The sequence below is a fragment of the Megalops cyprinoides genome, chromosome 14, assembly GCF_013368585.1.
Source record: "Megalops cyprinoides isolate fMegCyp1 chromosome 14, fMegCyp1.pri, whole genome shotgun sequence".
Classification (NCBI taxonomy): Eukaryota; Metazoa; Chordata; class Actinopteri; order Elopiformes; family Megalopidae; genus Megalops; species Megalops cyprinoides.
Window position 1 is genome coordinate 12,521,546 of NC_050596.1, and position 70,955 is coordinate 12,592,500.

Consider the following 70,955-nt stretch of genomic DNA (forward strand, 5'->3'; position numbering starts at 1 on the left):
TTTTTATTGCTCTCACATATACATTGCACTTTTGTCTACTCACTTAAAAAAAATAGTTTATAGATACAATATGCTATTCTTCTTCTTCTGTTATTACTATTATTATTGTTAGTAGTAGTAGTAACAGTATTTAAGTATTTTTAGAGTAATTCTATGATAACTCTACAGAACCTGAGAGAAAAAATCAACAGTGGAGACCTTTTAAGGGAATATCTATGGTGAGGGGGCACCTTGGGTTGAAAGAACTGTGAAAGAAAACTTCATGAATCCCAAAATGGTAGCGCTATTGTACTTCGACCAATAATGCAATTTTACTGTGGAAAGTCTTTTGATTGTTTCAAGAAAAGTCAGAGACTGAGAGCTCTTTGTAGCTCCACCCATTACCATTCTCCCATTCTTACAGGCCACCCTTTCTCAGATCCCAGATTATGCAGACTGTTGTATGTTAAAAGTATTAAGCCTATTTAATGAGCGACATACATATATTAGCGCCCCCTCAAGCATTTAGCTCCATAATTATCCTGGTGGGATTCATGTCTCACATTTTAATTTGTCAGCACATTCTGCTTTGCTTCATAGCTGATGATATTTTCCTTCATGTAATATCATCTATTGTTCATGGAAAAGGTTTAAAGCACTTCTGCTCTGTTAAATAGGACACTGTTTAGTGCTGATTGTGAGTGTAAATGTACGTTTTTTTTAAGAAAATGGGTTTTAACCTGAGAATGGGAGACAAGAGAGTTTTTGCATTACATTACATGCTTTTAGTAGATGCTCTTATCCAGAGCCACTTCCAGATTGCAGGTTTTAAATGGTTCTTTCAACTGTTGCCCACATTTGCCCTGGCTTTGATAGTTTTTGTGTTTTTAAATATATGCATTCCTCTACTTTTGAAGCTCTTCCTGAATATGCTTCTGGGAGAAAAAGGAACTGCATGTACTGCACTGTTAAGAAACCTACTGTAACTGACAGGGGAGGAGAAATGGAGCACTGTGGTTTTTCCGAATCTCTACAAAAAAAAGCCATTCATCACCAAGAGCACAATGGGAACTGCAATGATAAAGCCCCTAAAAATACATTAAAATCATGACAGCTGCATAAATTTCGGATATAGCTGAGGAGATGATAACCCGTGCTTTTTCTTCTTAATCTAAATTTAGACCTTGCTTTAGCTGAATTTGAAATCGCTCTCAAAAATGAGTAAATAAATAAAAAAAAGCTCTCTTGGGGGACTTCACTCTCCATGGAGTAACTTTTTACATGGCAGTTCATTCCAGGTCATCACATTCTGATTAAAAATAGTAAAAGCCATATTTTATGAGACAGACCAGTATTTTTAGAACAGCAGCTGACAGGCTGGAGAATTTTGACAATCAATGACTCCGTTTTGCTGAGGTGGAAAGTCTCTCTCCCTGCGTGTGTGATGTAGGCCAATTGTGGTCATTGTCAGACCATTTAGTACAACATACTTCTGTCATCAAATTACAGCATGCTGCAGTAGCACCTGTGAAGTAAACGCAAACAATTTACTGCCTGATGATATCTCTGCGATGAAAAAGAACAAAAAAATAAATAAAAAAAAAACATGGTGACTATGACAAGTGCAGTCAAATGCAGAAGAACAAAGCTTAACTACCTGTGGCTTGAACTCTGGGATAAATTATTATTCCTGCTTCCTCTTATCTCTGTATGCTAAAACAGACCCAAAATAGACACTGTGCTGATTTGCCAAAGGTCCCTTTCACATTGATAATTTACGCCTGCACAACATTGCTATGCTGGCTACTGGTACATCAGTCTGTATGAATGGGTCATAGCGGTATTGTACTTTTGATATGTTGCTTCACTTTTATGCAGGTGTAGTGGTGATTTGTATTTCTGCTGTGTGAGGAGCTGTGTCAGTGCCATGCCAAGATATATAGCGGGACCTCATTGCCTTTCCCCAAGCACATATTTGTCTTTAAGATAATACACTCAGACATGTCAGCATAATCTTGTTGTCACACCTAGTCACCTACACCAGTCAGATGAGCATAACAGTATCTGTAGGCTTATTATACTGATAATATTGACAATATCGTCTTCCTGCATTTATCTGCCCACAGGTCCAAAACATTTCAACCCTGTTGAACAAAGTATTCATCTCTCGGACCCACCTCTTCTCAGTACTTGCTCCACACTGGTGGAATGAGCTTCCTGCTGAGATTCGTACAACAGAATCCCTGGGTGTCTTCAAGACAAAGCTGAAAACTCATCTCTTCAAGATGTATCTAAAGTCTACCCCCCTCTCTATCTATCCTATATATCCCTATTTTCTATTTTAAAAAGCACTCTGCACTAGTTTAGCACTTAACTCAGTATCTTACTGACCTCGTAGTACTTCTCGATAACTACTCTTAGCATAGTGATGCACTTACTTGGAAGTCGGTCTAACAGCGTCTGCAAAATGACGTAATGTAATGTATTCAGGAAAATTAAGTATAAAACGGTAACGCTAAACTTTAGTCTATGAAACATTTCTACTGTTATCTAACACAGATGACTGAGGTTCACATTGAACATTAAATGCCATCCTAACGGCTTTGTTTGAACGTCTTTTAGCTAAGTCTGCTATTGGAATAAACCTTAAAGTCGCACTAGATTAGAGAGTATTCCAAATAATTAAAAACAAAATGCGCCGTACTGAGTAGATAAAAAATATAAAACGACATAATGCTCTAAAATGGTAGGCTTGAAATAATCTTCACTTCCAACATCACGTCAGGAAAAGTAGCTTCACCACATCGTCGTTTCTATGACAATCGGAAGTGTCGGAAAAGCCCGAGCGTATTGCATGCTGGGAAAAAGGAGAGAGTCGCCATCTTGCTTGGATGAAGTAGCTAGCTAAGTTATTGGTTGCAGAAAATACCACGCTTATTGCAATATTGTAGAAATTGCATTGACTGTGCGGATTGTATGTTGTGATATACATATTCAAGCTGTGAAGGGAAACCTTGCAGAGCTAACCCCGTCCCATAAACGGTTCAAGCCTAGTGACCGAGTAGCTTAAGTTTTGAAGAGGCGGTCATGGGTCGCTCCCGGAGTCGCAGTTCGTCCCGCTCCAAGCACTCAAAAAGCAGCAAGCACAATAAAAAACGGAGCCGATCGCGATCCAGAGACAAGGAGCGGTCAAAAAAGCGGTCCAAGTCCCGGGAAGCAAAGAGGAATCGGCGGCGAGAGTCGCGGTCCCGCTCTCGCTCGAACACTGCGTCTTCCCGCAGAGACAGGGAGAGGGACAGGGAAAGGGAGAGAGCTGCATCGCCCCCCGAAAGGATTGATATCTTCGGGAGGACGTTGAGCAAGAGGAGCGCTCTGGACGAAAAGCAGAAGAAGGAGGAAGAGGAGAAAAAGGCCGAGTTTGAGAGACAGAGGAAGATGTAAGTGTGCACGCTGACGATGCTAACAAGTAAATAGCTAGCAAGCTGGCAGGCTAACATCTTAGGCCCAGTCATGAACCAGACCGCCCCACTTATAGCTAATTTAGCTAGCTAGCCAGCTAGCTTCTTCACAGGGAGAAGTTCTGAGAAATTGTTAGCGCAGTCCTGACATTATGACTGTTATTAGCTACCGTCTAACCATGCTTGCTTTTAGCTAAATAACAAGATAGCTAACTATATAGATTTGGGCCTGCACTGCGTCATTGTGATCTAACGTTTTTGCTATTGACTAGCTGTTAGAAGTTGGTCATTGTGGCTACCCAGTGTATAGCATGAAAATCACAGGCCATCAGGATACTGTCATACGAAGTTGGTTATCTCCATACAGTATTTAGATTCTACACGATCTACCTTATTGGTTTTGTTAATTTCTTAAATATAAGGACTGATTGAGTTATTGTGTGAAAATGTCTTTAAAAGTATATTCATTGCTATTAAGGGGTAAATACAGGCGCGATCCCAAAGTTTCTGTTTATCATCAGAACACTGGAATGTGAGAAGCAACACAACCCTTTGTAAACAGGGGTATGATTTGTTAGGGAGCGAGCCCATATGCAGCATAGCCGCACAGAGCATGCTGAAGTGTTGGAGCTGGCCAATCAGATTAGTTGCAGGTTATGCTCAGAATGGAATGACAGCTTGCTTGCTACTTTATGGTCATTATTTAGAGGTGGGTCCAGTAACGTCCCTTTTGAGAAATTTCTGCAATTTTTTCTTGATTCTGTGGTAAATGTACTTTCTGACTTACAGGGCTGGGCGTATGTTTTGTAATCTTTTGGGAAACTATAAAAAGAGGTGACGTCTGTACACTGAAAAAGAACAAGAGTAAGGAAAAACACATGATGTACACTCCTACACCCTGAAATTCTTTTTTCTGAGCAGAAATACGTTGATGCTGTAAACTTAGTGGATTTATGTAGCTTTGCAGCTGTGCAGACAGCATCTCTTTGAGCTTAAATTTATTTTGATCCATGCACATTCAAGCACCATCCTTGGAAGCATTTTGGAACGAATGCAATAATGTCACTTTGAACTCTGATTATGCAACCAGATGATGGAACCAAATGGTGAAACAGGCGGTCTCTGTGACCAGTAGAACTAGTTTGACGTTGCTCTGTGGTCGTCTGGCGGTCTTGACAAATGTCATGTTTCACTGGATAAATACATTAGGTGGACATAAATCAAATGGGCAAACTGGAATTCCTGCAATGGAATGCATTGCCGTTTCATGCACTGAAAGTTCAGTGGGAAGCCTGTACCTGGTCCGTGTGAAGCCATTGTCCTGAATAGGTGGTGCAGGATGGGGCCTCAGACCTGTGTCCTGCTTAATTGATGTTAATTGCCTGATCGTTCAGCCCCAAGAGACGGAACGCAGTCAGAGACCGACTGCATTGCATGAATAAGACTGTTGCCACAATACACTGGTTATTGTCATAGGCTAAGCTGCAGTGTAAAACCGAGTGAGCCCTGTCAGCCGGGCAGGGTTCCAGCATGGCCAGGCTCATTACAGTGGGAAAGGGGAGTCTGTGTGCTGCAGGCGTGAGAGTGTCATAAGAACCACAGAGGTCACATTGCACCTATCAGCTGTTAATTAAGCTCTGCGTTTCTTCCGTTCTTACACTTCTGTGTCTTTACATTCCATTGCATTACTGGCATTTAGCAGACGCTCTTATCCGGAGCAACTGACATTGGTTGCAATTTTTCAAAATGTTGTCCATTTATACAGCTGGATATTTACTGAGGCAATTCTCGGTTAAGTGCCTTGTCCAAGGGTGCAGCAGCAGTGTTCCAGCAGTGAATCGAACTGGCAACCTTTTGGTTATGAGTTCTACTCCTTACCAATGTGTTATGCTGCTGCCCCGTCTTGGACGTTTAGGCATCAGGATGGCCCTGTGCTATCCATGGTGCATTGCTGGCCATGGAAAGCTATCTATCCCAGACTCTTGCACCAATTAAGCATTTTCACAATGGGATGGCCAGCTGGAACTCTTTTTGCCTCAACAGCACGCTAAAGGCAGCATCTTTAGTGTGAAGAGCGCAGTGCTGAATGTCTGCCCAGTAAGCAGAGTGTCTGTGGTCTGAAGGCTCTTTATCGCTCCCTCTTGTCCTCTCAATGCTGCATATGGCTGGTACCTCTCCCCTGGCCTGAGCTACAGGAGGGCTGCCTGAGTACCCAGCATCATTCACAGCCCTACTAATGCCGTTGAGTCCAGGTTTGTCCTGAGGTAGCTGGACCTGAATATTCGTAATAGAATATTCATAATTGTAATACAGATAATAATACTGGGTCCCCCAGGAGTAATATAGTTATGTACAGTGTCTGTTTTGCTACTCTACTCGATGGTTCAGTTTTCTTGTACAGTAAATTCAGACTCCAGTGTAGTGTTCTGTTTGTGGCCTTTTTTTAGCTACACGAATGTATGCATCAGAGACCACTTCCTATTCAAATGTGCATTAAACCAACAGGAGCTGGTTGCCGCTCCAAGGACACATGGTTTTACAGACACTGAATGCCGGTCTTGTTTGTGCGTGCACTAAACCCGCCAGAGCAGCTGGATCAGATACGCCATGGTCTCAGGGCTCCCCTTAAGCGGGTGGCTAAAGGTTGACGGAATTAAGTTTACCGGTGACGGGGGCGGATAGGTCTGTCCCGGTCTGGCCAGCGTCATCCTGTGATTTCCCATCTCGCCTTCGTGCTGAGGGAGTTTCGGAGCTCGGGAAGAGGACAGCTGTTGGAGCCCTTAGCCAAAGGGCTGATTGGCCGCTGATGCGTTTAGCCCTCAGCCCGGCGTTCGTTTTGTGGCTGTTTTGAACACGGCAGAATCATGTTCCACAGGGCATTGTCCACCACTTTAAACGGATGCCTGAACAAAAGGGACCCGCCAGACACTAGATAAGGCGCGCGGTTTCAAGTTCCCTGTAACAGGGAACAAATTGAATAAGAGGATAATTGTTTTTATTTTTTTTGCCAGCGTTAATGTTGTGGGCTGGAGCTACTTCCTGTTTACGGCACAGCTGAAATAGCTTAAATCTGTTTAAGAGTAAACAAGTGGAGTTTGTGTTCTGTGGCTCTGGGGCGCCATGGCCAATGCACCGATGCGACTGGCCCCGGCCTTTATCTCCGCTTGCTGTCTCCGCCCCGAGGGCCGATTGGCCCCCGCTTTTGTCAGCATCTCCCTGTGCTCTCAAGCACATCGTCCTCCTCTCATTATTCCGCGCTCTGCATCCAAACCGCATCAGCAGGCAAGCCGTGAACCTCAATTACCCACAGCCCCGCAGAGCAATCACATTACACTTACACACAGCCCCATAGAACGCTCACATTATACTTACACACAGCCCCATAGAACCCTCACATTACACTTCCACACAACCCCACAGAACCCTCACATTATACTTACACGCTGGCTAAGAGAACCATCACATTTCTTTCACATACTGGCCCTTAGAATCATCGTATAACACACATATACAGGCCAATAGAACAATCTCATTACTCTACAACACAGGCCCATGAAATGAAATGGTCCCACACTGAACCATCCATCGGCCCTTTCTCAGATGCTCACACGCACGCACACACACCCACAAAGATGCTTGGAAACACACGCACACACACACACACACACACACAGCTGTTCTGCCTGAGGAATAATCCCTGCAACATTATGGCAGTTGCGGTATTTAAGCCCCGTTGTTGGCTTTCATTTTTTCCTATAAAACATGTAATCCACTTAAATGAAAAAAGAAATGGAAAAGAAAGAAAAGGCTTGATCTTTCTTTGAAGTTGGAGATTATGCAAATGGCCTGAAGTACGAAGTTCGGACATTTAATGTGAACTGGCGGCGTTGAATAGCGGATGGGAAGTTGGTCGTTTAACCAGATGGTTGTTAGATCGAATCTCAGGGAGAACATCTTCAAGGAAAACTTGTCTGCTCTGTTGTACTCTCCTATGAAATGGTGTGATTTGCGTAACTATCCGAAAGAAGACATCAGTCAGAGAGAGGCAGGGTTGCCTCCACCCTACTGCCTGGCCTGATTTTTTAACCATTGGGGCATGTCCCGTGCGTGATGGATGCCAGCAGGTTTCTCATCTACGTGTTCTCTGTTGTCCCCCCCCCCCCCCCCCCCGCTTTTACAGCCGTCAGCAGGAGATCGAGGAGAAGCTGATCGAGGAGGAGACGGCGCGGCGTGTGGAGGAGCTGGTGGCCAAGCGTGTGGAGGAGGAGCTGGAGAAGCGGAAGGACGAGATCGAGCGGGAGGTGCTGCGCAGGGTGGAGGAGGCCAAGCGCATCATGGAGCGGCAGCTGCTGGAGGAGCTGGAGCGCCAGAGGCAGGCGGAGCTGGCCGCCCAGAAGGCCAGAGAGGTAACGCTCGGTCGTTGGGAATGCAGGCACCCCCCCCTCCCCCCACAGGGAGCGCCATGGCAAAACTTTCAGCGGGCGTAGTCAGGCGGGGGGGAGCTGGGGAGCGATCGATCGTAAGGGGCAGGGTTATGGGCAGGTCCTTGCTTTCTTGTCTATGAGCTGTCTAGACGAGGAAGCAACCGCACTATTATCCTCAAACGAGAGATGGCCTGTGTTTGGCTGCAGTACAACAGGACTACAGTGTGACAACGTATATTAAAAAGGCAACGCTGGGCAGTTAGCGAAACTTTTGCCATGGCTGAACCACGAGAACTACCGACATCATCTTTCAGTTTGCTCCAACGCTCCCCCCTCCCCGTCTTTACCCTGTTTCCATTTAACTTTCATTATTGTAATTATCCAATTTGTCCCAAATAAAAGGCATCTGCAAACTGAAATTTGTTCTTTTTCACTCCGCTTCTTTTGTTCTTTATTACCAGTAGAGTTTTTTTGTAGCGGGTTGGAGCATGTCCTTTTTGTAGATATTACACATCTTTAGCCTGGCCTTCCATCAGAACACCACGCTCACACTGTCAACAGCTTGGATCCACCATCTGCTGTGCGATCCACGAGAGCATCCATTCATTTAATCAACCGCGATGAAAATTTCTCCGTATGTATGCATTCTGCTCGGGTTATGGAGTACAAAAGGCAACACAACTTTCAACGTGTGTCCCATTGGAACTTAAACATACACGACCACACTGCTAGCTGTCGTGTCCACACGATAACTAAGAATAAAGTGTCATGCAGATATCTGCTCCCAGCCCCCCTCTGGTTCCCTACCTCAGAAAGAGTGAGTTCATTTATCAGATAAGGCTCAACACATACCCAGTGTCCATGGAGCGGCCTTTCTCTCTGAGATGCTGATACACTTCACTCACTTCGCTGGAACTCGGTGTTAGCTTCCGAGCATCTGTTAGCCTTTTGCTGCAGTGCCTCAGCTTAATTGCCCTGAGTTTGTTTATTTTGCGATAAGCGTGAAAGGCTGGGCGATTACCTAGTGAACTGATACAAAGGGGTCGGGACAGCAGCTTGTCACTAATCAAGTGCGAAATTCACCAGGCCCCCCTTCCTCCCCCAGGTCCCATATACTCAACTTCCTGCTCAAAAGAAAGTTCCTCCTCTTCAAACTTACTATTTTGCTTGGCCTTGTTGTCCAGAATGCTAAATATCATTGATGCAGCTGTGAATCCACACAGGGATAGTCTCCTTTGTGTAACATCCCACTTTCCCAAATTACAGCCAAATGTTAATTTACTCTGCTTTTCCGCTGTGAAGACACAATCTACTTATTCGGTCTGAAATTAAGTCCTGCTGTCTTAGCCTGTGTCGCAATATTGAAGTCTGACAGGAAGGTGGGATTTCCTATGACGGTGAATCTTGTGAAAGAAAGAAATATTGAACTAATCCATGCAGAAATGCAGAGAGAATTTCTGAGAAACCTGCAATTTAAAATAAGCAGCCCTTTAACTGAGTTTTAATTTTTAAAAGCTTCGGATTAACTGAATATCAGTAATGTTGTAACTCTCCCCATCTTTTCAAAATATGAGTCAAAATAAATAATTCCCATCCCCCCATACCTACACAGGGGATGGTAATCCTCTATTTCCTGTTTTCCAAAGTCCGGCACTTTCTCGATTAACCTTGTGTGTTCATTACAATTATTTTATTTATTTTTTTTTATTATTTCTCATGTTGATACTAACAAGTTTTCCATGGACTCGTTTTATTTCCTTGTGAAATGTTTGCCTTAGCACTGATGATATTTTGACACATTCTTGTTCCTTAATGCCATTGACCCCACCCCACCCCCCTCCCCCCAACCCCCTCCCCACTCGTCTGCAGTCCCGGGCTTGGCTGGCGCCTGCCTCTCCGATTCTGCCGCCGTACTGTACTGTTTCTGTTAAAAAAAAAAAAAAAAAAAAAGGTAAAAGAGCGAGCGCCGGGCTGCAGACCCAGGCAGCGCAGGTCAGGTTTTAAAGCGGAAGCCCTGTGCGCTTGGCTGCGGAGGAAGCGCCCCCTCTGTGTCTCTGCGGGACAAACTGGACACGACAGTAAATATTCACCTTGTAATGCTGATGGTTAATGGAGTTGTAGGTACACAAGTGAAGGAAATGCGTAGGTATTCGTGCAATTGGTGAGCCAAACTGTTCAGTCTTTTTTCCCCTTTTCTCTTGCTTATGATGTTGATGTTTAATAGTATTTAATAAGAAAAAAAGTGATTTTTATTTGATGTTGTAGTCTTCTTTTATAGTATGTGTTGTAAATATATATATATACATAGCGTATTTGTTCATACATGTTGATAGTTGTTGATAGTGGGTTCCCCCCCCTCATTTCTTTAAATGGTTAAATTTGCAGTGAGGGTTTACAGGGGGTTACTACTTAAATTGGGAGGGTTTCTGTCACCACCAGAGAGGGAGGAAAAAAGAAGCAGCTTTCAGGATTCTTTTTTCTTCCTTTGTTTTTTGTTCCTTTTAGAGCGTAATTAATTCCAATGTTTAGGTGGGTGTTTGTGTGTGTTCATGTGTATGTGCGTGCGTCAGTGGTAATCTGCTGGGCCCTTGCTAAGGCCTCCCTGTGCAAGTACACATGATAGCGAGAGTGTGTGAGAGGGTGTGTGGGTGAAGTTACCCTCAGCCTGTGCACGGTCTAACACACCATCGTGTGACCCCTGTAGGAGGAAGAAAAATCCAAAAGGGAGGAGCTGGAGAAAATATTGGAGGAGAATAACCGTAAAATCGCCGATGCTCAGGCCAGACTGGTACGTCAGCTGCGTTGCATCTGTCCACTCTTTATAAAGGCTCGCCTTTGAATGCAGGAGTGATGTATGTATGCTACGTACAGGGGCTGGACCCTTTACAAAGCAGTTTGATGCATCTTAGTCTTAAAAAAAATAATGCGTACATGCATTGATTTATAACCATAAAAATAATATTGTCTGTCACTACAGATTTTATTTCCAGTGTGTTATATATGCATACAGCAGTCTGAATAAGTTGTTACATTAATCTACTGTACTGCCTGATTAGTAAACTAGCGATTTTCTCAATAAGAAGAAGTGTCAATATGGTAAATTCATTTAAATAGCTTCTTAGATATTATTGACTCCACCTTCACAAATGTCTAATAAAAAGTAGCAAAATGAAGGGGACATTAATATTTCAATATTTTCCAACCAGTTTTTAGTCATAGTAATATCAGCGTGAGTACATCTTCATTAGTTCTCGATAATTAAGATGCAGCTGATTTGAATCGGTTAAAAGGATGGAATTTTTTTATTCGTACATCGCAATTCACAGGTCAGGTTAAGACGCAAACAAATTTATATGTTTTATATCACAAACATATGTATTATTTATGCAATAGAACCACTTACGTTAAGAAAACACACTTGCTCCATTACCCATAAGAACATATTCTGTACTCCGTGATTCACTATGGCGGATGGAAGGTTTTCTTTGAAGTACAGGAAAATTTAACAGGAACAACATGAACTTGAATTCCCTAATTTGTTTATATTTTCTGATACTGCATGAGACAGTTACGATAATTTGTCAAATTGCGGTGTCTACGGAACGTAAACTTCTTTGCTACCTCAAAGTGTGGCCATAACTTGGATCAGCTCAATGCCGAGCTAACTTAATAGTTTATTTTTTCTTTCATGTTTCTTAACATGGCATTTAACATGGGTGGAACATGCCCTGTTGTTCTTATGGTGGAAAGCTGGGTAAAATAAAATAATCCTGCAGATAGGAAATCCATTGGCACATTGTGTGATCTTTGTTTTAAATACGAGAATAAACTGCACTAATTGAGAAATTTTAATAAGAAAAGAATGTAGAATGCCCACATAAAACATCTGTAAATATTATGATGGATTGCTGACTCTGAGTGTTCATATATTCTCTCTATGGCTTTCATATTAATGTGCTAAAATTACAAATGCAAGTCAGGGAAATTGCAACAATTTTCCTGTCATTAAAATACATTGTGCTTTGCAGTTACTTTGAATTTAAGGTAATTTATTATTACATAAGTTATTGAAAATCATTAATGTATGTTATCATATAATGTAATGTTAGATGCAATTTCCTGTATAAAACCATATAAATGCAATGTAAATACAAAGTAATATTCAGAAAATTGCTGCACATTTCATTAGAATTGCTTTAATGTGTTTCACAAAACTGCCACGCAATCCAACCACGAGCAAGTTACAAATCAAAATGTAAATGCATCAGATAAACACAATTTACTGCAAGCTAGAAAATTAATTTTTGTTTCGAAAGATGCACTAGAAAGCTATGTAACCATTTTCCTCTAATTTTCTGTGTTGTTTTTAAACTCATTTTCAAAATCAAGAAGTGTGAGTTCAGGCAAAAAAAAAAGCAACAGTTAATTGCTCAACAAATACTATGGGCTGCCGGCGCACAAAAACTCAAACTGCTGGCATCTCATTTCTTATTCTTTTTGCAAATTATTAAAGAAAGAGACCATTTAGATGCTTTGTTGTTTCCTCACAATGGTAGTATAGTGCTCTTATTTACAGTCTCTTTGACAATGAGAAGCTGGGTTTGTGCAACTCTCAGGAAATAGTGTTGAAAAAGGCAGAAGTCTCCCGCCATTGTAACGCGCAGATGATCATGCTGTGCGGGCCCGTGCGCTGTGGAGCCTCTCCCGAATGCCCACTCGCACATCACAGCAACGGCAAACCGTTGCAGCCTGACGGCAAAGAGACTGCAGGCAGGGTTTCAGAGCAAATTCGTCCTTGACGGTCATTATGTCAATGTTAGTACTGCAGCGGTTTTGTTTTTAAAGTCGAGTTTACTTTGTCGAAGTTGATTGTGCTGCTGTTAAAGTCTGTAGCTGAAAACAGGTTTCCTCATTCTTGAATAAAAACCAAACAAAACAAAAGAAAAAAATCCCTTAAACCCCAGTCTGGTTATATGAATATGGGTGCAGTTTCCTTTCTAATTTATTTGTATTTTAATGTTGTGTAAAGCATTTGCGCCTGATATTGGGGGGGGGGGTAGGGGGTGAGTTTTTGCTGTGGGGCTAGTATAACCTTGTCCCTGTTTGACCTGTTGTCTCTGTGTGCATCTCTGTCCCTGTCCCCGTCCAGGCCGAGGAACAGTTGAGAATAGTGGAAGAGCAGAGAAAGATTCACGAGGAGAGGATGAAATTAGAGCAAGAGAGACAGCGGCAGCAGAAGGAGGAGCAGAAAATGATCCTGGGGAAGGGGAAGTCCAGGCCCAAGCTCTCCTTCTCTCTAAAGGCGGCGGAGTGACACAGCCAGCACGCCACGACGCTGTCGAGGACCGCGCCCTCCCGCCCGCCCGCCCGCTGTACGGTAGCTTCATGTTGAAGTGTTCCCCCACAAACTCTGACAAGTCTTGCTCGTTTTTGTTTTTTTTTTTTATTATTATTATTTTTTATCACTCCTGTGGGCAGTGCTCAACGATCTTTCTGAATGAGGAGGTGACGTTCACAAGGAAAAAAAAACAAAACCTGACTGTCCTGTCCTCCACATTAAATGCTACGACTGGTTTTTTTTTGTTGGTATTGATTTCCATTTTTTTCATTTGTATTGTTGCTGCATAGGATGCCCCCACTTACCCACCGGTCTGTTACCGTGGTTCACAAGAATCAGACTTTGCCTCTTTTAAATAAGCAAATTAATTGCTAGGCGGGAGGAAGTGACATGTGCAATGTAACGCATACGGGGGGTGAATGACGGCACACAGAATGATGTTTAAAAAATCCTGAACAAAGTTTAGGATTATCCTGGATTTGCTGTTGTCACAGAGATGTCAGCATATCGAACAAAAAGAATAACCCTTTTGTAGAGTACGGAGTGACCTGCTGTCAGGCATTACTGACGTGCAAGACAGGCTTGTCAGTTTTACATGAATTTACTCTTCCGCTCATTAGCACCGACTCCATGTTATGTATATTTTTAGCTATTTAATTTAATGATAACTGGATGGGGGAGAAAAGGAACTGAGCAATTTTAAAAGCAAAGATTTAATGACTTAAATTTTGTGCCGCCCCTGACACCCTGACAGCACTGGACCCAGGTGACATCCCGAACGTGGGGCATGGCACTTGTGTCCAGTGGTCCAAAGGTAGAGAGAACCGGTGTTGGACAGGTTTCATTCCTGATTCATCATAATGCAGTCTGTGATGTGACGTCCTTGGTATGACGATGTATGAATCCACAAAAAAAGCCAAGATTTGTCTCTTATATCATTCACTTCTATAATCTCAGAGTAAAATCTGTGCTCAAGTTGTCCCTGTATTTTCTATGGAGTACACATTTAAACTCACCCCCCCCCCCCCAAAAAAAAAAAAAGGAAAAACTACATTGTATATTCTGATGCCTGTCCTGGCACAGGTAAGAGTGATTAGTGGCATGTTTGGGCTAGTGAAGGAGTGCCTTGCATGGGTGCGTATGTGTGTGCGCAAGTCCGTGTGTATGTGTGTGTATGTGCGCGCGTGTGTGGGTGCGTGTGTTTGTGCTGATGGTTGGGGGAGATGGAAAGTGAATTTTGGTTTTGTGATCAACCCTTTTCGGTATTTTTCCCCTCACTCTAGAGACTGTACAATTCGCCAATAAAAACCCGTGGATGCATCCCCGTCGTCCTTGTCTTGATTTATTGACTAATCTGTATGTGATGTGACAAACTTTTGAAATGGATAAGAGTAGTACTTCCTAGGGAAGAGTGTCTCTTTTGTTAACATCTGCAAATGCAGGTCAGCAAGAATCTTTGAGAACAGAAACTACACAACTGCTGGGTGTTAGCTGTTTGTAACTGGTGTACATCATGGCATGACGTTGCATATCTGGCATTTCAAATGGAATCGTGCGGTTAGTGGATGATCACTGTTGAAGGTCAGGTCAGTACAGTGTATCTGAATGTCTTTGGGCATTCAATGCTTCTTTGAGTACATTCTTAACTGATTAGCCTTACTGCTTAGCTCCAGCTTACATTTTATACATTTTATACATGTCCCAAACTGTCACTGTAATTTTGAAGTAGGACCTTCAGTTGGGATTTAGTATCATAATGTTCTGTTTACGCAGGGCAAAGAGATCTCGTCGGTAATGAAAAACTGAACTGGCACTGTTCAGGGGTTGTGACAACTTCGCCGGCCTCTAGTGGTAAAAGGAAGATGCTGCCAGACATTCGAGCAGGGACACAGTTTCTAGGGCTGCTTTTTTTCAGTGGAAATGCAAGATGCCGGTTCATCTTGCAATGATACAAAGCTCATTTGGTTAGAAAGTGCATTTAGTATACGACAGGAAAACATACATGTCTGTCTAAATCATCTCTAAATGTACAAGTATTACTACGAATATTCTTTTCGCCATCACTGAACTCAACGGTAGCAATGACGCATTTTCTCAGTGTACATTTCAGGAAACCGCTAGAAATAACTCGTTTAATTGTAACTGCTGCAGTGTTTGGTCCATAACTTTGGTTAACAAGTCTAATGAGGGGGTACAGTCACTCTATATACGAGTTCTACAGCCCCTGAAAAGTGCACATAACACATTCTCTGAGACTAAAACTATCTTAAAATATGTTGTTCAAAGGTAAGGACATAGTGGTTAGATCCAGGCACTCATGACCTATATGTATTGGCGGAGAATTGTCATCAACGGTTCTTTTTGTGATTTTGCCCTTGTTTTTACTCGTAGTTTGCAAAGCCGCCAAAATAATAATAAAAAGCTCTTGTTTGAAGTTCTTGTATCTTAAGCGGATTTCTTTCCGCTTGCACATTGAGATCCGTAATCTAAAACTGGACCAGTACTGATGAATTACGTTTTTAAGCATAATTTTAAAGATTGCAATCAACAGTTCATAATGAGCCACTTTTTAAACACTTCTTTTCTTATGAATTGTAAATTGAGCTGCCATCACAATTTTTGCTTACTGCGATTTAATTCATCGCACACACTTAGTAGGTAATAGGCGCACAAGGAAGATTGTTTCTGACCGAATACCGCCGCATCTCCTTGTCCTGCTGAGCGCGGAAAAGTTGTGCTTGGAGCGCGGTGCGTGCGCCTAGACTTGACTTTACACAGACCTTGCAGAACGCTTCGCAGCCTTTCAGTGTCGACACTTGTGCGTCGCATTCTGTGTATGTAATTGGTGTCGGGGTTATGATTAGCATAAAATAAAAAGGTTTTAACAAACCATCTCGTGTAATGTCAATGTTGGAAAGACAGTAATCTGGCACTGTCGCACTTTTGTCAGCGTGAATTTCCTCTGCTGGCTTCAGTAAAGAATTGTTAACTACAGGTCTTGGAGCAATCCCGTAGTTAAAAGGCCTAAAAAGTAACAATTCGTAGCACAAAGCAGATAGATATATGAAAGGAAAGAGAACACAAATGTACGCCCGTCATCATTTCTACCATTTCTTATTTTGTGTGAAACATTTGAAATGTGGTTCATTCCTCAATCACAAGAAAGCGTTCAAATAGGCTTGTTTTTCATCTCCACGGGGTCCAGATAACGGTCTGGATTCGGAGGCGCAATTTACAGATTGCAAAATCCAGAGAACAACTGATGCAAAGATAGAATAGTTTTCGAGGCGGAAGTTCTAATTTTCATTGAGATCTTGATCTTCGGTGCAGAAAATAAGTATGCTAAATTGAACACCTAAACATACATTACTGTCAGGTAAGCTATACAGTCATCCTGGGAAAATGGTGCTGAATTTGTCTGCAGCCAATAACCAATTTGTTGTCTCGAGGTGTGATGCAGTTAAAATATTTTAATGCGTAAATTCAGTCTATTCTAAGAATATACAAATAATAAACAATCACTATTAATCCCGGAAGTTGTGCATATTATATTAACACCATATTCCACTTTGATCAACATTTTAATCAATGATAAATTAAACTCCGACCTCATCAATGCAGGGTGTATTTATCTTGGTTATTTTGACTATTTTGATGTGTCTGATGTGTACTTTTCTAGCGGGCTAACAATATATGAAGCAAATACCCAAATCATAATCAGCAGAAACATTAGGGTGTTTTATAGCTATGTAAATATACAATTGAATATGTAGGCCTATACATTCACTTCACTTATCTACTTTTTGCTTGTTTTAATATCACTGACACGAGTGTGGTCACGTAAATTGCGCGTTAAGTGCCTGCTATTTTACAGCCTTGCAATTTCATGATATTGTAAGTGTATGAACTCTGCCCTAGCCAACAACTTTATTGACAAATGAAGTCATATTGTATTGTTTTGTAGGATATTTCTCCTTACTTTAATGCAATTGAACAATTAACAAACCGTAATAACAATAAATGCCCAAACATACCTTTCTCTTCCATTATATATGCAGGCTATAAAGACAAATTTTTAATTAAATGTGTATATTATTACCATTGCAACTATCATTGCTTCTCTTCTTTATCAAAGTGAATTGTTTTCTGCGCTCTGGTATACATTATATTATTTATCGATGTATGTCGTGCAGGCTTAAATAAAAAAGAACTCTACAGTATTGCGTGGACGCTTCCCACGCCTTGCCAGACATGCTGAGCGTTGGGAACGAGAGGCGCGTGGAGGGAATCATTACCGATGATTCAAGACTGTTTTTAGCAAGATAGGGGATATTTTTGAGACAACTCAGGAACTCCTGGCTTCCTCTTTTCTTGCGAAGAGGATGTCATCTGGCTCCATGACAGTTCCTCCTATAAATCTAGTAGTGGGATGGAATCTGTATTTTAAAAAGTAGACCTAGCTATGCTTTCGTTAAATTACAAAAAGAAAATATTCACAACTGCGCCTAACACCTTTGTTTTTCTTTTTTGTTTCTTACAGCTTTGTAAACCGCAACGTCATGAGATCTACGATTATCAGCTCCACATACCTTATCCCATGGATACTATTCATTTCATTGTTTCTGAAGTTCACTTTTTACCTCGTTTGATCTTTGAAGTAATTCTAAACCCAGTTTATTATCCCCGAAATTCGTTCATTAGCTGTGCTGAGCATCGTGTCAACAGACGTAACTTTGAATATACACCGAGTCGGCACGCTTGCCTGCCGTTCGCCGCATATCAGCAGCCTTGTGTTTATTAGAGAAGTTCGAAACATTCCGACATCTCACTTACTCGCCTGGATGTGGACTCACTTAGATTAAAGCTTACATATACAGCGCAAATACACAAACGTTACTAAACACCTGCTGATTAGATTAACGACTTTGAAACGTGTGAAGTGTTCGCACCACATTTCCCCGGCACTTTGAATTTTGTTTGAGAAGGTGATGTAGCTTCCGAGGACGAGGGAATAGAAAGCTTTTATCTTTCACTAAAAATAAGGATACTTCTGAAAGACGAAGCTGCTCCATCGGCATAGCCTACGATTATGTTTTGCATCATTGAAAAAGATAAATGATGCTGCTTCTTGGCTATTACTAGCTACTTTTTTAATACCACCACCACCAATACTACTACTCCTGTTACTTCTTTTTCTACTACTACTACTGCTACTACTACCACTACCACTACTACTACTACTACTACTACTACTACTACTACTACTACTACTACTACTACTACTACTAATAATAATAATAATAATAATAATAAGTTTTTGTGAGCGTTAAATCTACATTTTTCATTTTTGGTTTTGGTTTGAGTTTTCATGGCCCTATTCAAATGCAGAATATTTATTATATGATATAGATAATGAAACATTCCTTCAATTAGGTATTTTAACATTTACCCTATTAATCACTGAGAAAACAAAACAAAAACAACACAACCACAAAAGTTAATATCTTTTGTTTTAACTCACTCATTTGCTTCGGGTATGTCCGCTAGTGAGCGCTGTTGGCCTTCTGGAAAAACGGTCCTCCGGTCTGAATTATTTCACATCCAGTTACAATCAATTTTTTGGCTATTCCTTACTGTCTATCTTTTGGCAAGACAAACCAAACATACCCGTCTTCCCAATAAGAGTACAGCGACTCCATAAGAGCATAAATGTAATTTTTTTTTTTTTTAATTGGGATAATTTTCAACGAACATCAAAAACGAGCATTGCGAGTGTCATCTAAAAAGTCATAACTATCGAAAGTATTTAATCATATTAATTGATCCATGTTATGATATATTAAATATATGCTGAATATTTTGTATGTCAGTCTTATAAACGGTCACTATCCAAGTAAATCTAATCTTTTGGTGAACGTCAGCACAGGCAGGCGACTATTAAACACAGTAACCTATAATAGTCTACTAAGCGTTCTGGAATGGGAAAGCAACACATAATACAAACACAGAAGCAAATGTTTCCATTATTTCGTACTCCTGACCTAATAACTTTTCAGTATACATATTGCCGGGTAGAGTGGTAGCTAGTGAAACGATTGTCTTTTCCAGTGTTACCATAGCTAAATATTTTTACTTTCGCAACTGTAGCACGATTCTGCTACCTTCCCTTGCCTTTTCCACTTCATTCCCTCCTTCGCTGATTTGGGGTTAAACTAGTCACCAAAACGTTTAGCTTGATTGACTGAGGTGTTTATATTGATTTACAGCGATCTGTCCAATGAGGATCGACGTAGGTGGAGCTAGGGGGATAGAAACTGCTTGCAAATATTCTGTCGCCCGGTCGCTTTCAGTTACTTGCAGTCCGGGCTTGGTGTAACGTTTCCTCGCCTCGCTATTTCAACTAAGCAGTTCCACGGGACCTGCAGGATTCACCCACCGGGAGTCCCCTAAGAACTGAACCCGACCCTGGGATGAGAACTTTAGCTTGAGTTTGATTTTTATTTAATTTAGTTTTTTTAGTTTTCATTTATATTATTTTATTCATTTTTTGCAATCTCTTTTGCGATTTTGAGGGATAATTAGAATCGCTCTTATACCTGCTGCTATACTCTCGGAGAACGGCGTGCAGTTGGATTGATACCTCTTTTGCTCGGCGATTGCTGGACAACCCGCGGATTATTGTGCTCATATGTGTCTGTCTTCGAGGGGAAGGACATTGACAGCGTTGTGGGTCGCCCTGCTCAAAGGAATGCACCCCCTTCGAATCGGATCGCTAAGGAGCATTAACAGTCTCGTCTGAATGAAAGACTGCCGCGCAACCCGTTTTTTCTCCTTCTCTTTTAGCATTCACTAGGTTTGGAGCCGTCCCGGTGCGTGGGATATTTGCACGATCGGCGACCGCAACCACTTCTCTACTGTGGTGGGACTAAATCGGAACAGATTTCTTTGTGGGGATTTGATTTTTTTACATATAATTTTATTATTCATATTTTCTTCCTCTGGATCGGGATTACAGAGTTTGCTTGTGCGCCTGATTGTCTCTGTTAGTCTTATTGGCGATACACTTTTTAAAAATTATACATATAATATTTATAATCAGAGATTGAGATCTGCCGTGGTGGATGCGATAATGGGGGACTCGATGTGGAGATACTGTTTTGGAGTTTTGTTAATTGTGTGCAAGGTGAACCTGTCCCGTGCGCTCATTTTAGAGTCCATCTACTGGAATACAACAAATACCAAGTAAGTAAAGCAAGCACGTACACACTATTCACTCAGCATGAATAACATGGGGTATGTCCTGAAAACATATATGTTGCCACAAAGCAATCTCATCGCTCATAAGAAAGAAAGAAAGAAAGAAAGACCACTGTTTAAATGAGTGTCAGTGACCTCAGCACGCCACTTAATAGAAACACACGGGTGCTTCTCAGGAGAGACGTTTTATTCGCGTTTAGCCCGTCGGTGGCCGACGACAGAGGTGAATCATAAGACCTCTGATTCTGAAGATGAAGGACAGTTCATGCATATAAAAGTGTTTCAGTTTTCGTTCTGTCCCGTGTTTGTTAAAGAGCGTTTCGCGTATTCGTTTGCCACCGACCGTTCTATTTTAAAAGTCTCCCAAGAAGGCCGAATCAATAGTTTGCATGCTACCTTTCTTTTGACCCGAATGTCCCTTACTGTCCTCCTCTTTCTGCCGAAGGATTTTGTTCATTTTATTTCAGAAATAATGTGAATGAAATACAGGCATATGTGTTGACTTTGCCATCCTTATTAAAATAAAGTAAGCCCAGAGAGCGCGAGGCCCTGTTTATTAAGAAAAGGGAGGATATCGGTCATCATAGCACATTGCTCGTGTCCTGTTTGCAAACTCATATAATACATCAATGAGGAAAAATATATATTGCAAATATTTCACATTTAAATACTGTTGCATTCATTTACACATCTCCCACAAAATAACCCTTGAAATATTGCTCTCTTCCTCTGTTTGAACTATCCAGTCTCATCTTCATTTGTATTGTTATTTTTCATGCCACGGTAATTCTTACTCTGAGGCGTACGTCTAAATAAACTTATAGATTATTCTGTGCTTTATGAAAAATAAAGAAAACATAATTTGCTTTATGTAGAAAATCTGGTCACTAGTATTTTGCCCTTATAAGGAGAAAAGTAACGCATTTGGGGCTTCTTAAATATCTACATTGGGGGTGTTCAGTCCTATACAGGTCAGAACTTTATCCACGGGGTTTTACGCATTGACAAAATTGTCTGAAAAAATACTAGCCAACACAGAGGGAGCTGGAAACTTAATGTAGATCTGAGAAGTGGCTTTATGTTGTTTCTTCTTTTCAGATGTGGTCATATAAGCGATTCAAACTAACTCCAATGAGTCGAGTCCGAATGTAAGCACTCAAAATATAAAATGCAACTCCCAGTACAGTGTATCAGAACTGGCGGGGAAGAGGGGGTTCTTAATTTCGCACATTTCGTCACGCTGAGACAAAAACGGGTTTAATTATGCAGCTTTAGCTTTGAGGGGAGGGCGGGTGGGTTAATGTCCTCTTTCCTTAAGAGAACACATTAATTCCCACATGAATAACAAGTGACAGTTCAGGGCAGAAATGGCGCTGTCTAACAGGTGCTCTTTGGTGGCCTTCCTGTGCTGACAGTCAACATCGTTTAAGCGAGAACCAATTCACGTCGAAGATCCTCCTGGATGCCGTGGCATTTAATTCACTTCACTGTATTTACGGCATCGATTGTTAAGTCGGAACCAGCGATTTAGTAACCTGCGTGGCGATACGAATGATTATTCCTGCAGTTTATTGTGAGGGGGAATATCGCACTTCGTCCATTTTCTGGCACCGGCCTACACAGGCAGCAAAAGCTAGTGGAAAGTGTGTTTGCGTTTTGCGTTACGCACCTAGGGGATCGATTACCTCAATCCCATCAGTGCGATGGTGCCTACACGTTTTCGCACGAATGTCGGACTACCACCAAGTGGTCTGCTGGGAAAGTAAATAATGTCAACTTTATGTTTTGCCCATTGCAATTACGCAAATCGTTCAATAACGGCCGGTGGCCTTGTTGATACTAGAAGGATTGAGAATGAGAATCGGATTTGAAATTAAGGGTAGGAAAGGAGGCACTGTACATGTGATGAAATGCGCTAAGTCATTATTCGACCATTGATCTGCATAAAGTTAAAAGACGGACAGAGGAGAGTGGGATCAGGCAGTCTAGATTGATTTATGGTGACGTATGGTTACTTAAGGTCCTTTTTGTTTACAACAGGAATTTGTGTCGGTCAGTTTTTATCTTCCATAGTGTAAATGTCGTATTATATTTAATGTAAAATTAAAAACATGGAAAATTAGAAAAGAGTAGCCGAATATTTATAAATTTATGAGAATAAATACAGCCAAAACTTAGTACCTCGGAACGTAGACAAGTCTGTAGTTTTCGAATACTTGGCCTGTTAATCTATCAGGTTGTTTTCGATGGCCCCTCAGTTTTTTCGTGTTCATTTAATAATGCAGGTCCTTTTCCCGTTGAATCTGTAAAAACTGTATTCGATATGAAACGCTCCTGTTGTGAAAAGGGCCAAAATAAATCTCACGAACGCAGAGAAAGTGTTCGCGCACAGACAGCAGGTGTCCCCTGGAATCGCTCATGCTTGTACGCGAACACCCTTCAGCCTGTCTGCCCGTCCGCCTTTCACATGCGGGGTGTCGATCAAACGAGGAGTATTTTCGCTTAATAAAACAAATCACATTTTTAGACGTCAGTGTTTTAAAAACTATAGCGCTCTCTGTTAGAGACACGGGAAGAGCGAACACGCTTGAACTGAGTCACGCCTTTAATTTCTGGTACACTGTTACATTAGATAAGTAAAGTGGTAATTTAGCCATAATTGGTCTTCCACCTTCCTCAAGAGATTCACTGTTGGTAGAAATCCCTTTGTTTTGAAATACATTATTCATATTGTAATTTATTATATTTCTGCTAACTTTTTATCCTTTCCAAGCTGTTTCATTATTCAAGCCATGCAGTTAGAACCACAGGGATGGAATATGCCTTGCTGCTCTGGTTGTAGACCAAAAAAAAAAAAAAAAACTCAAACTGGAAATGTGTTTGATTTTCACTTCAGCACACTTGACCCGAAGCTTTCCTCTCATTTTTTTGTTGGGAAGGGTCAAAATTGTAGAAAAATAAATGCACCGTGTCAGTCCTTCCCTTCCACTGGCCTTTTGTTTGCAGGCTCGTACATAACAAAGACTCCGCAATGTTCAGTGTATTGGGTGAATGTGAAGGGTAGAATGGGAGCCACAGGGGCCCTGTCCATCAGTTTAAAGCACGCTGTTGTTTACACATTGCTGAAACCAGTGTGCGAGCTCCATGAAGGTCTCCCCTCCTGGTAATCCATTTTGTAGTTCGGCGCGAGAAACAAAGGCAGTGCCTGGTTTACACGTTTTATTGCGGCGGAATCAGCTCCCCCGCTCCAGTGTAGTTCATTAAGAGATTACAAGAGATACAGGGCCTTTGTAGCCACGCCGGCGCATAGAGATGCAGATCCCCCACATGAATAACTGACAAGGGGCTCCCAGTGCCCCCGGGAGGAGGTACAAAGAGCAATCTGATTTGAACCTGAGTTGATATTCTCTCTCTCTCTCTCCCTGTTTTATAGAGAGGGTGACAGGATTTGAAAAAAAAGAAGACATTTTTTAGGGTGGGGGGATAAGTTAAATCCACTCATTGTGCAGTTAACAGAAAGGTTGGCTGAAAGAGTGTGGTCCCATGACCATATCAGTTTAGGATTAAGGTGGAGTGAGTAGGATGGTGGAATTGTGTGTCAGTGGGGGCGATGAGGGGTGGAGGGATTGGGGGCAATAAGGTTGCAGGGCTGTTGGCTAAACCCCGGGGGCTGTGGGGTTATTATTGAAGAATAGACAAGGGCTTTGCTGTGTGGTTTTACAGTAGGAGGAGTGGGCTAGCCAGAATGGGAAAGGGGTTATGCTGATGCTGAAGGATATGTCACCCTCTCACCCGTCGCAGGGTGACCCAGGCATGCTTACTCCCATTTCGCTGACTTGGTGTCATTGGGAGCTTGCTCTCTGAACTCCTGCGCACTTCATAAAGTCTCCATGCTGGAGGATGACTGAAAGTCAAGTAGAATTTTTTCCTTGCCCCAAAGCCCCCCCACTTAACACACACACACACACACACACACACACACACACACACACACACACACACACACACACACACACACGCACACACACACACAGGCACACGTATTCCGTCTCCCTCTGTTGTGTGCTTCCTTCGAACCCGTACGGGCGGGCCCGCGCGCGTGGTTTTCATGTGAGCTCTATGCGTTTGGGTGGGGAATGCACGGACTGGGCTGCGAGGAAGGCAGGCCGGGAGAGCGTGGCGGGCCGTTGCGGTCTGGGACTGGCAGGAGACGCGGAGAGGGAAGTATTTAAAGAAGAGGAACCCACCCCGTCCAGCAGCACGCAGCCGTCCCGCGCTGGAAGGGGCGGGCAGCGAGGCGCACAGTGCTCGCTTTGTCCCTCGGCCCTCGGTTGTTTTTACAGAGCTCGCCCGACGCACACCCCTTCTCCTCATTCTATATCTTTTCCATCAATGTTTGGATGAGGAAAGGGGACGGAGGGTGAGGGAGCGAAAGCGAGAGAGGGAGCGGGTGAGGAGCGGGAGAAAGAGAACGACTCAAGTAAGAAAGAGATCTAACAGGTTTTCCTGGCAGCAGATCTGATGGCCGCGACCTCTGGAGGTCAGGACTGAAAAAAAAAAGAAAAATAGGCACCTTCTTGTTGGTCAGAAAAAAAAACCCCCAAAACAAAACTAAATGACAAAAACAGATGTCAGCCAGTTGATTTGCTTTCAGTTCCTTTCCCTCCACTATCTCACCCACCTGTGCCCTGTTATATTGCACTTTGATCAGATATCAGTGGAGAAAAAAAACAGCTGTTCCTATTTTCACCCGTGGAACCCAGTCCCAGGAGGTAGTGTGGTGTCTCTCTCTCTTTGTGGAGATGTGTCTCTCAGTGGGTGGAGATGTGTCCTGATTTTTTTCATTTTTTCGTGTGGCTTCACAGAAACGCCACATAGGAGGAGATTTAACTGAAAGCAAAAGGGACCCTTCTCTTGTTCCGCACATGTCACCATGTGGATAAATGTACTGCCCCCATCTCTTTGCCACAACACTTGTGACATGGTGCCCCCCATTCTCCTGGCCATAATATTTGGTAATGGCTCATTCAGGGCTGGTGTTTGCTTGTTAACAGCTGAGCTGAGGGTGATAAATGTTCTACAGACCTCGCCATACTGGCTTTTCTCATGCAGGCCCTGGGAATATTTATGACCCTGGGGGGGTGAATGACAAACATCTAAAGGAGGGGGAGTCAAGGGGGGGCCGGGGCGGACCAAGTGTGGCTCTGGCAGGGGTTAAAACCATTTCCAAACATGAAAAGGAGACCCCGACTTTTATTGGTTTACACCCATGCCCCCTGCAACCAGCACCCCCCCCCCCCTCCCTTACCACATCCTCCCTGTCCTCCCTTTCCCTTTTTCAGCTCCCCAAAAAACTCCGGCCCCCGGCCCCTGCTGCTTGCTGATCAGATATGCTACTGCGCCAAAGCAGTTATGCTTTCTGCTGAAGTAAAAGGAACGGTTCTAATGATCGTGTCTGGGGTAGGTCTGGGTGACCTTGTCTGCCCGTTGTTTTATTTTAATGGCGCCCAACACCGATGCCATATTGCAGGCAGGCAGATTGCGGCCGCGACCCCGGAGAGATACAAATGAACGCTCCCGGTGTGCGCTCGCTGGCTTGCGGGGAGGTTTTCGATCATGTAACCTGACAATTTCTTTCCTTTTTTTCCGTATCGATATGGCTCCCCGGATCAGAGCAGGGAGAAATGGATCTGATACAGAGGAGGGGAAAGGCCTCGCCGAGATGTGATCTTGTTTGATTGCGCAAAAACCCGTTTCATTGGAATAGATTTTCTCGAGTCTCTGACTACTGTTTTAGTGTGTGATCTGAATTTCCACAGTCATTATGTGACTGGGGAGAGAGAGAGGGAGGGAGAGAGAGAGAGAGAGAGAGTGAGAGGGAGGGAGAAAGGGGGGGGGGGGTGGGAGGGAGAGAGAGAGAAGGGAAATCAGGGAGGGAGATGCAGGCTTCTACAGTGCCACAGCAGTGTTGTGCCAACTCCTTGTTCTTTTTTATCTTTACATGCACTGGTGCAGACTGTGTCTTCCAGTGGGATGTAAGGCATTTTTCCCCTGAACCCATTCCTGAAAAAGCCTTTACCCTGTACTCTTTTTAATCTCTAAGAGGTATCAAACAGGATGGGCATGAATGAATACACACCCTGCTCTGAGTGTGTTGTACCTCTTGGGCGGGTGTGGTGACAACGCAGGGAATTTTAGTGTCACTGGCTTTGCAGAGATGACAGTTTGGCCTGTGGTAAACTCCATTGAGAAAAAGAGGATCAGCTGGCTGCTGGTAACATCTATGAAGAACCGAGGACTCTTCTCCCTTAACTCCACTCCACACAAAGCTTTCTGCTGTCTGTCCATTGGTCTGTCTGCTAGCGCTCAATGGGGAGGTTCACAGTTGTGAAGCTTACTACTGTGTGTGTGCTTCTGTTTGAAAAATATGCAGATATCACATGATGTACTTCATTGGTACATAATTCGTAAAAGTCATCAAGAAAATGACTGACACAGTGTAGTCAGGCTCTTTAGACTCTGAGGCTGTCTTTTATATGTAGCAGAATGGAGGAGTCTCATGTGCCTGTAGCACAGAGGCTTCTTGTACTTGCTCAGAAATTGGACTCCCCTTCTTGCCCCCTTTTCCCTGCAAGCTTGTTCTGTAATCATGCGAATGCTCCGATTCTGCTCCTCGTCTTTCCCTAGGGGTCAGAGGTCAGAGCTCTGGGCCATCTGCCAGCACAGCGCTCTGACGCAGAGCTCACGATCAAAACAAGCTAACAAACAGAAAAAAGTTATTTATATTTGATAGATTTATGCGCGGCCGATATTCCCACCGAACGGGCCGGCCTGGCCTCTTTCATTGCGGAGCGGAGGCTGAGGAGAAAGTGCCTGGGGGGTCTGTGCGTGTCTGTGCGCTAACTGCGCAGGCACGACGGGCAGGTCCTGAAGAATGCTGCGGGTACGAGCGGGGGGTGACTGCAGGGGGTTGTGGGGAAAGGCAGTAGGTCACAGGGTGTCTGAAGGCTGGGCCTCGGCCCTCTCTCTCCCCAGCTGAGGGTATGCTGTGCTAGAGAGGAGGGGGCGTAAGCCTCCTGATGAGATGAGTTGGACCGCCAAAGATGTCGCCGGCTGTGCCCTCTCTGCCTGCTACTCAACATCATAGAGAGGGGTTGGGGGTCGATGGGTAATGACTGGCGCGCTGTCCGGGGGGAGGCAGTGGGTGCTTTTTCGTCAAGCTATTTCTCGTCACAGATATCAGGCCATGGTCTGACCCCAAGAGCCAGACAGCCTTCGTGGACGTGAATTCAGACAAGGGGAGGGAAATATAGATCAGATTCAAGAAGTGCCTACTCTGAGTTTAGCAGCATAATCTGATAACACCTCTGTGTTTACTCCTCTGGGACAGAAGATAAAAAAGTGAAGAGTAAAATCTCAGTTTACTGTAAAGTTTTAAGCTTTGCTTCCAGTGTTGTGTGTGACAGCCCTTCAACGGTTTAATTACAGCTTGGCTAGCTCGCAACAAGCTGTTCAGCTTGTGTGTGTACCAAGATTTTTTAAATTTCTTCAGAGGGGTCCATTAAGCTCCTCAGTGCTTTTCACTGTTTCTTCTGCATCCTTAATTTTTAATGAGAGGGAGAGAGAGAGAGAGAGAGAGAGAGAGAGAGAGAGAGAGAGAGAGAGAGAGAGAGGGGGGTTCCTTCCCTGAGCTTAGCTTTGTGGAGAATGAACAGGAGGACAGACATGCAGATGTGCATAAGCTGTCAGAAAAATGGATAGAGCAGGGTGTTCAGGAACCTCACACTGGATTCTATTCCAGTGCTAGGCTGCTCTGAGGTTCAAACGTCACATACATTTTAAATAGACGCTAACTCATCAGCTAGTGCTGCTGCAATGGCCATGCACCTTCTGGCAGATTTTTACAAAAGAATATAACCGGTGTTGCATTTTATCTGCGTATTTCTGCTTTTGCACATGAGTCACTTGACTGACCTAGTCAAGTCAGAAGATCTCAGTTGATGTTGTGACGTCTCCCCTAATTGTGACCCTGTCTGTCTCCCATTCTCCTCCAGATTCGTCCCGGGACAAGGGCTGGTCTTGTACCCCCAGATCGGGGATAAGATGGACATTGTGTGCCCGCGGGTGGACGGCGGGGTGGGCGAGGGGGTGGAGTATTACAAGCTGTACATGGTGCAGCGGGCGCAGCTGGAGAGCTGCACCATCACCAAAGCGGACACCCCCCTGCTGAACTGCGTCAAGCCTGACCAGGACGTCAAGTTCACCCTGAAGTTCCAGGAGTTCAGCCCCAACCTGTGGGGCCTGGAGTTCTTCAGGGGGCGGGACTATTACATCATCTGTGAGTATGCCTGTTTACTACCCTATCTGGACTCTGGGAAGACAACAGCACCTTTGATTTGCTCTTTGTTGGGTGGGATTACTTTGGTCTGTCAGGCATCCTTACAGGTACACTGTAGACACCACAGTGATGGAGGCCATGAGTATCACTGCAGAATGATATGATTAAGATCAAAGTCAAGCTGTAAAATTATCAATAACAAGTTTAACTGTGAGACCAGGCCATTCAGTCCAGCTAGGCTTGTCATTTTGTTCTGGTAATATGTCAGTATTAGTGGAGTGGTATGGACCAGACTGTATAGAGGGGCTGTCCCAACCGGGCCTGTGTGGTTTGAACATTCAGTGCAGATTATCACAGTCGATATTTTAGGATCAGCTGATACACTGGGCCCAGTGCTGAGCCCTACAGATCATTTAGAGATCACTGCATTGCTGTAGAGTCTTTCTAGCCACTATGCAGTGGGCTGTCTGTCAGTGTCAGTGACTGTCAGTGTCTGTTACTCTAATGTATGGAAACACCAGAAAAAAAAGCCTGTGCCCCTTGAGCTGGCATCGCGAACACATTGCTTGGCAAGTGAGCACTTGCAGGGCCAGTTTTTTTTTCCTTTTCTTGCGTGACAGTAAAACAGCTGGACGCCGGCCTAGTCACAGACGTCCGCTCATTTTCAAACACCGCGACGCACAGGAAGGGGCAGGGACAAAAGACCAGACGGTCCCAGAAACTCCGAGTCCCTGAGGTACAGTGCAGAGGCTCACTGGGAACCGGGGCCAGAATTAAGTGGATGAGAGAGGGAGAGGGAGAGTAAGAGAGAGGGGGAGGGGGGGGTTGAAACCTCACTTCTCACCGAGGTGTAGGGCGGCCAGGCTCTCGTGAGTAGTGGGTAAGCAGAGTTACACTAAAAGGAGCTAAAAGGAGCTCATGCTCCCTCCACTCTGCCCTCAGAAATCCCCCACCCCGTTCCTGCGGGGAGGGACTGGCTGACTCCGGGAGACACGCCACCCGTCCGTCGTTCCCGGACCTCCCTCATGTGCGCGTCTCCATTATTTATGAACGGACGGATTTATTTACGGTGGGCCCCTTCCCTCGCCTGTTATTCCTGAAGATGAGATTCCTCCTAAACGGCTGTCTTGCCTTCCAGAGGCATAGTTCCTCTGTGGAGACCGTGCCGGGCGGTCACGTGACCACGGATGCGTGATGAATGATTCAGTGGAAGGCTCTGGTCCTGCGAGTCGTCTCCACAAAGGAGAGCATTTGCATAGCATTCTCAAGCGCGGTTTTGGGGCCGCGCTCGCTGGTCCTGGCAGCGAGACGTCTGCCACAGCACTTTTCGCCCCTGTGACTCCAAAACAACCCCCATATAGCTCTGTAAATCCTCCTCTCTTTTTGCATCATTTCTGTCTTTATCTCTCTGTCTCTGTCTCTCTCTCTCTCTGTCTGTCTTTCTCGGCCCCTTTTTCTTTGCTTGTGTTTCTGTCTCTCTGTTTCTCTCTCTCTCTCTCTCTCTCTTTCTCTCTTTGCTTCTCATTGTTGATGTTGGAACAGTTTCCAGCTACCAGTAACTTTCAGATCAGAAATCTGATTATTTTGGTAATTCCAACGTGCAATTCCAACTTCAAAAACAGGGAAACCAATGTTGTAACTGTTGCAAAATCAAGCCCCTTTTAAGAGATGCTAATCAACGCTCAAGCGGTCGGTAACACCACAGACAGCTGCCCAAACCCACAGTGCAGGTGGACGGCTCCGATTTCACCAGGAATCGTGGCAGGAAAAGCTCAGGATTTGTTGGCGTTCTGTAAGCCGACACCGGGGCTGAAACACAAACAAGGGCAACCGCACAAACTTGCATCAGGGTTTATCCAAATGAAGTTGATCTGTACTGGATAAGTAATTAATTAAAGCCTGCTGAATCCCAATAACTGGGTTATAATTGCCTGCCGAATAACACAAGAGCACCAGAATGAGCTAGAGTGAGCAGCGTCCATCTTGAAAGACGCAGAACTGGGAGCGCAAACTGTATAAAGTTTTAAAATAATATCAAACATCTGAAATACAATCTTCTGTCCTAGCCTTTTTTTTTGTCAGGCCTACTTGGCACAGTTGTTACAAAGTTGTCATTGGCCTGTAGAGAGAGAATGAGAGGTTTGGAAGAAGGGGAGACAATGAGTTGGAGAGAGAGAGAGAGAGAGAGGGAAAAGCAGGAAGGTCTGCAGGAGACGCAGTGAATTCGGACAAGGTGACAGGCACTTCCGTGCTCCCTATGGCGTCCGCCGTGCTTAACAGAAGCGGCCTCAACTCAAAAACTGTTTCTGCTGCTGCAGTTATGTGCTTCGGGTGTTTGTTGATGAGATGGCCATGCGCATAGTCTCATCTGCACCTTGAAAAAACTTTTTATTTTCCCCATTACCCATGGAAGTGTGCTACCCACAGCGCTTAAACTCCTTCCATCTTCTGACTCAGCCTGCTCTGTAACTCACACAGGAGGTGGGCACTTCTCAGTCCTCAGGTTCAGTGTATCTCCTCAGAGTGCCCAGGTGCCCAGATGAAGAGAGAAACGGGGCCATTTATTTCTGTGCACCTCCGACACGATAGCCCACGAGGCAGCTCCCGGTCAGAGACTGGGTTTGATGTGAGCGTTTGAGGCAGCGTGGCCTCTAGCCAGGAACTAGGAGCGAGATGATCTAAACGGTCCCCGTGTGACCGCTAACAAGCCCACGGGAGCGAGGGAGAGAGAGAGGGACAGACAGAGAGAGAGAGAGAAAGAGAGAGAGAGAGAGAGAGAGAGAGAGAGAGGGAGGGAGAGAGGTTTGCTTTGGCAGTGCTGTATTTTTTGGCGACACCAATGAAGGGGCATTTAAATAGAATTTGAATGGGGAAAATGCATACTAGAGAGAGACCTTGCTCTCTCTAAACCCTGCTGAAGTCACGCCACTGAAGCTCTGTTTGAGTTTGAATTTGAGAGGAAGAGACAGCCAGTGGTCGGAGAGAGAGAGAGAGAGAGAGAGAGAGAGAGAGAGAGAGAGAGAAGGCAGTTGTGCTGTTGAATGAGACAGTGGATCTGTAGGGGGAAGCCACAACTGGATATTATTGACCTTTTTCTGAATAGCAGTCAGGCTGAGTGGAGATTTCAAAACAAATGGAAAGTCCGTTGCATTCTCTGTTCGTGAGCAGGCCGCGGTGTTTTGTAATGGAGTTTTCAGACCACCGGAGGTCATTCCACCTAAACTGTCCTTCCATTCCACACCCGGACAGTGGTGGGCGGTCGGTGGTGGCGGTTGTTAGGGAGGAGGGCGCTGCAGCCTGGGATAGTGATGGGGGCGAGGTGTGAGCTGAGCCGCTGTCCGAATCCGCGGGCCCCCCCTGTCAGAGCGGATTAGGGCGGCGAGCACTGACTGGCGCTAACCGGCCCGTGACCCCAGCAGAGTGCCGGTGCTTTCACGCTCCAGGGATAATCTGGGGACAATTACCGCGTCATTAATATCATTGCTGCATCTGTCTCTCTGTTACATACACTATCGTTCCCTGTTACCATCTTTCTCCCCGTCTCTCTCTCTCGCTCCTCTCTTACTGTCTGTCATTTTCTCTCTGTCTGTTATTGTCAGTCTTTCTCTCTCTCTGTCTCTCTCCGTCTCTTCTCTCTGTCTCTCTTCTCTCTTCTGGCCATGAATGTTCCCATTCACAGATTATCCATTGTGATGGCTTTCCTATTGCGCTGCGTTTGTGACTTAATTATGCTCATATACACAAAGACAGTGCGGCTTTGTTGATTAAATGAATTAACTGCCTGAGAAATTGAGTAAACAAATGAGATTATTATTCAACTGGCAGGTCTGCACACATGATTAGAGAAATGAATGTTGCAGTACTTGAAGGGCGGTTAGGCTGGTGTAAGGTTTAAAGACTGTGAGTTGAGTCTTGTAACTTTCAATAATGTAGTACAAAAGCATCAACGGTGGTGCATTGTAGTGTAGTGCTGGAGGTTAGTGTAGTTTCTGGTAGGGCGAAGATGTGCATGTTAGTGTAGTTTGTGGTAATGTGATAGTGTTGATGTTATTGTAGTTTGTGGGAGTTTGATAGTTTATGCATTAGATTAGTTTGTGGTAATGTGATGGTTTAGGTATTAGTGTAGTTTGTGGGAGTTTGATAGTTTATGCATTAGATTAGTTTGTGGTAATGTAATGGTTTAGGTGTTAGTATAGTTTGTGGTAATGTGATGGTGTTAGTGTTATTGTTGTTTGTGGGAGTGTATGTATTAAGTTTAGTTTGTGATGGTATGATGATGTATGTGTTAGTGTAGCTTGTCCTAGTCTGGCGGTGTGTGGTGGTGTTAGTGTGAGTGTACTTTGTGGTAGTGTAATGATGTGCATGGGGTATGTGTAGCGTGTGTTAGTGTGACAGTGTGTGTGTAGTCTGTGGTATTGTGATGGGGTGAATGTTAGTATAGATCTCCTTTTGCTACGAGCTGGATTCAGGTCGCAGCGTTTGCCTGCGAAGTATTTACATGCTATCTGATGGCAGTTGCTTTAAATAATAGAGTCAGGAAATACTCCAGCTCTGATACCCTGAATCCTGCCCCTTGTGTGTGTGGAGTGGAGGGATAAGAGCAAACACAGTTGTAATCTGCAACCAGCAGGGCCTGGCAGAGATGTGTGTGTGTGTGTGTGTGCGCGCGTGTGTGTGCGTGCGCGCGTGCGTGCGTGTGTGCGTGTCTGTCTTCTGTATGTGCTGTCAGATCTGCATAACGTGGCAGTTTCTCTGCGACGAACCTGTGGGACCTGTGTGTGTACTGTGTTCATGTGCACGCGTGTGTGTGCATGTGTGTGCATGTGTGTGGCTTCACACTATGTGCGTGCGGTAGCTGGTGTCATTGAGACGGGCTTGGAAAATGTGCCGCAGTAACTCTAAGATGACCAAAGAGGAGGTGCTCAAAGAGTAACACAGTCAGAACAAACTGCAGAATGAACCAGGACATGTGAGTGATTGGGGGCAGAAAGAAAATGACAGACATCATATAGAGACTCTTACACATTCATTTCTCTCATTCACAGAGGGTTTGGTGGAGAGTGTCTCTCTTTCTCTCTCCTTATATCCCTCAATGTATCTTTGGCAGAATAACTGTCTGCCATGCCTTCTCTTATTTTTGCCCTTTGCAGTAACACTAGTTGGAGAAAAATAAGTCCAATGGTAGTATTCTGGTGTGAATGAGCACTCCTCTCTCTGCCTGGGGTTTAGTAGTGGAAAATATCCAATTTGTCTGCCAAAAAAGAAAGTCTATCTCTTTTAGAAAAGGGGTTAAATAAGTCATACCGTCTCTGCACTGTAGATTTTTTTGTTATTGTGCTGACCCAGTCACTTAAGCCCACCAGCATTGCTGGTGTTGCCCTACATTCAAGGGGAGCTGTGGGTGTAGGCATGCTGTGTCAATGCATAGCGCCAGTGCTAAAAAATGAGGAAATAAATGGATAAAAACACAGAGAAAAGAAAGGAGCTGATCGCAGCAAAACATCCCTATAGGAGGAGATGCCAGCATTCAGTGTGACGTCATGTGCTATGACCCTGGAAAAGCACTATGTATAAATACTGTAATAAAACAATTGTGTTGCCAGATTTGGCTAAATCTCCTGCTTCCAGTCTCACAGTGGAAAAAGATACTAGTACACAGGTATTTCTGAAATGGTGAGGGGGAGCTTGTAAATCAAGAAAGCATTGCTTTGTTCTGGAAAGGACAAAGCTTTCAGTTTGTTGGCTGGTATGAGCAATCTGAGACAGAGAATAAATATCCTGGTCTAGATTGTGGTATGGGTGCTGGCGAGTATCGGTTGTAGGGTGTGTGTACAGGAGGTGTCTGAATAGACATTGTGTGTAGTGAGTGTGTCTAATAATATTTGCTTGGCAGACGCCTTAATCCAGGGCAATTTACAGATCTTACATATTTTCCTTTTCTTCATCTGCTTACTTGAAGTGATTGAGTGTGTTGCTCAAGCATACAGTAAGCCCTCCTGGGAATAGAACCTGGACCCTCCGGGTGACAGGCCATGTCCCTTAACTGATATGCCACATGTTGAAGACAAGATGTCTGAGGTGGCTAAAAGTGTGCCTGTATGTTGAATGGCGGACAGCAGTGAGTCTGAAGGATGCACAGTTTACACTCTCAGTGTAGGGACTGCTCCTCTGATAGGGATCTGACTGCTGCTCTGCTCCACAGATGTAGAGAGAGAGAGAGAGAGAGAGAGAGAGAGAGAGAGAGAGATCATGCAGAGAGGGGTGTGTTTTTAGTTGGCTTGGAGTGAAGGAGTTGCATGCCAGCACATTGTGTGTGTGTGTGTGTGTTTAGGAATTGGTGCTGGCGAACAGATTTTCACAAGGATTTATGAAAAATACAAACACACACTTATATTCACAAGCTTTTAAGAAGCTTTGGACTTTGTGATGGTCTTGCCTCATGTTGTAAAACCAGAATTTACCCAAAGGGGGAGAAAGAGGGAGGGAGAGAGAGAGTGAATGAGTGAGAGTAGCACTTATTCACATAACCGGCACAGCGAAACGCAAGGCATTCTTTGCAAAGGCGCAGTATCATCCATTAACGTTTATTTCGTAAAAACGACTGGATGAAGGAGGGGAGAGCAAAAAAAAAAAAAAACCCAGCAGCAAAACCAACACCCAGTCAGGGCTTGTTTTTTAAAGCGGGTTTACAGGGATTGCCGAGAAGCACCTGCTTTTTAATTCTGTTCCGGTTGATGAAAGGGCTTTAACACAGGGGCACAGAAAGAGGGTGGGTGGTGTGTGTGTGTGTGTGTGTGTGTGTGTGTGTAAGGGGGGGGTGGTTAGGGCCGTGAGGCGCCTGTCTCTCAGCGCGGCGGCACAGCGAATGCAGGCCAGAGCGCGCTGGCGGCGGGCCAGCCGCTAAAGCCCTCGCATCTCATTAGATCCGTGTTACTGATCTGATCGTGTGCGAGCCCGAGCGCGGGGAAGGGGTGGCCGCAGTGAGCCCTTGTGACCTCTAGGGGCAGCAGTGCTCAGCTGTCTCTGCCCCCGTTCTGCAGGCCACCCCGGCGCACTGAGCTCACAGGAGCCAGCCTCGCGCGACCCAGCGGAGTCATTAATCGCCGCTGATGTGGCTGACGCTGCACGCCGAGGGCGCGCCACACACAGAGACGCTGGCGGAGGGAGACGGCTCCCGTTCTTCACCTTTCTGTTTTGTTTTTTTTTTTCTTTTTAATCGTCTTTTTATAGCCTTCTTTTTTCTCCTGGACCCCACAACAGCTGCTTAAAGCCCTCCTTTGTGTTGCCTGAGGGACATGTTCTCAGCGCTCGTCTGCTGCTACCAGGAAAATCCTGTCCTCGTTTGGAACGTTTCTGTTTTTAAAGTGACCTCTGAGTGCTCTCTTTTCAAGGGTCTGCGCAGTGTTCATAACCCCTGCGTTTCACTCCCTCACGCCTCACAGAGAACTAATTGAAGACGTATTCTTTAACTTTTTTTCCTTTTTTTACGTACATCTGGCGTGGACAGGGGAAGTCAGAAAGTTACAGACACAGTCAGGAGTGCACTTACACGAAAACCCTATTACTCTCCCGAGTGCTGTAGAGTCTAATGACCGATAAGCTCCCGAAGAATTTCCCGTGTTTTGCCAAGTTGTTTCTTTTCGAGTACCGCCGCCTAATGTCCCAGTATATTAATTTTCCTTCTCATTCTCCAGAACAGTTCATTACAATTAGAGAAACCTTACTGGCAATTATTCAGGCAATTTGACTCCAGGGATAGGGCTATAAAACGGTCCGTCTGACAAACCCACTCTGCTGTGTAGTCTGAGTTAGTATTAAAAACATTATTAATGGTGAGACACCACACGTGTGGAGCATCTCCGCTCGGCTATGTGTGATGCTACCTCCCTGCTCTGCATATTAAACTGACACGCAACGCTCCTGCAACGTTCAAACCACATCGCTGCTGTGTCACGCAGACATCTCGAGCCGCACTGGGACCGTACCTCGGGATTTCATACTCAGACGTTTTGAGTGTGGATTTTTCTTATTTTCTAATATATATGAATCTTGACTCAGTACTATGATTTATGTGGTTTTAAGCCGGTGCTGGCTAGCGTGTAGGATCTAAGCTGTTGTGAGCATTTCGATTGATTAAAAGAGACAGCGGCTCAATATTGTCTACCCATCCTCCCTGCTCCTCAACAGTAATCTTTGCATCGCCCCCCCCCTCTACACTCCTCCCCCACAAGCATCAAATCTTGTGCATTTCACACTGACCTTGATATCTCTGAGTCATTGACAACAAATACTGTTAGCCTGGATAGCTTGAGCCTGTGTGTGAGAGAGGCGGCTTGACACGGAAGGCATTGAGGTGTGCATGTGCTGTTTGCGTGTGAATCTGCTCGCGAGGGTGTAGTTAAGTGCGTTAGAAGACAGCGATTGAAGGGACTGGATTCGTATGCCAGGCCAGGCTGCAGCGTGTGGGTTTCAAAGGGGGTTATAATTGGGTTTGTGGTTTATGTCACCGGAGCATGTGACTTTGCAGAAACCGTTCCGTCCCGTCCCCCCCCCTCCCCCGGCCTGTGCGACACTCACTCGCTCATGCCCACCTGACAGGGACTCTCTCTCTGTCTGCCTCTCTCTGTCTCCCTCTCCTGCTCTCTCCCTCTCTGTCTCTTCTCCCTCTCTCCTCTCTCCTGCTCTCTCTCTTTGTGGCTGTGTCAGGGGTACACAGCAGTCCCCCGGTGCTCATAGTGCTGTTTGAGGAGTTATATGGGAAAGTTAGATCAGGTGTCTTAGGAGACAGGTCTGTTTTTTATACCATTTCCTCCTGTTCTTCTCTGACAACTGCACAGATACTGTCCCCTTTCTCTATGTGCTCCTGCATCTCTTTATGTTTATCTGTCTCCCCTATTGCCATCTCTCTCTCTCTCTCTCTCGCTCTCTGTCTGTTCTTGTCACTCTGTCTCTCCTTTCTCTTTCTCTCTCTGTCCTGGACACCCTGGCTTTCCTCTCTTTTTTTCTCTTTCCTGCTTCATTTCTCTTGTCATTTCTCTCCTAGTTTAGTGAGCGTTGTGACTGAACAGCTACCATAGAGTAGTCAATCTCCTCAGGCATGAAGCAAATGCCTGTGGAGATTGACTACTCTAGCCTCTGTTGCAACTTTTTTTTCAGGCGTTCTTTATTCTAGTTGATTTTTTAAACTTTAATTTTAACAATTAGATCTCATTTGTATAATTTCATTAGATCTCATTTGTGTAACTGAATCATAATGTCAGACGTATAGGTGAAGGATTGTGTTGCTAAATGAAAATAAGATCAGAATGTAAACAGGCATAACAGGTTCAGATTTCCATAAAGGTTGTTGTTTCCATGGTTGATAATTTTTCAGCATGCGTAATAGTTCACGCTGTGCACTCGGAGCCTGTGTGTCTTCAGTGTCGGTGCATCGCTCATGTGTTGAGGAGTTAACGATCTTAAATTCAACAGAGAAGCGAGTGCCAGGCCCTCCTGGGGTGCAGACCTCTCTGTGTCGCAGCGCCCACAGGCGCACATCGCTCCCAATAAACCGCTGAATAAAAACGCGTTTTAAGCGGCTGGCCCGGGAACACGGCGTGGAGCACAAACTCCCGCTCCCGCTGCACTTACGGGACACATGTTTTATTGAGAAGTCTAATTACAAACTCCGCTGCCTCCCTCCTCCCCTCCCACTGTTCTCGGTGTTTCAGTTTACCCACTGCGTGGGCATGGCTGGCAATGACGCTGTGTCTCTGTCTCTCTCTCTCTCTCTTTCAGCTACTTCTAATGGCACGATGGAGGGTCTGGAGAACCAAGAGGGAGGCGTGTGCAAGACCAAGTCTATGAAGATTGTCATGAAAGTGGGACAGAGTGAGTACAGCCAGTAGCTCTTCCTCTGCCTCCTCCTCCGCCTCCTCCTCCACCTCCCTATTGCATGTCTTCGAAGTCCCTTTTTTGTTTCAGGCTTTCAAGCCAGGATAGCTTTTAAACCCTGTTTGTTCTGCTGTATGTCTCTCTTTTTTCTTTTAAGTGTAACACTTGAGCGTAATGCCCTATTTAAGTCGCCAGCCATTCAGTTAGAAAGCCCTTGGGTTGCCTCCGACCTCTGATTCCGTATTTATTTGCTTAGCACATAACGTCTTTCCAGAGTACCAGGGCACCCTGCCTGGGATTTCACTACAATTGGACTAGAAGCCCAATTAAAAGTTCGCCTATGTGTTTTGGGTCTGTGCTATGCAGACGCAGTGCAGATTCACTGATCTTTATTGCATGTGAACTGGCTGATACGGCAGGCTCAGTGATGGGGATGAGACTTCCAGATAACATAAAGATCTTTGAATCTGCACAGCATATTAGATTTATCTGTGCTGGATTGAGCCACAAAAAACAAGCTCTAGATCTTCCACAGAGATACTGCCTTAGATTGTGGCACTAACAGACACAAACCTTCTAGGTCTGATGATGCAGAAAATGGTGAATTGCGTGAAATTTGCAGCCAAGTAGTGTGGCTTTTATTTGCCTCATCCCTCTGTTCATTAACGGTGATGCTGAGTATTAATAGATCAATTAACTGCTGCTACCAAGGCAATTTGCTAAGGTCGTGGTCATCAGCATGAGCCTTAGATAAGGGGAGAACCCTGAAGGTCGTCGGATTAATAACGAGGTGCTTGGAGTCATTAAAAGCAAGACCATTATATAAGGCCATAAAATTCTCTGAAAATATCACTCATTTGTGCGTGTGTGTGTGTTATCTGTGTCTTACAGATCCTTATGATCCAGTTTCACCCAAAGACTACCCCACTGGGTATCCCCCCAAGCACCCAGAGGGAGGGGGGAAGGACTTCACCAATAAGGAAAATGATGTTGTTGACAAACACGGTACGTACGTTCACTGAGACAGAGGGGGTGGGGTGGGGTTATACCATTACGACAATGTACTTAAGGATTACCATAGGATATATGTGGTATATACTGTAGGATATATCATAGAATACAGCACAGAATTTGGAAGTCGGTTCGCATTGGGCAGGACTGCTAAGTCTCTCATGTTTTATAACGAACAGTGAACCTTAGCTGAAATACATGTGTGTGTCTGCAGTTTTCCTCTCCTCTCCAACGAATTAGTGTTCTGAAGAAATCGATCCAGTCACTTCTCCTTTTAAAAGCCTCTGGGAGCACAGAGACATGCTTGTTCTCTTGACATATAGCAAGGTGATCTCACCGTTATTAAATTGGAGTTACATTTTCAAAAAAAAGAGAACTCATTTCCGAAATGACAAAAAATAAGTAAATAATGTGAGAAACCTGACCCGCTGGAGTGGGGCCGTCCTGTCAGAGAGACGGTGGCCTGGTTTCTGTTTTCACCTTCTCAGTCCCCTCCTGACAATGGGCCCGGTCCCTGCTCGCGCACCACTCAAAGTGATTTGGCAGTCTCGCTTGCGGAGCTCAGCACGTTTTCGCCGCGTCTGCGTTTCCTCTCATCCTCCGAGCGAGGGAGATGGGGGCAGGGTGGTGTCAGAGCATAATCGGGGCGCCCGAGGCCACCTAATCCCCTGTAATGCAGCTGAGGGGTCCCAGCCCTGCGACGGGGAAAACCCACAAGGTCGTTTTTCACCCGGTTACCCGTACGGAAGGCCTCTGACGCGCGCCGGTCATAGGTTTTTCCACTCTTATTATTTCTGCGTTCCTTCTGTCTGAAAAAGCTTGGTCAATGTTCAATGTCAAAGCTGACTGCCTGCTGAATCTGAATGGACAAAAAAAAAAATCAAACTTGACCTTAAAGGAGAAAGATGAGTGAATAATATCTGATAATCAGCTATTGTGGCCGAGGTGACAAAGTCGGCCTGTCTGTCACCTCCAGCCCGGTCATGATGGATAGATAGTGTGGTGGCGGTAATAATGGGAAGAATTGAGATTTGGTGGGGAAAGGTCTCAGACACACACACACACACACACATTCACGTACACACACACAAATGCCCACACTCTCTGGTAACGGTCTAGACTGATGGCTTCTTTTTTTTGTCTTGCCACTGCATGCAGCCAATCAGAAAAAGCGGGGAAGGTCAACGGTTGGCCTTGACCACTTAGGGTTTAGTTTCCTGAGTGACCCCTGCAGTCTCAGACTAGAGTTGGGGGGCAGGACTGATAACAAAGCCATGACATTCTTGTACCTCCTTCCATTTTCTTGTCCTTCTTAACTTGTCTGGTGTGTGTGTGTAGGCTAACTATAAATGATCACTTTCACTCTCTATTTCTCCTTCTCTGTCCTCCACAGAGATGCATTTCCTCTCTCTTTTTCTCTATCTTCTATTCCCTCAGTCATAGGTAGCATTATCCCTCTCTCCATCTCTATTTCTACTGGGTGAATCTCTCCATACCCTCAGTTATTGTACAGTCGCTCCCTCCCTCCCTCCTTCTCTCTCTCTTTGGTAGTTGTGTATTAACCCTTTCCTTGCCCTTCTCCAGGTGCTTCTCAGCGGGAGGGGGAGACGGACGGCAAGGGCGGCAAGCCCTCCAGCATCATCGGCTCGGAGGTGGCGCTCTTCGCCGGCATCGCCTCGGGCAGCGTCATCTTCATCGTGGTCATCATCATGCTGGTGCTGCTGCTGCTCAAGTACCGGCGGCGGCACCGCAAGCACTCGCCCCAGCACTCCACCACGCTGTCGCTCAGCACACTGGCCACGCCCAAGCGCGGCAGCGGCGGCAACAACAACGGCTCCGAGCCCAGCGACATCATCATCCCGCTCAGGACTGCCGACAGCGTCTTCTGCCCGCACTACGAGAAGGTCAGCGGGGACTACGGCCACCCCGTCTACATCGTCCAGGAGATGCCCCCACAAAGCCCCGCCAACATCTACTACAAGGTCTGAACTTCCGGCCGGACGGACGCGCTGGTCATCGATGTCCTTGTTTTACTACTATTATTGTTATAATTATAATTATTATTATTATTACGGTTCTTGTTACAAGTATAATTCATAGAGATTTCCGGAGAACTCCTGGCCGAGGTGCTGTCTGTGCGGGGGCCTCTCACTATGGGGGGGCCTGCCGGTTTGTGCACTACGGCCGACGCCGTGGGCACGGCGCCACAGTGTGCCACGAACGGCGAGCGGAGGAGTTCTGGGAAACGGTAGAACAGGAGAAGGACACCCGAGTGACGGCGGGAGTACTGGCGACCTCCTCACCACTCCTGGGGATTCTCCCCGAGCGAGGGGCTGTACTGCCTGTGAGGGATGGCAGCAAGATGGATGGCGAGAGAGAGAGAGGGAGAGAGGGAGAGAGGGGCGAGAGAACTGGATTGAAATTGAGAGAGGGAGGACTGGCGGACCATGAACTCATTTCGGAGGAGATTTCTCCGCGGCTTTTCTTTCGCCAGAGACGTTCCTGGGATTAAAAGCGAGAGAGAAGAAGAAACAGGGAATTCCCTGAACACGGACACAGGCCTTTTTGACACAGACTCTCTAATCCACAGACGAAACTCACTCACTCACTCACTCACTCAGCCACTCACTCACCCACTCACTCACTCATGAATAGTTTCAGCCTTTCTTAGAAACCCCTTACGCTTCGAGTCCTGTTTTTTCCTCACTGTCCGCCATGCCTATTTTTAGCATAAATTTCTACCGCCGTTGTTACTTGAAAGCTTAAAAAAGATTTCTTTTTTTAAATGTTAGAAGTTTAAATGTCTCTTTTTTTAATTTCTGTGTTGACCATTTGCAGACCGTTTTGATACTGGAAGTTGTTGCAAATCTGTTACGCTCATAGCTGTGCTGTTTATGCATCACATAGACATACAGGGGAATTAGCAAAGAGCCCAGCAACTAGAAATGCAGAAAGTGGAGTGTGAGGTGGAGAAAGTGGAGGAAGAGAGGGGGGAGAGGATGAAAGAGAGGGTGAGGGAATAGCGTGTTAACTGACTGGGCAGGACGACATACTTGTCTGTCTATAAGCAGCCAAAGGATTCACTATTGGGGGAAGGGTCAGATGAGGGGCAGGGCAACCCTTCTTATGGTACCACCCCATCCATGTAGGTGGCAGTGCAGTTGAAGAAGCCAACAGGAGCTTCCGTAGCTTTGGATCGAGCTAGGTTTTGGAATAGTGTCAAGGTAGAGGTCTTGCGCTCCCTACAGCGTGGAGGACTGAAATGCAGGCCAGCAGGATTGATGTGAAAAGGGCTTCTTGGAAAGATGGATGGAATCCTTGAATTGTAGGTACAGGCAATAAAAGTACATCCTGCCTTACGGTCATTTAACTGAATAGACATAAAAGAGGAGGAACACTAGTGTAGTTCAGCGAGCTGCTGAAGCAGGCTTTAGGTACTGCGCTGTCCCTTCTATGGGCCCGGCCAAGAGCCGCTTTGCAGGGCCGCTACAGGGCTGCCACTGTCCAGGGCTCTTACCAACATGTAAAGCACAGGCATATAGCTCACAAAATGTACCCTTTCCATTTCATTTCATTTCATTTCAATGTTTTCACCTTAATTGTTGGTTTGTTTGGTTTGTAAACCTTTCACGTGACCATAGATGTACATTTTAAAAGGGGAGACATCAAAAGAAAAGAAAAAAAACAAAACAGAGAACCTTAAAAAAAGAGAAGAATTTATTTATGATAGACACAGAGCACAGGTGTTATTTGGTGGGATAGGGAATGTTTAATAATATATTATGGTAATACACATTATGCAAGCAAGTTTTTTTGTTCATGATTTTCTGTTTTCCCTGACAAAACATTAAGCTGCCTTTTTTTAAAACACAGGGCTAGAGGAAGGAAGAGAAGGGGAGGGTCAGCTTTGACTGCAGCCCTTGGGAAAAAATATTTTTGGCCCAAAATAGATGAGATATGTGTAAATGCACTTGGCAGAGTTTTTCTCGGTGCTCCACCATGATGTATGTGACCAGTACAGCCCAATGTTTCCACAGCGTTACCCCACAGTGCTGCACTGTAGCATATCCCAGAGGATCGTGGGACAATTCTCACGGTCTCATGCGTGGCTTTCCTTAGCTATGAAATCATATTTGCGTGTGTGTGTGTTTGTGTGCGTGTGTGCGCGCGTGTGTGTGAGCACGCTTTCCTTAGTAAATCAAAGAAAACGCGCTATTTTTATACAAGCAAAGCTAAATTCATTTTTATTCCATACACATTCTGTCTCCTGTGTTTAAGTACAATTTTTGAGAATTAGTGATGAGAAAGGTGATGTCTGGATTGTGGTGAGGTCACTCAGATGTTCACTCACATGTCGTTAAATACCCCAAAGGTTGAGGTTTATTCTTGCATTGCTTCATTGAGAACATGACTCTTACCAAGAAACAAAGCCTTTTGTGACCTGAGTTTGTGGCTCTGCTTTGGGCTGCAAAAACTGCAAATATGCAATTTTTATTTCTTTTATTTGTTTTTAAAGATTAAAAAAATAGATGCCCATAAAAAAGTGTTCTTAAACCACTGGTAATGACAGCAAAGCTGACCTGCTGTTATTTTCTTATTTGATTTCTATTATTTTACAAAATCACTTCCTTTAGTAGCTTTTTATGACTGTGTGCCGTAATTATGAGTTAAACTGTGAAAAAAAAACATTTGAAACACAATGCATCTGATAGGTTACTGAGGGAAAACAATAACAGAAAATGAAATAAAAAAATAGCTGTTTCGTCCCCGTTTGACTGGGACAGAATATGACAATCTTATTAGTTTCTTTAAATCTGAAGTCCGTGCTAACCTTGTTAACACATAACATGCTAGTGACGTTGCTGAGATGTTTCTACCTAATTGCATCGATTCAACACTGCAGCAACGTCACGACTGTGTTGAGTGTTAGCTTGGCATCGTGTCTTCAGGCTACTGTAAAATGCCTTGCTCTTATGGTCAGCTCTGGTCACTTGACTCTGAAATTTGCACCGTACATCTGTAGTTAAGGTATTGTAAATACGTTAACGTTTGTATCATATATGGAATATTGGTTGTTACGATAGCCTTATTCGCCTTTTTAAAAAAAATGACACGGAAAAAAAACAAAGGAAAAGAAAACAAACAAACAAACAAAAAAAAAAACACCACAATAAAACAAACATACATTTTGGTTACCAGCTTGTGTAAATATCGAAGAGAACCCTGATTTTTTTAATAAACTCTTAAGTAAGATGTTTTGTATAAAATTGGAATTTTTTGCTATGTATTTTAGCTAGAGCTCATTGAAAACCCTACAGTGTACCCTCCTTCCCCCTCTTTTGCACTGTTTCATGGAAATTTGGTTTTAAAAAGAGAGAAAGGAAAAAAAAAACTTGCCAAACAGACTGCTGCATATGTGTGCCATAAGTGTGTACCATAAATATTTATTTAATTTTGTCTGTTTTATTTTGCTTTAGTTTCGTCCAGTTTTTAAGTAACACAGTATTACGACTGAGTTTGTTCACTTGTCTCCCTGTTTTCTTTAGTCTGTCCCGGGTTCTAGGTGGCTTTTGTCCTGCCCTGCATCTGAAATAGCCAGCCTGTGAAGAAAAATGACATACATTCCACCAATCTGTTACAAGCGGAAATTGTTTTTCAATAAAATGTTTTTTTCCTATGGACATAGTCTCTCTGTCTGCGTGTTTGCGTTCGAGTTGCAGTCTTTTTTATCCACCTAGCGGATGCAAGACACAGTACATTGCGTTGCGTGCAGGTCATTTCGGGACTGTGGAATGCTTAGTGTGATACACATGGTCCTGTTTCATACCAGTCAGTTGACGTGTATGAGACTTATGATTTTTAAAAACGTCTTACCTTCATAAGCACACCATTACATGTCCACCTCACCATAGTACATATACCCTGCTATGGCACGGCATATCATGCCATTGGAATACTCTCATTCTTATTCATACAATCTGAGGTAAATTCAGCCACATATGTCAGTTTCTGAAACCTCAGTCAAGAATCAGAAACTGTTCTATTCTCTTCTACACTTCTTTGGCCTGTTATTTCCTGTCAAGTCATTTGAAGATTGAAAACAAAGGTTGGAAAAGAGAATGAGAGAGAGAAAAAAAACAGTTCCTTGGAAATAAACCGTGGGTGGCAGCGTGGCATTGCAGTTAAGGAGCTAGACTGTCAAAGTGAGGATTTTAGATTTCATTCCTAGGTTAGCCACTGCTGTTGTGTCCTTGGGTAAAATATAAGACAGGATATGGCCAAATGCTGTGAAATTAATAAAAAAAAAAAAAAAACATAAATAGAAATAATAGTGAAATAGCAGCCATCTTTGCGGTGATCTCCAAAATCGACAGCCTCCACTCTCTCAGTTGCACGTGGTTCTCCTGTGGTCTTTTGATGTTCTCTGTTCAGGAAGACCACAGATGTGTTTGATGTCGATGAAACGTTCCAGGTCTTTTGATTTGATTGCTAACTGAGGATTGCCGGGTTTATCTCCCAGCTTTCGAGGGGAAGAGGCGGGCTTGTACAGAAACCACCCTCTCTCTCACTCTCTCTCTCTCTCTCTCTCTCTCCCCCCCTTTCTGTCTGTCTGTCTGTAATTTAACCCCATTAGGAGTTAAAGAGCTGGTCAATTACAAGCTCTGTAGACAAGTTTGCAGCATTCATCAAAGGTGCCTCAATGCCACCATGTACAGAGACTCCATAATACTCCATAATACATATCTCCAGAAGGGACATTCCATCATAATTAAAACTTAAAAAGAGAGGGGAAAAGTATGCAGCTTATGAGCGTTTAAAAATATATTTGCCTGCATTAATACAAGGCACGACATGCAGAGAACGCTCTCTTCAAAATGAGTGTAGAGTTGTCAGATTTTTTGCAGTTCATATTTAATGGTGATCTGCCATGCTCATAAGGACCTTTGAATTACACTGGACCAATCTGGATTAAGTAACTTGCTAAATAGCGATACCTCTGTAGAGTATTGAACCTGTAGCCTTGCGGTCACAAGCTAAATTGAATAGTTTGGCATGTTGAAAAATCGCCAACAGACACGTAATTCTTAAACGACCAATTTCTAAGCCTATCTCTCTTCCTCAGCAAAATCCCCCTTTTATTAAGCTGCAGAGACTGCGGCCATGTCTCTCTGAACAGGTTGCTTCTCTGTGCAGAATGTCCAGTGTAGGCCAGCTGATGACCACAACAGTATCGCATGTTTCATTGATACTGCGGAGTGTCACCCCTTGCTTCAGTTACAGTGGCCACATGAACATTTTTTTCAATCTTAATAGACTCTCGATCCCAACACTCCTTGAGTTTTGATATAAAGCCCTCTTTGGTGCAGCGGCTTTCAAGGTTCTGAAAATAAACGCCGCTCCTTGAATTCTGTAAGCTATTCAGCCTTGCGACTGTGGCACGGGTGGTAAGCAGTGAATGGCTTTCGCCGGGGAGAAGAATGTGGTTGCGGGCTTGGTGTTTAAACCTGCCGCAGATCATTAGGCGGCAGAGACACTCAAGGAGGTGAAGGTCGGTCTGTGTGGTTTTGGTGGTTAAGAGTGTTTAAGCGCTAAGCAATTCCAGGAAGACGGAGGCATGAGGAAGCACGAAAAGAATGCGCACTCTTCAGAAGGAAGGATTACGGAGGCTTGTTACATCGCTTTCACATTCTGGTTTTTCCCTTTTATTGCTACATGTGTCATTCCCACGCTGAAAAATAAAAGGTCACTTCTCTCCTATTGACCTATCGACTTCCTCTCCTCTCCACTTGCTCTCTCTCTCTCAAATGTATAATTCCTGTTACACTGACGCTGTGTCCAGCTATAACTACAGTAGTTTTACTCCAGGTCAGAGCGTACGGTTGCTGAAAGACATCAGATGTTAAGTGAAGTCCCCATTTAAAGCAGGAGGAGAGTGCATACACACACATACACACACAGAGTCCTTTACACTCAGGTGAATGAACACAAAACAGAAGGAGAAGCCTTATTAGTATTTGCTTGTATTATTCATGCATACCGACTCGATAGCTCTTTGACTAATTGGAGCTGATTATCAAGGTTTGGAGTCTAGGCCATTATTCTTATTATTTTCTAGTGTTTTGTGGAGCATGACTGACTTGAATGGGGGGGTAGATTTAAACCCGTCTCTGAAAGAACCCCCTCAACACAATGGAGCGATTATTTCCATTTTCATTGTTTTGGATTTTCAGGCTAATATTTTTGCATACATAAATATAAACTGATAAATTAGCTTTTCGCCTGTGTTGTTAAAAAACATTTAATGACAGGTTTAAGCATCATGATGACGGACAAAGGAAGAAAGCTGAATTGGTGATTAGGGAGAAAGAAGCAATGGGAAGGCGGACCTCTACAAATCTCCAAAATGGGTGGAGCCATCATGTAATGCACTGATTTGCACCAATCACAAGGTTTTCATTTAAAAAACCTTGTGTTTTTACATTTAAAATCTATGGGTCTGCACAACAAATAAACAAGGCCCCATTGGGGTTAGAGAACCCCTATGTAGGGGAGGATCCCTTCAGCCTGATCAAACCTATTGCCTCTGCAATCAGACTCTAATAACTCCACCAAGAGAGCCATCAGAGGGAGAAAACACGTTTGGGACCTTCGGTATCACTTGTCATGGACGCTAAGGCAGAACTGGATGAGAGGACTGTCTGAGAAATAATGTGAAGACAGAGGGAGACTTTCTGACTTTTTAGCCTCCTTTTAGCCTATTTACACATTAAAACAAAATAGATCAGCAGGCATTTCAATTTATCAGGAAGCATAACTAAAAGAAAATGGCAACATCTAGAGACGGACAGAGAGAGGATTCTGCTTGCATATTGGGTGAGAGAGCGGAGCTGGCAGCGAAAAAACATGACTGTGTGGCACAAAACACGGGACAGTGCGTAGACCTTCAAAATAAAACTTTTATATTAATACCATCTGTTGTTCACTATCTCCTTGTAATGGATTTTGTGCAAGCGGAATGTATTATTTTTCATGTCTATTGTGTCTCTGTAAGGTCTCTGTCTATTGAGAGAGGGACAAAACTTAAAGTCTTTCTACAATATCCCTCCACATCAAACAACTCAATCATTAGAAATACTACTACTACTATTACTACTACTACCACTACTACTACTAATAATAATAATAGTAATAATAGTAATAATAATACATCTATCATTAAGAAACATGAGAGGAAAGATGGGATTGTTGCATCAGTTGTTCACCATCTCCACGCACACACTGTTCAGCTGAAGTTTAAAAATTCAGTTTTCAGCCGCATCACAAAGTACAGAAGGAGGAGGGGGGGGTGGGGTGGAGGTGGAGACATTCATTTTCTCTCCAAACTGCACAACAAGTACCAGCGCAGGCCTAGACTGCACATTCTGTTCTCATGGGGAAGTGTTAACGTTGTAATAACAAGATAAGGAAAGTGGTGAGGACGTCCCACATTAATATGGGAGTAACTCTGCTCCCCGTTTCTGCCTCTGCCCCGGCCGCGCCGAGAGGCCTGATTGATGTCGCTGTGTACGGATGTAACCCCGCTGTCACCCAGTGTACCGATACTGTTAAGATCAGTCAGCTCTGTCTTGCTTATTCAGAGCGTGTATGTCCTAAAAAACAACATTGATTCTCTCATTTCTCTGCCCTGTTCAACCGGACCAGCGTTGCATAAAATCAATAAGCACGTGATGCAGTTGTTGTGCGGATATGTGGCGTAACTGCTGTGTGTTTGCCAGCGGTGGAATGACTGACTGAACTGAACTATTGACTGACTTCATCATCATCATCATCGTCATCATCGTCATCGTCATCATTGTCATCATCATGGTCTTCATCATCATCATCATCAGATTTTGTCCATTTATTTTGTCCATTGCCTGCATATCCAAAGCAGTCTTTCATGAGCAGAGTGTGAAATAATTCAGGCGCTCTTGAATTCACACCGACAAATCCACACAGTCTGTCATAAAATGCCATGCACTCAGAGAAGCATAGATCTAAATAATACCTACTTCAGCTTATAGCGAACCACGTTTGAAGAGACACAGTCATCACACACATCGCATCTGTCAATTAGCAGAGCTGTGATTACATATGCAAATGCATGCATTCTCTTTTGGCCTGGGTAGCAAGGGAAATGATTGAGGCGGTTGGAATCTGAGCCAGGGGCATGTGGCTCCCCTTCGTCTCCTTTGGGCTAAAGATCACAGAGTATCAGAACAGCAGGGCTCCACCCCCTCCACTCCTCCCCCCTCCCCTTTGCCCCCCTCACACCTACCTTCTCACTGACCCCAGGGTGGGGTGTGGGGATTGGGGGGGGGGGGGGGCAGTGGATGTTGCTCTAGAGGCAAGAGCAGGCGAGAACAATGCGAGGTCTATGTGTCTGGTATGGGGCGGGGCGTTGATACCATCAGCGACAAACCCGAACACCCGATGTGGCTCCAGACAGAGGTGTGATGGAGAGACATAACAGAGCGGTCCGTGGCAGCGCTCTCTCTGTGTGCACAAATCTGGGAATGATCCCGGCCTGCACCTCCAACAAAGACCCTCTGCTGAACAAGACAGCCCACTCCTGCCCTATTTCCAGACTCAGTGTCTTACGGGGTGGTAGCCATCCCTTGGTAGACAGAATATGACACATGTGAGGATCGATATGCGGTGCCTCCTGTGCCATGTCACGGGTCTGTTTCCAAGCCAACGGCTCCGGAGGGCAGCTGTGTATGTACAGAGTGAGAAATGGTCCTGAATAAATCCTTTTTTTAACAAAAAGGGGTACCAGACACTGCAATAAATGTTTTTGAACCAATTAAATCTCAAACAGGCAACGCAGTCTTCAAAATCAGAACCTGGGAACCCACACCATAAAGAAAACTCAAGACTGGCTGAAAAGTGTGTCTCAGAAGAAAGTGAAACCATAAAATTTGAACAATATAATATCTGAGGCAAGAAATCAGTTCAGTAATTTTAGAATTCGTCAGTGGACTATATCTTCAATTTCTGTGTGTATGATTGGAACAAAAGGCTCCATTTACCCCCCTGTAGAAAAAGGAACTGACCCAGGGTCGGGTTACACCTCACAAAGCTGAAAGCTCAAGGTTAAAGTAGGACAGGGCAGATAGAGGGAGCAATCTCACAGACCATTAAATAAAGTCCAGCTGCGTTTAACCAGCAGAGAGAGGCAGGCAACTTTCCCACTCAGAGCAAGAGAGCAGGATACGGGCACGCTGAAATCAAGGGCCAGTCACGAATCATTTTTAAACACGTAAAATAGGACAGTACAGTGGCAGAGTGGTATAAACCAATCAACCAGTATGGGGAACATTCAGACAGAAATTCCTCCTTTAAATGAACCTGGTCTGAGTGTGGACAGCCTGTTGAATCCTTGAATCCTCGGCCTCTGTGCTTTTAAACGGCAGGAGGTGCTTCTTAAACCCACTTCCTGCTTACGGGTTTGCACCCTCAGGTGCTCCTGAGTGAAGGCTAATTAAATTCCCATGCGAGGCTCCTCTCTGCGGGACAGAGTCTCCACGGGCTGGTCAGTCACACCCGCCACCTGCACAGAGCCTGTCAGTGTCACCGCTCCCGCTCTGAGGCGAGGCTGAGGAAAGTAACCTGGTTAATTACACACCGCCGCGGACAAGAGGGGTGCGTGCGAGTGTGTGTGTGTGTATGTGAGTATATCTATGTGTGCTCTTTTGTGTGTGTGTTTTTGTGTGCGTGCATGTGTGTGTAGTTATGTATGCATGCATGTGTTGTTGTGTATGTGTATATCCATATATGTGCATGTGTGTGTTATTTTTTGCATGTGCATGTGTGTGTGTGTGTGTGTGTGTGTGTGTATATCTATGTGTGTTCTTCCGTGTACATGTTTTTGTGTGCGTGCATGTGTGTGTATGTGTGCGTGTGTGTGGTTATTTATGTGTGCTTGTGGTGTATATATATGGCTGTCTGTGGGTGTTCCTTTTCTTGTGGGTGTTTTCTGTGTGTGCGATTGAGACCAGGGCCGCGTCAGAAGCTGCGGGAGTCGTGAGCAAAGGAAAGGTTTGTTTTGAGGGCTCTTCAAACAGACTGCGTTTACTCTCCGCAGTTAAAGGCTAGTCTCACAATGCGACCCATTTGTGTTTTCTGTGAGACGGAAAGACAATAAGCCTCGGCGGAGAGCTTGAAAGCCAACCGTGTCACAGGCGTGTCACAGGCATGACACGGGCGTAGTCAGACTAAAGTGGATCCAGAGAGCTTTTACTGGAGTCGTTTCCGTGAGGGGGGGACGGGGTGGCGGCGGGGTCCCGACTGTGCTTTGCTGAAAAAACACCAGGCTTCATAGATCCTTGAGGATCAATAAGGTTAACTGTCTGAAAAGGTCTCCAACTTTTCCATTTGACTTCTTGAGGTTTTCACGGTTTTAAAGCTGAAAGAATCAATTGCAAATAACAGAGACTGCTTTAACTGGTGAATGCTTTTTGAAAAGCTGATAGAATATTCTAGTGTCATGAATCACAGCTATCTGTTAGAACCTGAACGAGCATTTGAATCTCATGGACTGTCTGAGGGCTGCATTCTGAAATACAGATAGACAGACAGACTGACACACTCACACACATTCACACACAGCTGAAAAAAGCACAGAGCATTATGGAGAGAAACACATCTACTGAAAACATACTGGGGCCAACACACACACACACATGCTCATGTGCACACACGTGTGTGTGGCTAGCAGATGGTATGTCGCTGTCTGCGTGAGGCCAGGTTCACAGAGAAGTATGACTCAGCCATGGCAAATGGAGCTGGATGTGGGGCCAGTTGATTTAACATCTCTCTACCCTTCTCCCTTTGAACTCCTTTATCAAACAGCCTCTCCACAGAGGAGGCGGGGTTCCGACAGACGACACACAAAGAGCACGAGAAGCACAGAGGCTATTAAGCCGCCCGCTGACCAATAAAACAGGCCTGCCAGGGGTCGCGGAGGTCAACGGCTGGGCAGCAGTGAGAGGCAGGAGAAGTAAATGGTGAGACCTGCGGAGGAAGAGAGGAGGAGAGGGGAGGGGAAGGGTAATGGAGGAGAAAGGAGGGGAGCAGAGGAAGAGGTTTGACAGGTTGTTAAGAGGGAATGCTGATAAGTGAAGAGAAAATAAGGGGTGCAGCACTCAAACACAAAAAGCACCACGCAAAAACCTCTATTCCCCCACTGTACTCCAATCTTCTGCCTCCTCTTTACCTCTCTCCCTCTCTTTTTCACCATGCTCTCTATCATTCCTCACTCCATCTCTCCCCTTGTCTTTCCCTGCTCTCTCCTTGCGTCTCCTCTCTCTCTCTCAGGTCTGTTGTTTCACTGTGCGAGGGAAATGGACGCCTAGGGCAGGATGTGTTAGTGTGAAGGCAGAGCTGATGGTAATTACCATCTCCTGTGCCAGTGGCGGTGGCAGCTCGGGCCAAGCCAGCTGCAGACACCTCCTGTCATGGTGTTACTGCCCCGAGAGCAGACTCAGGGACCAGCGGGGCACTCTGGCATTGGCTGCCCTCAGCAACACAGCCTGCAGCATGCAACAGATGGAGGGAGAGAGAGAGAGAGAGAGAGAGAGAGAGAGGAAGGGGGGTGAGAGAGGGAAGGGAGAGAGAGGTGTGGTAGAAAAATGGAGTGTTCAGAGTGATAGGCCGGGCCCTTGGAGAGAAGTCTCTCCCTTTTTTACTGAGGTCATGTTTACATGTGCTGCGATAAAAGTCTCCTTTGCTATGTTTTTCTGCACCCTAATTACTCACAACAAGCTGCTACCACTGAGTATGAAGGCAACTTTGAATGCAGCTTTGACTTATTTATGTGAACATGTACTGAATCTTTCTTTTTATGCTGTGTCTGTCTTTACAGATTCAGTCCTTCTCTTTACAGACTGAGTCTCTCTCTTTCAAGACGAAACCCTTCTCTCAATAGAGAAAGCCTCAAGCCTCTTCCTTTCAAGACTGAGTTCTTCTCTTTACAAACTAAGCCTCTCTCTTTAAAGACTGAGTCCTTTTACAGACCGAGCCACTCTCTTTAAAGACTTGAGTCCTTTTACAGACTGAGCCTCTGCTTTTAAAGAATAAGCCCTTCTCTTTATAGATCAAGCCTGTTTCTTTCAAGACTGAGTTCTTATCTTAACAGACTGAGCCTCTCTCTTTAAAGACTGGCTCCTTTTACAGACTGAGTCTCTCTCTTTAAAGACCGAGTCTTTTTACAGACAGAGCCTCTCTCCCTGCTTGACGGAAGCTTGCACAGACTTGACAGCAGCCCTCCATCAGCAGGCCAGAGTGAGCAGATGGAGTGCTGATAGAATGTTGTTCTTGATGCACTCCTATATGAAAGCAGAAGCTGATGTGACACTTTCGCACCATCAGCAATAATTTGTAGGGGCTTGCGTGTCTTCGTCACTGTGACAACAGAGCAGCTCTTTCCTGACAAACGTGTTCTGCGCAGAAGGATGGGACAGACACACACACACTCACACACACTTATGCAAATGTGATGAAAGAGTCTGTGGAGCAGGGGCCTCCTTGTCAGCAGAACTGTAGCTGCAGTCATGAATAATGCTCGCTGTACAGTTTCCAGATACACACACACACACACACACACACACTCATCTTCCTCTCAGTCCCGTCTGCTCATTGACTGAGGGGAAATGTCTGCTCTTCAGGAATTTCTGCAAACAAGTGTTAGTCTGATTAAATCACTGCTAATGGCAAAAAAGAATGACAAAAACAAAGCAACAAAAAACATAAGAAAAGGAAGAACAGAAAGCGAAGTGATGAAGAATACAAAAAAGAAAGTGATGACGAAGATTAAAAAAAAAATTCCCCAAGGACGAATCCCCAGGAGGAATTAAAGATGAAACGACAAAACTCCAGAGTGTAGCATTGTGTCTCTGTGCTGCCTTCTTTCTGTCAGCCCCAGTTACCATGGGGACAGGGAGGACAGCGGATTGCACCGCAGGGGGCTTTTGGGAGGGGTGGGGGTTGGGGGGGTATTGGGGGGGGATCAGAGGACCCCTACTTTGCATTAAGAACGGATGTCCCCTCAAAAAAAAGAAAAAAATCTTGTCTTTTAATTTACAAGATCTCCCCACAGTACGGAGACGGCGGTGCACTTCTGTGATTAGAGTCATAATTAACCATCTCCGCCCGTGCCTCCATCCACGCTGCCCGAATCCGTGTACGTAGATCAGGTCATAGTTTATCCGGAAAGGGCAATGTTCTGTGTCTGATGCGTTTAGCAAAATGATGTAGCGGTGCAACAATACAGCTGGGCACTTTGATGAAAAGGAACGCAGAACTGTAATGGCAATTTATTTCCCGCTGTTTTGCCAGGAGCCTCCAAGTGATGACAGTGTTTGATCCCAAAATGAGCCCGTCCCCCATGCCTCACGCACACACTCTCCCACACCCCCCTGGACTATGAATATTGAAGATGTGGAGGATGAAATATTTTACGATTCTGCGCCGATGGCAGGGATGAGAGAGAGGACCCGTGCCTTCAGGTCCGCGAGCTTAATGAGTTTTTTATTTTCGCCCACAGCCACAGGAACAGAAGGGTATCTCCGAGCTCAGAGCTCCATAAAGGGCTGGGCCCTCAGTATTTACCCTCTCTGCCTCGCGTCACCAACAACTTCATTTGTTTCACCATCTGTTGCTTGCTAGAGTTTTTTTCCCAGACCGTTGGTGGAAATAACTTTCCCATTAATAAGAATAATCTTTGAATGTGAGCTGTCAGACTTTAATACCGTACAGGTGAGAAATGATTAGGGAATTAGACACGCCCACATTCCCTCACACAATGGAGACGAAATGTTCTGAGCTGTCCTGGTTGGGAAAAAACGCTACTGTTCAGTCTCAGGTGGCAGTGTGGCATTGTGGTTATAGGGCCAGACTTGTAATTAGTGGGTTGCTGGTTCAACCCCTAGGTGTGACTCCACTGCTTGCCCTTGAACATGGTGCTTAACCTGGATTATGTGGGTAAACATTCATCTTTATCCACAGGAGCATATGTGAAGACTATAAGCTCTGCCAGTCCACCTGGACAGGCCTGTCTGCTGAGCACATAAATATTTGATGTGTGGGATGTTGCATGAAAATGCATTTAATTTGTGCCTTTTGACTTGTGCCTCTGACCTCTGAGGCTCTTTGATCTTGAAATTTTATTTTTTCTGTATGACCAGGAAGACCATGTTGTATCAGAATTCTGCTTCTCTGTCATCACACAAAACATGTTCCATGATCAAAGCTCAGCCTGTTATGTACCAACATACTGTAACATATTTCTGCACTCTCAGTACTAGCTTTCTACCAAACATGCTAACCCATTTCTGCGCATCTTTGTACTTGAACGTTTGATCTAATTCTCATTCCTTTCCTGTTCCTGTGTAATGAACCTATTTGTTTGTTTCATGACATTGAGTTGGCAAATCTCTTTGGGGGGTAGTGGTAAGGAGCAGGTCTCGTGACTGAAAGTTTGCTGGTTCGATTTCCCACTGGGGCATTGCTGCTATACCTTTGGGCAAGGTACTTCATACACAGTTGTCTCAGTTATATCCAGCTGTATAAATGGATAAGGTCAAAAAAATTGTGACCTGTGTAAGTCGCTCTGGATAAAAGTGTCTGCTAAATGACAGTAATGTAATGTATGGTGAAAACTCTATCTGTATTATGATGCAAATGACAATGCTCTAAAATTCATTCATTCTGGAAAGTAAGTAGCGCAACACAGCTTCCAAGTGGATAGAGGAGGAGAGGTCAGAACAGCATATTGACTCCTCAAGAGTGCAGCTACCATTATACTGGGGTCAGTAGTAGCGGTCAGATCACTCAACTCGTGGTCTCCAATCCCAAAAGGAACACATATGCACTTTTCAACAAGGTAGCGCTCCTGTACATGGGTGAGAGGCACACGGATGAATAAATGAATACGTGATTTATTGCCAGTCCCTTAGGTTCTGCTTTAGGGCTCTTGTAGAAGTTCTGGTGAAGCCCCTGGATGCCACACCAACACGGTCCCTCTGGGCACATACGTGATTTGCGCTGCGTATAAAATCACAGCTTCAATATTCATGAGATTTGTCTGTGGGACTCGGGGGAACCCTGTGAGCACATCTCCTATACCTCTCCGCATAAATCATATCAGTAATCAAAAACATCTCTGTGCCACATTTATCCCTGTTTTTTATTTTCTTTTCTGTCCGCTTGTATTTTTCTGTATGGTCTTCAGATTTCTTTTTGTACTTACCAAAGCGAGAGAATGCTGTAGCATACCTCTCGTAATGTATGGTTCAGAGGTTCGATTCCAATGTTTCAAAGAGTCCCTGTACGGCTGGGTAAGGTACTTAACCTAATATGCTTCAGTACATATCCAGCTGTGCTCAGGGATAATGTGTAAAACATTAAGTATGTTCCCCTTGCATTCTGTCAATATTTGTCCTTGACTTTGACTTATAGTTAAATGAAACGGCTATTTTTTTCTTTGAAAAGCACAGTGTAACAGTCACTAAAATTAGTTCATTAAAAATTATGGGATTGTTCAAAATACTTGCATTTATTTGTCAATCAAAGTCAAGGACATAGGAATCCAGAGTTAAACATTCTGGATCTGGGTATTTTCTATTCAAATAAGAGAAAAAAGCAACATCTCTCTCTGAGAATTGTTGGCGTATGTATGTCTTTGTTATCGGTTCTCCTTCAGACTCCATTATGAGATTTGAACAGCCTATTGTGGACCTCATTCTTTGGCAGCAGTGCCCCGACCCCATTCGACCCCTCCCTCCTACCCCCCTCCCCCAACTGCAAAACTGGTGAGGTGCCAGTCAGCGTGGCCAGCACCAACAGAAAATCGATGCATTACAATACATTAAGATTAATGCATATTGTTCGTGATGTCATCTGCTGGGAGTGTGAGATTAATGGGGGGAGACTAGGAGCAGCCGCGGACCACCGATCAATAAATTGCCCCCTAACTGTTCATTGGATTGATAAAAAGCAGCATGTGGCTGATTTCTACTCTTTCAAAAAAAAAAAAAACAGAGCTCCTAATTACACTCCCTGGAAGCGGCTATCTCAACCAGAACGTGCTAAGTTATTTATTAATTTTTTTTAAAGCCTCTATTTAATTTGAGCTAAATATGAGAGAACCTGAAACCTGTTTTTTTCTTTCATTTAAATAGTCAGAACATTGTTATTCACCCACAAGTGGTTCAAAGAGCGACGAGCATTCTATTAGCTTCCCTTTGACAGCCGAGAAATCCCCTGCACCCAGGTAAAATCCCAGTTACTTCTGAGTGAGGAGAGGGAAGCAGTAGATTTATTTTTATTTTCTAATACTCATTCCCTTGACTCCTCTGTCGTTCAGCTCTGCTCTCCCCCACTCTGCTGCTGAGGTGGGAGCTGATTGGGAGCAGGGGAGGGTGAGGTCCACGGCAGCAGGGGCGCCACAAAGGGACCAGTGAGCTCCACTTTGACATGGGCCTTGATCAGACACTGATCCTCTCCTTTACCCCCTTTGTCTCCTCCGCACCGTGACCAAACCGAGTGGTACTTTGGCAAAGTCCAGCCCCTCCACAGTGCACTAGACCAGACAAAATCCACCCCAGTCCTGTGGTTCTTCTCTGGGTTAGTCTTTTGTGAAGATTCCTCGGCAGGTCTTGTGGACTCTGACCTAAAACCAGGGGAACGTAATACTACCGTGGAAAGAAGTCACTGGTATGGATCCTGTGTGTGTGTGTGTTTGACAATGTCTGTGTGTAGGCATGTGTGACAGATTACAACAGTCACAAGAAAACTCTGATATAATTCTAAAATAATTCTAGAAATATTTTATCTCTTTTCCACCTCATTTGCCTTCACCATATTGCAATTTTAATATTAAAACAAAGCCAAATGTTGCCCTTGAAATTGCTGGGTACACATCCAAGGCAGTGATCTGCAGCACTCAGTGGAGTGGGTCCATCCAGGTGACTTTTCATAAGAAAAAAAAAAGAACAACAGGGCATTGTTCTTTTTCTCCCAGCCTGAATTTCCAGGGTGATATCACCTGCAGCTGCTCCTGTGAAATGACAGAAAAGAAAAACACGCCCCTGCTGCTTATCTAAAACCCTCACATCCCTGTCAGACCCGGGAGGAGGGACGGCGTTTTTTCGGAGATAATTGCCGTTACCGCGAGATCCGTTGTGTTTGATGCACAGATAACGAGGGGAATATTTCCATCTGGCAGGTGAGTGCGACCCGCACTGACCTGCGATAAGAGAGCGGCTCATGCTCGCAGTTTGTGAGACCACTTTTTAAATCTGACAAAAACCTACCGCTCAGACAAAACATGTCACCGGTGTGTGTGTTTCTCTGTTGCTTTGTTCCTCTCTCTCTGTCTCTCCCTGACACACACACACACACACACGCACACACACACACACGCACGCACACACACACACACACACACACACACACACACACACACACTTTGCTTGTAAAAACTTCAGCTGGCAATCTGGCTGAGACATGCAGAAACTGAATGAAGGGAAATGGATCCTTAGAACTGAAAAAGATCATTAACAGGTTGGTCTCTGTGGGCTGGGAGGGAATGGAATGGCATTTTAGAGATAGTTTTTCATGGTTTCTGACCAGCTTCTTAAAATATCCCTTTGTTTTACAAGCACAGTGGACACATAAATGTATTTTTTTTTGTTTTTTTGGTTCACTTGATTTTGTACCCATGTTTTCCTCTAAAACATCACCTCTGCTTGATCCGAACTGTAAAAATAAAGTTGACCTAAATGTCAAGGTTTTTGATAGAAATATTTTATGATGGATTTTAAATAAACACATGCAAGAGGATAGAGTGTTACCTTAATTATATGCTGGAGCAGGGAAAAATGTCTATAACCAAAACTAGGTAACTCATGGAAATGAATGAGACCTGGATTTGATCTAGGTGCTTATGGTGTTTTCACACTCACTAAAGCTTGGCACTCTGAATTCAATGCATAAAAGAAGGTTTGTCAACTCTTTTGTATCTAGGCAAGGTAATTTTTCAGCAATCAAAATATGATTTGGGGAGTGTATATGCCTTGCAGCCATGACAAGGCTCATTCCTTCAAATGTGCATCACCTTTGAAACCTAAGAAAATGTACCTCATCGGTGCTTTGATCTGTTGCCACCTCTAACGTGTGCTTGCAGGAACTGTAATGGGGGTTGTCTTGATAGGAAGTTAAAGGACTCCTTATATCAGAGATGTCATTTACTTCAGCACTGCTGCGGACTGCTGCTGGCAGTTTGTCCCACATTTTGAGCACAGTCTAAAAGACTCACTCTCCATCACGCCTTTCCCAACCAATAATAGGGTACACATGATTTTGGGGTGAGTTTGTGGGTTAGTCTGTGGGAGAGCTGAATGGATGCCTACCCCAGTAGGATATAAAGCAACAAGAAAGAAAATGCAAAATTCTGGGTGGTTGTACAACAACAGGGGTGGCAGTATAGCATAGTGGTGCTATGGGGTAGGGGTTTGATTCCCCACTTGGGCACAGCCGCTGTGCCCTTGGGCAAAGTACTCAACCCACAATTGCCTCAGTAAATATCCGGCTGTATAAATGGATAAAATTGTAACCTATTTAAGTCACTCTGGGTAAAAGCATCTGCTAAATAACAATAATGTAATGTAATGACAACAACTGGAATGGTGTCAAAGACGCTGCTTGCCATAATCTAATGTGATTGCATTTTTTGCAGTCTGCAGAAATCACCTGTTGGTGTTGGAGGTGTGTCAGTTGTGACTTCAGCATTAAGCAGGTCTGAGCATTTGTTACTGTTAAGCTCAGTTATCAAACATAGATTAACAAGGCCTCTACCTCTCTATACTCTGCAGATTCCCTATGTTGACTGACGTGGTAATTCCACTATTGTCGTTTATATTTGTCCTCAGCTCATAAGTACCGGAGGCAATTTCTTAAAAAAACATGAAACAGCGAGGTCTCAAGGATTTGTAGTTTTTTCTTATTCCTTCAATAGGTGGTGTATATGGAAACTGATCTTGTCAGAAGATTTAGACGCGCTATTATCCTGGCTGACTATCTCCGCTTCATCGGAGTGTCTTATCGGGCCCCGCTGCACGGAAATGTTTCAGAGCCACGGCTGCTGCTCATAGGCTGAGAATCAGGAAGCCAGACTGACCGAGGCACAGATAGCATGAAGACCACAGGACCATAGGGAAAGGCCTCTGAGCCTAACTGAGTAGACATACAGGCAGAAAAATGGACACCTACTGTAGCCAGTAAACTCTCCCTGATAGCTGTCTGAGGAGGCGTTAATCAGATCTGACCATTGCCGAATTACAGCCCACAGTCTGAGTGTTACAGACCGAAAATCCAGCAGTGTTGCAATAACAAAGTGGATGAAAATTGCCAGAACATTAATCCACCACAACCACAAAGCACAAAGATACAGTTGAGTACACAGCGGTCTATAAAAGGTAAATCTGCATTTGTTAATTACAGAACTAGAAGGTTTTTGTAATCTAACAATGTAAGTCTATTCTAAACATAAGACTTGCCAAAACATAGATTGCAAAGCCTCACTGGGCAGCCAGACTAGCAGATTCGGAGTCCACGCTGAAATCGGTCCACTCCTCGAAGTCCAATGACAGGTGTCTCTTGATGTTAACTGAACAAAGGTGCTAACTACCGGCTAAAGCCTGCGTGTAAACTTTAGCTTAACAGAATCAGTAAGTGTCTTTTTCAAGACTAAGCGATCTTACTAATATTGCACAGAGTAACGTAGCTTTCTGTAGCATGTAAATAATCAGTCTCTCCCACGATGACAAAGTCCAGCTCTTATATAGTCCCGTATTATTTTAAAAACCGCTGCTCCACGATGTTCCTCGGTGTCCCCGGCTAAGGCATCCTCTCGCCCAGTTGCTATGCGACGGCGGCGGCGGCGGCGGCGGCGGCGTCCATGTCTCTATGCATCCTCCAAGTCGGTTCCTCTGCTACAGTTGGTGCGTCCTTCTTCCTCCGCTACGGTTGTTGGTGCGTCCTTCCCTACTGCATCCCAGGTTTCCCAGCATCGATGATGCATCCTCACCTCCACCTGTATAGGGGAACACAAACAAAACACAGCAGCCCAGGGTCAAAATCCAAAAACAGTACAACAGACCGGGACATAACACTAAGGCAGTCCCAGCACAGAGCATAGTAGCCCCTGAAGACAATGTAAAGAGTAGGCAGTGGCATGGTTTTCCTTCCAGCGACATAATCAGCGGTTTCATTGATCTTCATAGGTGTGTCCTTGCTCAGTGATAGTCTAATTGTGTGTGTGTGTGTGTGGTTTATTGATTTCCAGGGGCTCAGGACAAAAAAAGGGAGAGGTCAAGCGATCTGCTTTTATGCTGAAGGAGCTGGGGGGCAAAGCGGGAACAGGGCCTATTATGAGAGTTTGATGGAACTGATGCTCTTGAAGGCCATTTCCCTCAGAGTGCACAGTTGTTATTTCAGGAAAGAGAAATCCCGTTCAAAGGCTCATTTTTTTTTCCTTTTCATGTGAATGTACTTTTTTTTTGGTGATGGGAAAACGCATTTACTTGCCAAATCAGTGGCAGAATGAGGAGCTGGAAGACTGCCCACTTGTATTGCTCTCATTTTTTTTTCTTTTTTTTTTTTTTCCTTAGCTCTCTGACAGAAGCCCTCTGGCTCTGAGCAGGAGGATGAACTCAATCAGAGGTGGGGGAGGGGGCTTTTCCCATCACCTGAAAATGGCACCATCGCTGAACCCTCAACAGTGAAGTGACTCGCGTCTGTGGAAGGGGAAGAAAGAGAAAGGAGTGTTCCACTAAAACCTGGTGTTTATGCACTGTCTAGCGTGCATCTCTCTTTCTCTCGCTCTCATTCTCTCCCTCCCTCACTCTCTCTGCCGGGATAAGGACCAGTCATCACCAAGCTGTCAGTCATTCCACAGGTGACCTCTCCGTACAGTTCCCCGACCCCCTCGTTTTAATTCTGCTCGCTTCATTCTCGCTCTCTCTGGCCTGCCTGATACTTAGCTGGGGATTGCCAGCCCTGATTACAATGGGACTAAAATCTCCATTGTATGTCATGCAATTTAGAAGGGTTAGAGGCTATTGGAGATCACAATAGTCTTTGGGACTGCGTGATTGAAAAGTGTGTGAGTGCGCTCTATTCAGCCTTCTTTTTTATTTCGGTCCCACTCGATTTGATGAAAACATTACTTTCGTCTAAACATTACTGTCCACAATTAAGGGTGTGTGATAACACACAAGTACAATAAAGCTGGCTCTTCTCCGCTCTTCTGCTTTACAAAGTGCCTGTGGCTGTGACTGCAGGTAATTGGGCCTTTTTCCAGCTCTGTAGACCTGCAAATTCCTGTAACGTTAGAATGACGTAAACTAGGGCACGTCATGGACTGTGGAAGATTTTCCCACGGGGCTGTACACACGCGCACACACACACACACACACACACACACATACACACGCACGCACACCCATACCCACACACGCACACCCACACACACACACACACACACACACACACACACACACATATACACACACATATACACACACATATACATATACATATACATATACATATACATATGTGTTGTCCCCCAGGCCTTGCCAGGGGGCTCTGGGATGGTGCTTCAGTGCATGACTTTGGCACGCAGGAAATGCGACGTGTGTGAGAGAAAGAAACCAAATGCGTGGGAGGCTATGGGAAAGTGTCACCTCGTTTAGTCAAGCAGGTTAAAGTTACGACTGTGGGCAATGCTCTGTAACCCAAACCCCACAGTCCCCTCTCCCTCCCAGACCCCATTCTCCCATTACAGCCTGAACACAAAGTGCCATTTAAGCCCTCTCACTCTGAGCCAGACAGCTTCCCTCCTGGAGAGGTCTGTGGCCGGGGGGGGGGGTCTGCGGACCGGACCGCACCCCGTCCCAGGGAACCTGACCCCACATGTGTGTCTGTGTGTGTCTGGGAAGGTTCTGTGTGTTACCTGCCATGTGTGGTGTCCTTGCTGTCTTTGTGCGCAAGGTGACGCTGACCTCATCATGTATTCCACCGTCCCCCTGGATTTCTCCCCCGGGGTCCCGGTTAGAGACCACGCTTCAACAGCCACCAGTGCTCACTCATGAGGTTAACCTGTTGTTGCAGCTCATCGCATCACAGGTCTGCCTTTGACATCCCCGCCATCCAACTGTCATGGCTTGGCTGTGGTAATGACAGGGGACAATATCTCGAGTGCAAATAGGATTTCACAGTCAATGTAAACTGGACAAATGGTAAAGCTCTCTCCATCTAGCAATGCTACTTCTACAATGCTACATTATAGCAAATTGGAGATGCTTTTATCCAGAGCAGGGTATATCATTTACAATTTTTACATGTGATCCATTTATACATCTGATTGTTTATTAAGGTAATTTAGGTTAAGCACCTTTCTGAACAGTACAACAATAATACCGCACCTATGAATCAAACCAGCAGCCTTTGGGTCAGGAGTCCTGCTACTTACCTCTACACCACACTGCTGCACCTTTTGTGATCTGAAAAATGCTTTACAGTGAATGGGGGGTAACCCACCTCAGAGATAAATACCTGGGGGATCCACAGCAGTGATTTTAGACCAGTGCACACTTCACATCAGTGAAGAGGGATAGTGGGTGGGTTACCCCCCATTCGGTTATTTAGCCATTTAAACTAGATGATGATTGCAGACCAGATTTAGCTGGTCTCAATGATCCTCTCTGTTTCAGGCACAAAGACAGGAGACCTAATCGTCACAGCAATAGTTGTGCATGTCTGTGTGTGGCCACACCACTATATAGCACTGTAATATAAGCAGAAAAGAAGCACCTGGAACTTCTCTCTGCATTATCCTCCCTCCAACACATGGATAATGATGTAGACCTGAATAATGAATTCAATTATCAAGGCTTATGTGATCTGGATTGGTACCTGCTACAGGCTTCATGTTTCCAGTAGGGAATGCACTTCCACGGTGTACTTGCAGGTGATGTGCTTCAGCCGTGTTCTCTGTGTTAGGGCCCTTAACACGATTCTAACACTCACATGACCCACACCCACAAAAGCAAGGTTTCAGCCTTTGGCCACAAATACAATAAGCCCGCATTCTCCGGCTATTGCTCAGTGTCTGCTCTGTAATGACATCGACTGCCCCATTCTCACGGTAATGCCGCATTCGAACTTCTGAACCCACAGCTCCACCTTTTAAACGATTCCCCCCCAGTTTCATCTGAGAGTCTGGCCTTGACCGCGGCGATCAAATCCTGCTCCGTAATCCTACCAGGGGGCAGGAAAAGTGAAAGTGATTTCATTGGCGGTCAGATAAAGCATGGCTGGCCGCACACATCCCTCACTCTCTCTGAGGGAGGTTTTGTAGGTATGGGCCACATGCATATTTCATGCTCTGCCCTGGGAGAGATTACACGAATAAGCACTGTTCCCTCACAGCTACTGTATCATCAGAGAAGAGTAAAACAAGCGCTGAAGACGTCGGCACGCCATACTTATCTACATGACCAGCGTTTGGGGAACTGGGCTTGTAATCAGGGTTACCGTTTCAAATCCACCTCTATTTCTGCCCTTAGGCGAGGTGCTTTGTTTCAGTTGCTCCTTCAGATGCATCATGTCGACCACTAAGAATGCTAATAATTTGACTGCGCTGCCATTCTCGTCATGTCATTTGGCATACTGGCGTAATGGTCACAGGACGAGAGTCCAGGAATAACTACAAATTAATACTGTCACATTTAATATATAATCAATACTGATTTTCTTCACAGTATTTATGCTTCAATTTCAGGCAAAAAATTTTGCATTATCAAACACCATCTATAAATATATTGTAAATTAATTGTGAGTACATATTAAAAGACACATTTAAGTCACAAATAAGATTCATAACTGTGAGATTTAAAAAATCTAAAATAATAAAACTATGACAAATTTATCTAACCATCTAAATTTATCGAAAATATTTGGCATACCATTGTATAAATGATAATGTATTTGATGTGCTGAGTGAGAATTTCTAGCATACAAGAATATTGATATTTGGCCAAATATTAATTATTTAGCCTGTCTGGCATTACATGCATACTAATGCAACTATCCAATAAATGTGAGTGCTTTGTTTTAATGGTCAATTTTTTAATATTCAGGGAGTTTTGTTTATAAAATTTTTGCAAGTCAGCGCTTTCATTCCTTATATGAAGATTGATTTTGACACGTTGAGGCACACTGTCTCAGACAATGAAACTGGAGAGTGTGTCTCCCAGGGCAGAGGATTGCAGACAAATAGAGGAATTTTCTGCTACACCTGCTACAGGTAAGAATTCTGGCATCTGTGAGTCTTGCAGGGGTTCACGTCTATCCATTCACTATTCTATCCTAAAATTATTTTAAAATCTCTTAACTGTATCTGAGTCTTCAGGCTTCATATATCTGTCTTTTTTCCCATTCCTCCAGATTCCCATTGCAGTTCAATCTTGTTCTTATTTGAATTATGCTCTTTGGTCAGTCTGAATGTTTAAACATACGCAATTAATGTAAGCACTCTAATAATCAAACAAGTGTTACATGGGAAGCAGTGAGTGGCCATTAATTATGTAAGGCTTTTTTTAAAAGTACTCAAACATTCTGCAAAAAGTGCATTTGCCTTTTTTGATTACCGGTCCTCACATTAAATATAGATGCAAATTGTGTGTGCTTCCTTCACAGGATAAGGGCTAGGAGAGCCATAGAGATAAAATGGCTCTGTTTAATCTATTATGAAAGAAAGAAGCCCTGGGCGACGTTCCACCAGGCTCCACGTTATTAGGCATACAGTACGTGTCGTACAGATAAAGGCACTGGTAATTATATGATTACAGAAACCAGCGACACGAAGCCAAACATGTTGTGTCCATGGCAACGTGTTCCTGTCGAAACGGCGGAGTCGGATGTCCCTGCCAACGCAGTTGTCTCGGTGTTGCCTGGATGTTGTGGCGATTTGGCTGTGCGTCAGAGGAGGTTGCTGTGCGAATTGTGGTGCGGCTATGGGCAGAAGCGCCGGCCCTGGAGTCAGAGAGAAGAGGCAGCTCTAAACCACAGGGCTTGGTCACACTCTCTGGCTCTCAATGGCTTCTTCCCTGGCTCTGCAGCTTATGAGAAACACACCAGCGGCACGACACTGTTTCCATTAAAAAAAAAAAAAGAAAAACAGAATGGTGTGCACTAATCCGCTTATTCTCCGTGTTGCTACATCCGAGCAACCTGCTCGCTTTTCACCACCTACTCCACCCACTCCTGTTGCTGTCTCACCTGGCCCAATGCCACTCCACTCTGGTTAGCCTCTCTGTCAGTGCGTTCTTAGCGCCAGCCAATCATCCAAACTTTTTCTGCTTCCAGACGTGTCCTCTCTAATCTTCCCTCTCCTGCGCCGGCTTCTGCTCCGTGCCACACCCATGTTGTCTTCTGCTCCTACCTCAGATTACGAAACCCCTGTCTCCGCATACAACACCATCACATTGTCCAGCCCTGTTCAGCTGTCTGTCCCTCTGTCTTTGATTGGCCTGTTTCTCTAGCTGTGGGGCCACAGAGGTCCAATCAGTATTCTCCATCTATAGCACAGCTAAGGGACACGGCAATGAAGTCAACACCAATGAAGGTAGTATGGCAGAGGTGTAAAAGTCTGAAACAGAGCTGAGAAGAGAGGAGTGATATAAACTCACACACTGGTGCTGAGATTGTCTGGATGCAGTCGTTAATGAGTTAGTTTTTCATTAATTGCTCCATATTTTTTTTTTTACCAACACGCTGCCAAGCCATGCAGCTGAGGACGGGTGTAATCCTCACTGCCTGCATGCCGAATTCAGTCTCATTACGCATGCATTAAATATAAATCACCATTGGCTTTTCTCTCGTGTGACTGTTGATCATTTATTCAAATTCTGAGAACACAGAACATCTGAAGGCCCCATGCAGAGCTGGAGGGTGGTGATGGTGAGAGTGATCGTGGCAAATGCAGTTTCTCTCCCGCTCTTTCTACCTCTGTGCCTCTTTCCCTTGTCTTTGTATCTTTCTGTCTCTCGGTCTACATGCACAGTGTAATGAGAAACACAGCTTCTGTTTACCCTCTATATTACACATATAATATTATATTAATACGTAGATGAATGTTTTCTGTGTGTGTGTGTGTTTGCGTGTGTGTGTGCGCGCGTGCGTGTGTGTGTGTGTGTGCGTGTATGTGTATATGTTTGTGAGTGTGTATATGTGTGTAATTGAACATCTAGATTGAGACACAAGTCAAGTGCAGACAAAGTCGGCAGGGTTCATGTTGCCGGCCCCGGTTCTCAGCGGTAAACTCTCAGCTAATCAGGTGCTTCCGAAGGTCCAATTAATCAATCAACCAGTGGTTCACACTTAATTAATGCAGGGCAGGAGCTTAGACTCATTCTCACTCAAGAGGATGTTTATGAATGAAAGGTGTTATAAGTGATGAGGAGGGAGTGAGTGTAACTACTGCATTAGACTGCATGAGGCAAGGTGAAAGTTTGTAGTTTTATTTTACCTCACCTGAGGCTCTTGAATAATTTACAGAGCTAATTGAATAAACAATAACTTGAAGGATTCCCCCCCGTGCCTCTCTCTCCCTCTCTCTGCATGTCTCTCTCTTTCTCTCTTGCTTTTTATTCCATATGTCCAGCAAACATACGGACAGAGTTCAAGAGTTCTGTTTGTCATATAGCAATGTGTTCAGAGCTTGAGTGTTCTGTTTGTCTTCCATTCTTCTGGAAAGGGTCTATTCAGCGGCAAAGTGAGTGTGTGGTAGTGCATTAATGAGAACATTTTAAAATGTTCTCGATCACAGCTGACCCCTCTATTTGCAAATGTTATATATTGAGACTACCCACTCCTAAATCTGGTGCACTGAGCCCTCTGTCCAAATATTTTACACACTGAACCCTTTCAAACATAAATCTCATAGACTGAGCCTTCTACTCAAATTTATAGCATCCAACACACTTTCCCCCTCTAACCTGAATTGCCACAGATATACCCCATCTTCTCCTAAATATTATATGCTATCTCCATCTTCTGCACACTATCTCAGTCTAACACATTGAGCCTTCTGTCTCAAAGTAAATGGTCCTACACAGCACCCCACCAACCCAAAATACTGTACCCTCAGCCCCTCTACCTCAAAAACTGAACGCATTGAATCAAAAATCAGTGTATGCGATTTCTCAGCAGTGGTCTGAAAAAGAGGTTCAGCACTGAGAGAGAGGGAAGGAGAGAGAGCGAGAGAGAGGGAGAGAGAACGAGAGAGAGAGAGGGCTGATCAGCTGTCACAGTTAATAGATTTAAAAAGGAGGATGGGAGATGGAGAGAGAATCTGCGCTGGCACTCATTCTGAGCTCAGATGGAGAGAGCGGAAGCAAGGCCCCGGGCCACAGGAGGGAATTATCCCTGCTCAGCTGGGACCAATAAACCTGCATGTTATTGGGAGCGTTTACAGTGCCGTCCCCTCCTCTCCCTCTCCCAGCGTACCCTTACCCGCTCCCCTTTCACGGAGGTATTGTTACACGTTATGCCTTTATTTGCATGCGCGCACGTAAGCTGAAAGACTAAAACAATAGGAAAAACAATAGTGCAAACTAGGAGAAATTTAGAAAGACGATGCGTTTTTTTCCCCTTTGTGGCAGGGTAATTGAATTGGATACTGGAGGATGTTTTGTTGCCAGTGTGCTGTTCATCTTTAGGAACTGGACTGCTAACCAAAAGGTTGTGAATTTGCATTGCGGGTGTGGCACGGCTGTTGTAGCCTCGGGCAAAGTCATTACGCTGAACCACTTCAGTAAATTGAAGTAGATGATATGTTAAAAGAAAGCAAAATACCATCCTTCATGGTGCGAGGCATGCACAGATGACAACCTTTCTGGAAGAAAAGACAAAGAGAGAGAGAGAGAGAGAGAGAGAGACTGCTGTGTGCGTGCACACATGCAGACACACACACACATACACACACACATGCACAGACACATCCACGCCCTTATCTCTGGAAACTGCTTTGTCAGACTATCCCAAGCGCTGATGACTGGTGACACCCAATAAATCAGATGGCAGTTTTATACCTCCATCCAAATGACCGAGATTATTCCTCCCTCCAGATCGGGTGCTAATGGCTCTGCTGGTTTAACTGTTCTGCTCAGTGGAAAAGCACTTCTGTTTCCTCCATCACGATAATCCTGCTTGTACTCTTGCCTCTTTCTTTTTTTTTCCTTGCTGTCTAATGGACAGTTTGAAAGAATTTAAAGAATTTAAGCCTCAGGTGAGTCAGAAGTATAATGAAATTCCAGTAAAAAAGGGCAACAGAAAGAACAAGAACTTTATTTGCACACCAGAGATCAAGTATTTTATTCATGCCTTGATCATTTTTTTTCTTTCTGAGGATGCAAGAAAATCTAGTCTGCATGGAATGTAGGCCTAGAGCTATAGTACTAGTACAGTCTAGCTACCAAACAGTGTAACTTGAGTAGCTCCTCCTGAAATAACTCTTCAGTGTTGCATGTAGGTGTGCTGCCCACCACTTTGCACACAAATTACAGAACCAGTTCCTCTTTCAGAGAGGTAAATGCTGTCAAAATACCTGGGTCCAGACAGAATCCAAACTTGAGCCTGCCCATTGGTCACAAATTGAAGACTGATAAATGATGCCCTTTTGATTAGAGAACTCAGGAACACGTGACAGGTGAAAAAAATGTCAGTATTGCTGTGCCTCATTGACCTCTTTACAGACACTTGTTGTTGTTGAATGCCCAAACAGTTTGTTTAAGTACCAGGGCAGGTACCATGAGCAGGATGAGATATTTTTGGTATGAGAGACATTGAGATAAACACTAATATCAATGTTTTCAGACACCTTAGACGTATCATAGACATTAGAAGTAAAAAATGTGATTTTTTTGTCAGATGAGTTAAAAAATAATTACTACATGATTAACTAAAATTAAAAAATATATTAAATTGCTGTAAATAATATAAACATGTACATATTGATGGCCCTGCTTACACTCCACAACAACAGCCATTTGTATCAATCAGAAACAATTTTCCTATTCTGAGGACAAAGTGCTGAGCAGACACTGGGATCCCTAACAGATTTTCCTGTCTAAAGAAGTCATGGCCGCTATCAACACCTCCCTGATGGT

General features: G+C 44.5%; 2 protein-coding genes across 2 annotated transcripts; both read left to right on the plus strand.

Annotated features, from left to right (window-relative positions):
- The first annotated feature begins 2,830 nt into the window (after positions 1-2,830).
- LOC118789212 (arginine and glutamate-rich protein 1) lies at positions 2,831-14,513 on the plus strand. Its single transcript, XM_036545559.1, has 4 exons — positions 2,831-3,416; positions 7,618-7,843; positions 10,566-10,649; positions 13,011-14,513. Exons 1-4 carry the CDS (start codon positions 3,067-3,069, stop codon positions 13,173-13,175), a joined length of 825 nt encoding a protein of 274 aa, XP_036401452.1. The 5' UTR covers positions 2,831-3,066; the 3' UTR covers positions 13,176-14,513.
- Positions 14,514-19,569: 5,056 nt separating this feature from the next.
- On the plus strand, positions 19,570-43,363 carry LOC118789387 (ephrin-B2a-like). The gene is made up of 5 exons (XM_036545786.1): positions 19,570-20,441; positions 28,511-28,794; positions 38,572-38,664; positions 39,559-39,672; positions 41,263-43,363. Exons 1-5 carry the CDS (start codon positions 20,329-20,331, stop codon positions 41,664-41,666), a joined length of 1,008 nt encoding a protein of 335 aa, XP_036401679.1. The 5' UTR covers positions 19,570-20,328; the 3' UTR covers positions 41,667-43,363.
- The last annotated feature ends 27,592 nt before the right edge of the window (positions 43,364-70,955 follow it).

What these genes read in the sequence shown, in the direction of transcription:
- LOC118789212 (XM_036545559.1), top strand. Translation starts at nt 3,067, where the DNA reads ATGGGTCGCTCCCGGAGTCGCAGTTCGTCCCGCTCCAAGCACTCAAAA. An exon ending in TTTGAGAGACAGAGGAAGAT is followed by an intron (nt 3,417 to 7,617) that starts GTAAGTGTGCAC and finishes CCGCTTTTACAG; the next exon opens with CCGTCAGCAGGAGATCGAGG. An exon ending in CCGCCCAGAAGGCCAGAGAG is followed by an intron (nt 7,844 to 10,565) that starts GTAACGCTCGGT and finishes TGACCCCTGTAG; the next exon opens with GAGGAAGAAAAATCCAAAAG.
- LOC118789387 (XM_036545786.1), top strand. Translation starts at nt 20,329, where the DNA reads ATGGGGGACTCGATGTGGAGATACTGTTTTGGAGTTTTGTTAATTGTG. An exon ending in TGGAATACAACAAATACCAA is followed by an intron (nt 20,442 to 28,510) that starts GTAAGTAAAGCA and finishes ATTCTCCTCCAG; the next exon opens with ATTCGTCCCGGGACAAGGGC. An exon ending in TGTCATGAAAGTGGGACAGA is followed by an intron (nt 38,665 to 39,558) that starts GTGAGTACAGCC and finishes TGTGTCTTACAG; the next exon opens with ATCCTTATGATCCAGTTTCA.